This window comes from Coloeus monedula (genome assembly GCF_965178545.1).
Source record: "Coloeus monedula genome assembly, chromosome: 7".
In the NCBI taxonomy this organism is placed as follows: Eukaryota; Metazoa; Chordata; class Aves; order Passeriformes; family Corvidae; genus Coloeus; species Coloeus monedula.
Window position 1 is genome coordinate 18,641,534 of NC_138787.1, and position 54,575 is coordinate 18,696,108.

Here is a 54,575-nt window from a genome sequence, read left to right on the forward strand (position 1 = left end):
TGATAGCATCTCAAACTTTATTCAGAATATTAAATAGTCTGATCATATAACAACAATTACAAGCTTTGTAAGAATGTAAGCCAAACTTGTTAAATGTTTTGTCATCTTGCTGTTAAGTAATTACTGAATTAAATATGGGAAACTTTAATGGAGGAAATGGAGAAATTATTAGTGACTCAGATAAGTGCAAGGTGTGGGTAAGATTTTGTTTTAATCTGAATTTAAAAGTACCAAGTGGGTATTCATAGAGATAAAGTTTAGTGGACTTTAGTCCACTTCAGTTTATGGTGGACTTTGCAGTGTTAACAGTTGGACTTAATGATCTTAAAGGTCTAAAAGACTTTTCCTTAAAGGTGTTTCTGAACCTAAATTATTCTAGAATTTGTGTAACAAAATTCTAGAACCCAGCATGGGAAATAACTTCCCCCACATGTTCTTAGTAGAAAATAGCAATCTCTATTAGAGAATGTTTTTCTATATATGTGAACTTTAGGAGTGTAGAATATGTAGCATCTTAAATTCATAGCTTTAGAACAATATTAGTGTCTTAAGTGACTAGATCAGGAAGTGGGGGTTTTGAGGAGTGAGAGGGGGTAGGAGGTGAAGCATTTTGCAGGTACCTTCCATGTGGTTTATGCTCATGCAGTGGTGACTTTAGGGACTTGCTATTACGCGTTCTTGGAAGCTGTTGATTTGCAAAGCTGACAGTCCATTTGTCCTGGCTGAAAGGTATCCTAGACTCTAAAGCTCATCTGTTTACTGCTGTCCTGATATCCTGATAGGTGGTGAACTTGTTTCTCTTCTTTCAGTACAGCAGAGATCTCTACAGGCATCTGAGGTGGCAATCTATATTTCCTAAAATCATGGACAGTCTAGTGGACTAGCTTAATTCAAGCTTCAGATTTCCATATCACTGGGATTTGGCCAAACAGGTATCTTCAGACTTCTCTTGGTCAAGTCCATTCTGTTAATTCTGCTTAGGAATTTGTTTGCATATAAAATGTTTCTGCTAAGCTGTAATTGTGTTTGGTGTAGATAGAAGACCCAGCTGAGCTATTGCTCTGTAACTTCAGTAAGAAAGCCACCTGAGTCACTGTGAGTTACTTGAATCGGGTTTGAAAATCAATTTGTGGATTTACATCCCATCTTTTACCACATGCACCACCCTGTCAACATGAACCCTTTTTCTTGTGATCAGCCTTGCCTGAAAGGCAGTAGACATCTTGGGTGATCCTGTATGTGGATGTGAAGGTTGTTTTAGTAGTAGCATCTCGCCAAGCTTATTTCCTTTTAGTTCGCTCTTAGACTGGTGAGCATAGGCCAGACTCAGGCAGAGTGGCTATTTAGTTGTACCAGTCATGAAAGGATCAGATCTGGGTTCTACAGATAAAGATTAATCAAGGACTTTTCAAAACACGGCAACAAACCTTCACCCAGAGGATTATCCTCCTTATAGACAATAAGGAGCTTAGGGTTAATGAGTGATGAGCAGATACTGGCCGGTGAACTATTACAGGGAACATGGAATCCCTTTCCAACAGAGCTTAGTTGGTCAATTTGAGTGGTCTGACAGAGACTACACTCAGTTTTCCTAAAATGCTCACAAAAGTAGCAATTATGAATGTATAAAAGATCAATTTTTTTCTTACAAAAAAACCACCAACCCAGTCTCTTTGCATTAATAGGGCAGCAACAGAGCAAGGGCTCTTGATCTTGTCTGTAAGAGTTTACATCAAGAAATCTTCCTGTAGGTCAGAGAAACCAAACTTAAGTTTTATGAGGTGTTACTGTAGGCTTCACTTCCCTGAAACCTTTTTCAGTTTCTTCTGATATGGACCGTGCTGAACTTAGAGATTGTCAGCTCATGAAAATTTGTCTTGAAGGTTCTCTGAAGGACTGTTCACGTTTTGTTGTTGAAGCCAGCTAAAGCAGAGATCTTCATTGTCTCTGAATAACTGTTCTGCCTGCTGTCCCAGTAGATCAGACATCATACCACCTCTGAAATAGCCATGTTATTTTAATAGAAAATGAAGGAACTGTTAAAGTTACCAATTATGCTCTTAAGTTATTGCTGCAGGTAAAAGTAATTAATCCCTTGCTGCAGGTAAAAGTGAACATCCTGCTGCTATTTTTTGCCCTTTTCCTGCTTTCCCTTTGTTTGCTGTTTGCATCAATTTCAGACTGAAGAAAGGCACTTGCAGTTCAGTTTTTCAATCTAGGCTTAGGACTGCTGCTGCTATGTAATGGTGAAGCTAAACCATCAAAAAATACTTATATCTAATACAGCTCTTAGTTGCTCCCTGGACAAAGAAGTAAGATCTCTATTCCTCTCTTCTGCACTTAAAATTGAGTCCTTGCAACATGCTACTTTAAAGAATAATTCCACCTTTAGGTAAACAGGGTACTTTTATGCGGTGCTTTCTATCCTACCATCTATTAAAGAACTTTGCAAAAGTGCTGTACAGTGCCCACCAAAACAACACACCAAGACACGAAACATACCATACTGTCTTGTGCAAGTTCAGAGAAACTCGGACAAAATGTATGTTACTGGAACTGATACTACTTTTTTAGAAGTACTTTATTGTTATGGCCTTATACTCTCAGATCACTCTCAGAACAAGACCAAATGATACACATGTACAGAATTAAAGCTTAATGTGTGATTCAGAGCACATACTAGCTAAACTGTGTTGCCGTATAGGGTTATGCTACTTCTTTAACGAATCCAAAACTCTTTTAGTTCCTCCTGTGTAAAATGTAGGCGTTTGCCATTATTCTACAGTGCTGCAGCATTTTTGATACATTAACTAAGGTGAATGTTTAGCACAACCGTGGCTTCAGGCACACACCTCGCTCCTGCCCTGAATGGAGGTGTGTTGAGAGATGAGGAATCTCGCCAGTACAGGGCTTTGGAGCGCTGATTATTCCAAAAGTTGGATGTGACAAGCGCATGAAGACTTGCGGCTGAGCGAAGCCTTGCAGTGGTTTAGTCTCTACGTGGTGCCTGCCGTCCTCCCCTGGCAGCAGCTGCCGGGCCTCCTGCAGATCCCGCCGCAGAGGATGGGCACCTCATCCTGAGCTCCCCTCCGCCACGGCTGCACAAATCCTGCTCTACCGCAGGAGCTTTGCCCGAGGTGCCGAGCGCAGCAGAGGCGCTGCCCAGCCGCGCTCCGCCGCGGCCGCTGTGGGGAGCAGGGCATGGCCCCGCCCGGCGCCGCGCCCCCGCGCCGCGTCACCGCCCCGCCCCCGCGGGGGTGTCCGCGCACTCTCGCGAGAGCCGACGGAAGCCCGCGGGGGACCCGGCCTTTAATGTGCGGTCCGGCCGCGTTCCGGGTGAGTTTGTAAACACGGCCCGGCCCGGCTCGGCCCGGCGCGGTGGCTCCTCCTCCCTCCGCGCTGCGGCGGTGCCGGGCGGGCGGGGGCGGCGGGGCGGGAGCGGCACGGCGCGGCGGTAGGCGGGGGATGCCCGGGAGGCAGTAACATGGCGCCGCTGCTCCTCTCCGCGGCAGCCCCCTCCCCCAGCGCGGCCTGCGGCTCCCGCCGCCCCTAGAGCGGGGCGGGGCGGCCCGGCCGGCGCCGCGGACACCGGTACCCGCCTGGAGGTAGGGCCTGGCGGGCGGCCCGGGACGCGGGGCGGCGAGGCGAGTGGGTGGGGGGGTGAAGGGGGCTGCAGCGCATCCGGGACGCGGGGTGCCCCACGGCGGCATCGCCGGGACCGGCGCGGAGGGCGGGAGGAGGGAGCAGCCGGGCCTCGCCTTTCCGCCTCGTCTTTGCTCCAAGGAGGCCTCCGTCTGCATCCATCGTCGTCTCTGGAAGGAGAACTTGGTCCGTGCCGGTGCTGGAGTGGAGGGTGCGGAGAAGGGTACGGGTGTGGGGGATGTTGGGCGCGGGGGTAAGAACAGCTTTTCTGCACCAGAGGGAGGTGTTGGCCTGCCTGGGGTCTGGCCGTGGAACTGAACCTCCTGGACCAGTTGCCTCATTGACTTTGCCTGTTATTGTGCATAATGTCTCTCTAGTTGTCTAATAAAAGGTCTCTGAAGGTTTCACGTGAAAAAACATGCCACAGACCCTCAATTAGTGGTAGCTGCACGGTGCTTTAAAGCACAAATGTTTTATGCCAAGATGCAACCTCATGTTTGGAGTTAGGGGATATGTGTGCTGCCATGTTGCTTCTGCAGTCTTACTCATTCTACAGCCTTTTTGCATCCCTGTTCTTGGAGGGAGATCCATTCGTGTGTTTTTATGCCCTGTTCATGCACTGTGTGTCCCTCATTTGCTTTTCGTTCTGTTGCTTTCTCCCAGAGGTGTTTATCTTCCAGTAGTGATGCTGTCACCTGTTTCCTTGCACTGAAATGAGAAATTTGAATGACCTGAATACTCTGAATCATCCTCTACTTTCCAAATAATGACCACAAACATGGCTAAAATGTTTTTTATATACCACCTTTTAAAACAGTGGGTTTGTTTTCTTTTTGACATATTCTGCTCATGGCAGTGAATGTCACATCCCTACTTCTTGCTGAGCGTAAAGCCAGGTAAGAGGTAATAAGAACAAACGTTCTGAAGTTTGGGTCCTAAGACTGCTAGGTCTGTGTTAGATGCTAAATTCAGCCCCCCCGATAGGATGTGGACCAGTCCCTGTGGTTCTGGTCTTCCACAGGTGTTTTAGGTAGGATTTCTTGAGCCATCTGCTGAAACAGGTTGTTGTCTGTTAATGGACATCCCATTGCAGACGTAATTTCAGAGGGACAAACTGTAGTCCAGTTTGGCATTCACTTGGATTAACTCTGAAGTGTTCATAATTATGCAATCCAGAATCAAAATTGTCAAGTTGTCTTGTTAAAAAACAAAACAATAATTTTGTCAGGGACTGGTTGTTATATAATGCTTCAAAAGAATTGTCAAATAATAAGAAACCTTAATGTGTACATAAAGTGAAGCAGCTCTTTTAAAAATCCATTGGGATTTTATGTTTCAGTACTGACGTTGCATGCTAATGCTTAATCAAGTAGTTGAGCTTTTGATCTTCTTCATAATGTTGTTGATATTCTATCCTGACTTGAATTCTAGAAATATGAATATGTTTGGTAGGTCTTTTTCCAGAAACTTCTAGATTATGTAGTATCTAATAAAATGCTTTCAGATCATAAATTTAATAATATTTACTTTTATTAATAATCTTGTTTTTCATGCTGCTTTTCTTTTATGACCACACTGAACAGCATGAACTATGATATTATTTTCATTCTTTTGTCATTAAATTTTGAATGTGCCTAGTGCTAAAAATCCCTTTTCTGTCGTCAGCTTTTTCTTCTTCTACTCTTAATTAACTTGAACTTAAAAATATACATTTTTGCCTCCATGAAGTTTTCCTAACTTAAAGTTATTTATAATATTAACATTCTTAATAGTCTCTTAACATAGTCTTGAGTTTCTGCATAAAAATTACGCATTTTCAATTTTCAAAGAAGCAAATGTGACTCAATACTTTTAACTTTTATTTTGATACTGAATAGATTTCAAGTTACCATTGTTCTGCATAACTGAACTATATTTGTTTCACATATAATATGCACTCTAAGGAGGCATTGAATATAGTTAGTGACAAATATTAGTCAGTATTTAATAATTATGCAGTAAATGGGGTTTTTTTCACATTTATGCTGTACTGTTTTCAACTTTGTTCAGTGTCAGCTTTGGTTCAGCCTGAGAACTTTTCCATTAGCTTCCCTTCAGATAAGAACTTCTCTTCAGGAAGGCATTCCAAGAAATATATCATGTTTCCTTTCTAGGTAAAGCCAGTGGTCATTTATATAAGTGCTTACAGGAAAGAAAAAGATCATTCTGTTTTAATGAGCAGGAGGAATCCTGTAGTGGAATATTTGATATATTTAAAGATTTTTAGAATTAAATTCTTAATTAATTAATTCAATTTTAGACTTTTTAATTTGTTGAAGCTAGTGTATAAAAATGAGCTTGGATTTCTAATGTGTGTTAGGTTGAAGATGTTCAAACCTAGATAAATGAACTGGGGCAAGTAAGCCCTAATATCTCTAAGCAAATTGTGAAAAGATGGGAGGAATATTAACCCCTCTGTGCTCTTTTCTGAGGTTCATTGACTTTTTGCTTATCTACAAGAGCTGTATTCACATAGCCTGAATTTTTAGTAAGTTAAAGAAAGATATGGGGTGTCTCTGAAAAATACTTAAGCCAGAGGGTTGAATTAGAAGCCACCATGTTCAGCCAACAGGAAGTGTTAGGCCTAAGGACCTTTCTTTATGCCATTAGTGCTCTCTGTTTACCAGAAATGTGTCTTCTTGTGGAAGAAGCCACTCCTGCAGCTGAAGGAATTTATTGCTTTGTTTCTGCATATGTGACTATCTGTCCAACTGGCTTTCTTGTTCTTATTGCAACTTGTTAAATCAATCATCCTTACTTGTATCTTTCCTTCTTGTCCAGATGCTCTGCCCTTTATAGAATTTAGACAAATTAGGGAAGGTATGGAATTAACTTCAGACATCAGATGCAAGCAGTTACTTAATAATATCAGCAAAAAGTGCCTAACATTTGACTTTCTAGAAGAAAAAATTTGAGCATTATGCTAGCAGCGTAGTGTGAAGAAGGAGCTCCTGTTTTCCTGTTTGCCAGCTATTGCTATTTACAAACTTTAAATATTCTGGACTACAGCAGAATCTATTAGGTTACTTTCTGCCAATCCCACTTTCATTATGAGGAGTAATGTTTTAAATTTTCAAGCTTTATCTCCTCCATTTCCTTCATTGTTCAGTTTTATTTTTTAGGAATGCCAAATTCGACAGTGTTACGGAAATAGAGTCAGATCACTTCTGAAAGTGTCCTGTAGTGGTCAAGTATTAACTACACCACTTTTGCTTCACCTTTCTTCTTTTGCTTTATAGGAAACAGAAAATACAGCTGTTCCAGTCCCTCCAGGTAAGTAGAGCAATGGGATTTCTTCCTTTTAAAATACAAATTAATTTTTTCAAATTTATGTCTCTTCTTTTTAAGTGGTGTATTCTACCTATTAACATCGGATTTTTACTGAAATCACAGCTTGCAAATCTACCTGTATAGTAAATTGTGGAAATAAAGATAGACTCAAATGTGGGAAGTGATTGAAATTTATGATGTGACTGCTGTATGCAAGCATTCAAAGTATAAGGGCGCCGTGTTCATTTTGACTTTTGTTGATATTTGTTTGGTTGTATAAGAAAGCCATCCCTTAATTGTGAGGCGTTTAAATTTAGAAAACAAAAATAGCCACCTCCCCCCATCTAAAGAAGTCATGGAAGGAGCTAAGCAAAACACTAAATTCAGCTCTTCAGGTAACCATTAAGAGGCTGTTATTCTTTACTGTGGCAAATATGTTCAGTTCACTTTACTTTCAATAAGTATGTACTCTAGAACTCGTAAAAGTTGATAGAACTTAAAGTTTTTGGCCTGGTTCTTTTATGCTTCAGTTTCCTGTTATAAAATGAAGCTTTAAAGTAAAGTCTTACATTACCTAAAGTAGTTATACACTATGATGAGATCAACAGAAAAGTTTAGTAAGAGTTAATAATTCTCTATACAGTAAGGCTTTGTATGTTGCAGTAAAAGGGGGCACAATCCCAGATCCAGTGTAATGAATAAAAGGAAATGTTGACTAGACATGATCAGGCTTGAGGAAATGCAAACATCCGTAGGAAAATACATCACTGTTACTGTAACATAAGCACTTTGTAATGTTTGGACTCAGAGAAGATCAAATGCTGATGGACTACTATAATTCTTACTTGTCTCGGTGGCCTGATACAGTTTTTGTCCAACTTTTCATCTTTTTCAAACCAGACTGTACAGGTGTTTCTTGGGTTGGAGCCACATGCAAGTGGTCAGTGTAGCTGCAAGGCTTGGGTGTGCTTCTCATGTAAGCAGTAGGAGATAAATCAGCTGCTACTGTAGCTGCAGACTGACACATTGTCCTCTGTGGACTATCCAGTTCGGGAGGGTGGCACACTTGTAAGAACATGTATCTCTTCTTGCATGTTGGCCAAAAGAAGAATGCTGTCATCAAAAGTTTTAACATTTTTGTTTGTTCTTGGGGCTGTGCGTGTTCGTAGTTGTGTTTTCTGTGTTCGGTTCTGGCAGTTTTCTTCTGTGCTGTTTGTGTCAGCCCTGATGTTACAGGAGGGCAGTCTCTGTATTGCTACAGTGCTTAAAATAAGTAATCACAGGGTAAGACTGCACTGCCTGTGAGTGGCTCTGTGCATGGATGTCTTTTTGCACACACCTTGCTTTCTACAGGTACATATGGTACCATTTACATATGGTAAAGTAGAGGCTTTAGCTGCAAGTTTGGTGAGTCTTTAGTAGGTGTGTGAAGAATTACTTTTCTCAGCAAATTTGAATAAGTTATTGCAAAGACTATCGATATATATACATTTTAAACAGCTGTTTAAATGTTCAGTAGAAAAATTTTGAAACAAGGTGTCAGTTGTGTTTTCCATGCTCCCATATGTAGGCAATTAAGAGAAAACAGAAGAATCTGTAGCAGTTAAATAAGCCAACAAGACATGACTTAAGTCAGTGTATGATTGTATTCTTTGTAACATTGTCTGCAGAAAGGTATTTTGAAAGCAAGCCTCAGACTATGTAATAATAGTTTCCACAAAGTGTACCCAAGGTGTTTAATTATAATCTTATGGAAATATTCAGATAATTGTTGAAGCTATTTTTGTAGCAAATTTAGATAAATATTAAGGTGACATTTTGTAGAGACATCTTTATTTTTTAAATAAGCACACTGCTCTAAATATTAGTGAATTACCTGCAAACTCATTTTTATTTCTCCGTATTATATATATTTTCAAGATGGATGTATACTTATTTATATATTTACTGTATCATTTACATTCCAAACATGATAAAAGAGGCTTGCTACATTTTAAATAGGCATGATGTGAATGTATTTTACTTTTGTGGTGAAAGTACAGAGCAAACACCAAAAAACTGAGATTATTTTCTGATTTTAGTACTGAAGTTGATTATCCTGCCAAGGTTATTTCAAGTTTTTCCTGTGTTCAGCTCTGATCCTGTTACTGTGTGACTGGAATTCTACATACGGATTTCTTTATGCTACTGAAAGGAATGTAGGGTTTGAAGCTTACAGAAGAAAGTTGCAGTTCAGTGGACTGTAGTAAGAATCATTTCACTGAATGTTCATTCTATCTGAAGAGATGAGTTAAGGCTGGAGTTTCACATTCATGCTGGATTCCTTCAGGAACTGTCTTTTTTTCTATGGGACAAGGTGTTAGCTGTTGCCTAGGTAACAGTCCAGGGTGTCTATAATTCCCCTTTAGTGACAGGGTTATCACTTCATCTATTACATTTCTCATTTGGCTTTGTGAGTAACATTTTTGTCAAGATGGCATCTAAGTTGCTATTTTGGCTTTCAAGGGAAAGGTATTTCCTAAATTGTTCTTTCTTACTGTGATATTCTCACTTGGAGCAATCAGTCTACAACAGAGAGAGACTTTCGAAATTAGAGTGGCAATTACAAACTTTTTTTTTCTGAAAATTTGCCTTGTCTGTGTTAGTTTTGTTATGCCTGTCAGGCAACATGCAATCCACAAGGAAAAGAGGAGGCAAAGGATGGGGTTTGTGTGTATTTTGTAGCAGCAGCGGGTTTTTGATCATGCAGAGTCTTCTAAAGGTGTCAGAATATTACCCAGGTTTGGATGGTCTATTGCAGTTGTTAACCTCTGTTCCTTGCTGTGATATCTTTATGGTATGCTCTAAATTTCCAAGTTATCTTGGATTGCTCAGAATGTCATCCAGTCAAATTTTGAATTTCTGTAAGGGTAGAGATTCCACAGCCCCACTTAGCAACCTGTTCCAGTGTTCAGCAGCCCTCACTGTGGGATTTTTTTTATTTTTTAATACTGTGTTTTCCTCTTCTTCTACAATTGCCCTTAACTTTCTTGTTAACTTGTGTCTTGTGAATGTTACATCTCATCCTTTTATTATACTCTACCTAAAGTCTGGATCTGACTTCTCTATATCAACACATTAGATAGTTTAAGACAGCAAGTAGATGCTTCTTTAGCACTCCTTCTCCATTCTGAATTTGCTTCCTGATGTTCCTCCTGTTATGTAGTAGTCCAGCCTCCTAACCATTTTGATGGGGCCCCCAGATGTTTGCTCTCCAGTTCATCAGCTGTCTTGAGGGGCTCAGCACTGGATATGGCACTTGAGCTATATAGCCTTATGGTGCCAGATAGAGGAGGATAATCACTTCCCTTCATCTCATTGCTGTACCATTGCTAATTCATTCCAGTAGCCTCTTGTCTTTCAGTGCTGCAACTGACATGATGCTGAATCCAACTGGCTTTGTTGTCCACCAGGAGTTACAGGTTCTGCCCCAAAGCTGCTTGGCACCAGTTGCCCCTCAGCCTCCACTGTTGCATGGAGTTATTTTGTTCTAGGTGCAAGCCTTGCATTTGTCTTTGTAATAGGTAAATACAATTCTAACCAATTTGGCTGCACTAATGAATGTGTGCCCTTTGTTTTCCCATCCTGTCAGATCTAGTTTCTGTTTAGATTTTAAACGTCCAAGGTCTTGCTTGGAATGCGAGTGGACTTCTTTTCTCTTTTAGGTACAAAAATTTCAGTGCTTCAACATAATTTTTTTTCCTCAGATGTTATCCGGAATCTCTTTACAAGGGATTACCTCGCAAAATTCCATGTGGTCTGCAGTCAAATAATGTTACAAAGATGAGGAAATGAATTTATCTCCAATTTTTTTCCAGTAAGTTTGCCAGAAGGACAGCGCTGCTTTTCTTTTTCACAAGGATTGATTTTTTAACTTGCATCAGGCATTCAAAATTCACAGGCTTTACAAACCAAAACATGGAACCAGATACAACTTCACATGCAAATACAAGCTCTGGTAATACTCCTTTAAAAGAGAAAATGAGTGGACTTAAAAAATTGATCTTTACATCTTCTCACCTAGGAAAAATACTAGCAGCATGGAGGGAGTAGGTTTTATGGCCAAAACTGCATCTCTCAGAGACTGGCAACAAAATACAGTAACTGAGTAGAAAAAATGTCCTACATGCCCTTTAGTTAATCAAAATCTTCATCCTTTGGATAAAAAAAAAAAATCAGAGTTGTTTCTTACATCATCTGACATTTCTGATATGGATATTACTAGTCTGCTCATAATACATATCCATATGTGCGTATTGGCATATGGTGGCATATGTAGCCATTATATAAGTATATGGTGCCCTATGATCACAGGTTTAACAAAACTAATTCCTCTTGAGATCTAAATGAGACTAACTCTGTTAGTTTGAGCCTACATTTAAAGAAATAAGATTGTTGCATAGCTGAAGAAGAGTAATAAGCTTGTGGGATAGCTGTTAAGTCTATTGAAGTTCCACATATTGTAAGGATATATTCCTAAAGTGTCATGGATAAGGACCTTATTTCTTACCCTGGAGCCTTAGTCATGAGTATTCAGACTTGCCCATAACCTCGTTAATATCGCTTATTAGTGAAAGTACCAAGTTCACAGTTTGCACAGTTCAAATACTTCATTCATTCAGAAACTTGAGACAGGTTGTGAACTCTTTGCAAAGAACAGTGGAACAGTCTTCATCCCTGATTTGCTTTGGCATCCTTCCTTTGGGATGTAAATGTTTCCCTGAGCTGTCAGTGCCAAAGACTCTAAAGTTTTCTGGCAGCCATTCGTCTCTTCTCGACTTCCGATCTCAGCTCAGTATCCTCATTCCTTTAAATGTATATCTTTAGAAGTTTAATGTTTAAAATCTCCTCCATGCCATGTTTTCCTTTCTTTGCTGTTGGGTGTACATTACAAAGGACACTGGGATCTCCTCCTCTTTGAAGGAATATCCAAAAAGTCTATACACAGTAGTTTTTTACTGTACAGGTACATCCAGAAGGATCAGGTACTGTGTAGTAATGAGTCTGAAATGGTTTGCTTATGCTTACTTGATATGTCTTGTGTCTAGTGCCCAGGTGTGTACCAGAAGTGTGCATTCTTAGGATGGTTAAACAATTTGAGAATCTTTGCAACTCTACATGACCAGCATGCTGGGGGAGAGATGGATTTATTCTGCCTATGACATTTAATCATAAAAACATCTTTATTCATCTTTATTTGCTTCATCTGTCTAAGTAGTGTTCAGAACTAACACTGTTAGTTCTTCATACAAATACTCATTTAAAGATGAATGTATTTCCTCCAGCGTAAAGCCACAGATGCCACACTAATTAGAGGATGTATTGAAGTAAACAATTTCTTTGAAAAACTGTTGTGTTTCATGGGTGGATAGTGGACATTTTATCATTTATCTTTACAAAATCATGCATTATTTCATTTTTAGCATGCATAGTAATTAATATCTTCTTTTAGTTACAGTTCATTGCCATGAAAAGGAGGATATGATAGTTTGCCCTATGAAACAGGTTTATATGTGAAATTTGGCAGGTATGTGTATTAGTGTGTGGGGTGAGTATGCAAAACAGTGCCAAGTATAATTAATATCTTATTTCTTTCCTAAGTATTTTTAGTCTGTCAATAATTTAGTAGCTGAAACATTAGTATAGTGCATATTTTTGTAATTAGATTTGTAACGGTTTACACAAAGGGCTGTGTGCCAACTTACCTTTAATGATGAGCTTTAAATAAAGATTGTGAAAAGGCTAAGTAGTCAACACTTCTTCCTCGTCTGTTGGCACCATAACCTTGACTGTGTGGTATTGTCTGCTGCTTTGATCTCTTTTTAACTGTGAGAATTGGATCATTAATACAATGTATTTGATTTCAGTGACAAGTTGTTCATACTATGCTTTCAGATACTTTTTGCAATTAGTCATGTTACATACAAACATGTGGATTTCTGATTGAGGTGTAATGTTCAGAAACTGCTGTGGTGGATTTTGTGTACCTTCCTGACAGAGCTTGAAAATCCATTTGAATCATGGGTATTTAGAATATTAGTGTAGTCAGAAGGTAGAAATTCTTGCCCATAAGATATTAAAATAGCCTGTGGATGTTGATGTATTGATAATTTGTTGCAATATTTGTAAAATTTGTTCCATTCTAATTTTAATACAGGTAGCACAACGACCTGTGGAATATGAGTGATGACAAACCCTTTTTATGTACTGCCCCTGGATGTGGCCAGGTAATGGTCTGAACTGAAGTTACTAGCATTGATCAAATAAAAGTAAACCAGTGAAATGTATTTTTAGGGATTGACGGAAAGGGGCTTATGATAATTGCTAGAAAGTATTTTTATTTTGCTGAAAGGCAAGAATTTGTAGCATGTTATATGTTTATCCAAAATGCTATCCACAGAAGAAAAAACTAATTAAATTATTCTTTCTGAGCTAAAAATAATTTAATTTGCTAGCCCTGCTTTACTTGCTTTCATTAGGAAAATAATCAAGACCTAACTTGTATGAGATAACCTGCATTTTCTAGGATATTTCAGTGTTGGTGGGGAGCTCAATGTGAAGGTTCCTTGTCACTACTCTTCATAGCTGTGGTGACTGCAGATATTTATTGGCATAAGTTTGTTTTATGTATGTTGTTGTGTATAGGAAGATTGTAACAATATGCATGCCACAGAATATATTTCAATTCCTATTGTAGTTTTAATGTATTCTAGTAAATAGCATTTGTGTGTGTGTGTATATATATATATATAGGTGAATGTGAACAGAAAAGTGAAAATATTGTGGAGTATTTTAGCAGATGGTTGCTTAAAAGGAAGCTGTCTTAACACTTTTATTTAGTATCCTGAAAATAAATGCATTTGCATTATCTGCTGTGTGTGGTGGACATCCCTGCATCCTGTGTATTAAATTATTTCATAAGCTGATTTTTTTTCATAATATAATGGTTGCTGCCTTTTTATAGAATCGATTTCATAAACAAGATGTTTTTCCTTATATTTGTGCACTTCAATTTATTTGGATTTTGAGTTCAAAATACTCTGATTTTTATTCTGGAAACTTAGTTTTTATGATGAACGACAGTATTAATGTTATATTAATGTAGTCTTCTGTATTTAAAGCAGGAGAGGACTAAGATTTCTTGTTATGTGTAGTATGTTCAGAGATATCAAAAGTAACAGAAGAGGATTGCTTTCTCCTAAGCAACGTGTTTGTCCCCATCCTAATTGAATCTCATTGCAGCGTATACTGTCAGAAGTTTTGGTAACTAAATCTCACAGAAGACATATCATGGGTCTACAGCAGTCCATGTTTCCAGGGAAGGTGAAGAGAGAAGTTCATGTCCCAGAAAATGGGCAAGGCTTCTCCAGATGCCAGCTTCGTGCTGTAGGACGGAGAGAGGGAGTCAGGATCTGGACATCCTCTTCCCTCTGGAAGAGCTGGTGCACCACTTTGTGAGGACAGAAAGCTACATTTAAGTCTTTTGGGGTGATAGAATGCAGAAATTTCTGACTTACTCTGTATGCAGAGATAAGGCGCAGGAGTTACAGAGAGCTGGTATTTGCAACCCTGGGCAATAGAGTTGTAAGGGACAAAAAGTCCCTTGCCTGTTTCACCCTTACAGTGATCCCGCATTTTTAATTTCCCTCACAGTTCCACATGTACATGTCCTTTCTCATGGAAACATTCTGAGTTACTGTACTCTGAGGTCAATTCAGCTTATATGTTAGTTCCTGAGAGGTGATTCTTGGTGTGTGTCTGCTGTAAGATACATGTGGAGTGACTTAAATTAGTGAGGCATAAGAGAAACATAATTTGTGGCTCAAATGTTCACAAAACACATTAAGAATTACTATGTTTTGTGTAAAATGTGTTCTTTTTAGGAAAGCTGCAGCTCGGGAAACATTTTTTTATATTATGTCAATTGAAACACTAACTTCACCCACAATTACAGATGCATAGCAAATTGGTGAAAGTAAATAAATAGTGAAAGTAAGAATATCTCTTTTACAGCACATAGTTTGTCTGCTTACTGCTTTTTTTATAGCATAGACCTCAAATTTTGGGGAAAGTATGCATGAAACAAGCAAACCTGAGATGTTTGTAAAGTGCTGGTAGGTTTAGTTCATTCACAGCATTACAGTCGTCTGACATGGTTCTAGTGTTTCCCTTTCTACCTGCCTCTTGTTTATGTAGTAAATGGTCAGGGGCAGGAGCTATAGTATATTCTATCTTCATGCTGTTAAATGCAGTGAAGTTTGTGATTACAGATCAATTGTCATTATTGTGGTTATACACACAATGAAGTAGTCAAGTAGTGGTAATGAATTACTAGACATTGTCAAGAACCATTAATACAGCAAATGGTTGTTTGCTGCTGGTTGATGGAGGCAGCACTCCAAGATGTTATCTTGGACTTTTGATATATGCAGGTACTTACACTACAATTTCCCTGGTATCATACTTAGTTACTATGAGCATCATTTGAGTTTTATAATATTTCTGCTTGGTACTGTTGACCAAGGAACAAGATATATCTGCGTTAGACGGTTGCCTTTTAATGTAGTAATGATAGTTTTACATGTTGGAAAAATTGCTTTCTGTGGTATGGCATTTGCTGTGTTCACACTCCCAGTTTCAACTGTTTATTGAAACTTTCTGCTGCAGCGTTTTACCAATGAGGATCATTTGGCTGTCCATAAACATAAACATGAGATGACACTGAAATTTGGTCCGGCTCGTAACGATAGTGTCATTGTGGCTGGTAAGTATATACTTCTGTTAAGTTTATTCACCTTTCTGCTGGAATAGGCATATGTTTTATGCATTTTCTGTACATGATGCACAGATTAAGAGAATGCGATACATTTTCTTCACTATACTTGTCTGCAGTGTGTGCTTAGGCAGTGTTTTCTTACAGAATTCATGTCAGAATTTGAAGTCAGTATTATTCTCCATAAGTTACTTTTATTTGGATCTGGTATGTAATCCAAATATTTTTAAATTATCAATACTTAAATAATTGATTAAATTATGTAAGCATTCAGTAAGAACATGCTAGTAAAGGCTATGCCTAAGAGGATCTGGAACTAAATTAAGCTGTATTTCCGTTTTAATTATTCATTGATATTACTTGTCTCTTAAATTTTAAAGTACGTAGCATCTTTTACATATCACAGTGATATTAGAAGAATCAATCAGTGATTATTCTTCTGATGGGATAGTAGAAGAAAAATCAAAATTTTTGTTTTCATTTTGGCTTAAATTCAAAATACTTTATTTCCACCTCTAAATTCATGTTATACCCTTAGTAATTATAACTTTTGCCCAGGATCAGAGGTAATCACCAATGGATGATTGATTGCATTATATATTTGAGTTTTTTAATGAAGATGGCATGTGCTAAGTTTCTGTAGTTACAGTCAGTCTGGGGTTTTTTTCAGTGGTGGAGCAGCCTAAATGAGTTTCACAAAGACTTTGAGACATTTTCTGATTTTTTTTTTTTCCTTGTAAGTGGCTAATTTGTTACAATGAGCAGATAAAAAAAAGATTGCTCTTGAACTAGCAGTTACAAATTTTAAAATTCTAAATCTGCTCCTTGTCAATTACACCATAAGAAAAGAGACCTTTCAAATAATCAGGTGTTTAAAAATGAAACCATGACAGTGTCTCTGTGCAGCCACATTCCAGTGTAGGAATTGTTGTAAACACCAGGCTACATTACAAAGTTCAGACAATCATACCACTTTACAATATTTTAAATGCAAGTAACTTTGTGGGAAGTCTGGTTGATTTTGACCTGATAATAAGAGTGAAATAAGGCAAATTTGTATACTAACAGAAATTTTATATAAAGATGGTTTTGAAACTACTTCATGGAATAGTCACCCAGATGCTAGAAGTCTTATGATTCCAGCTTGATGTAGAGGCATCAGAGAAGCCAGTGCAATCTTGTGTACAGAGTCACACTTTACTTGCCTTTGGAAGTTCCATGCACTTGGAAGTAATAACTACTGTTGTCAAATTATGAAAAGACAGAAGCAAACTGCCTTTGAGCTATGCAGTTTTTTCATTTGTTTTTTTAAATAAAAGCCTTCATGTAGTCGTTATCTTTATTTGCAAATAGAGTCTCCTTGCTCATTGAAGTGTTCTGCTGTGCACTGGAGAATAGCTCCCTGTGGTTCACAGACACAGAAGAAATGCTGTGATTCCCTGCCAGAATTGTCAGGGGCTTGGTGGTTTGCAGGCTCCGGGTGCTTGTCTCCAGCAGGTGGAGTTTGCCTGCTGGCTGCCTCCCTGCAGGGCAGAACAGAGCCCGAGGGGTCCCCACCACCTCGTCTCTTTCTGTTTGTTTGTGTTCTGAAAAATATTTACAACAAGCAGGTTCATAAATGGTATTGTAAAAATAAAATTGGGGGGGGTTTATCCACTTCATTTCAGATCAGACACCAACACCAACTCGTTTCTTGAAGAACTGTGAAGAAGTGGGCTTATTCAATGAATTAGCAAGTCCTTTTGAAAATGAGTTTAAAAAGGCTTCTGAAGATGACATTAAGAAAGTATGTTCGAAACTTTTTTTCCTCAGAGATTCTACCTTTTTAAATCTGAAATTCCATTGAAAAAGCAAACTTTGGATTTATATGTTGCCTTCTAAACTATAGCAATAATCATGTTAACTGCTTATATGTGTTCTATGTAGAGAATACAAACCTATGATTATTCTTCTGAAGGTTAGTTTAGCTGATTCATTTTGCATAGTCAGCATTGACAATGGGACACATTGTCCTAATCATATAAGTGTCTAGTCCATGTCTGTTGAAGTTAACCACTAGTTTTGATTGAAATTTCATTAGGTCCTGAATAAGGAAGAAAGAGGTCTGAAAAGTAAAGAGTTTTTAGCAGAAAGAAAAACCCATGTGAAAACAATAGTATGCGAACACTGATCCTTTTGATTAGTTTTAAAATACTGATGTTACTCTAAGAATCAATCATCATAATAATGACAATTAAGTACTGACTAAATTTGAAGAAGTGTCAGTAATTTGGTTATTATTATGTTCACTATATGTTGAAATCACATTTGCCTAGAAATTATTGATTACAACATAAAGATCTACTTATTTTTTAATGTACAGATTGAAATATAAGAAAAACTTGAACTATATCTGTTTAGCAACTTCATGTTTTTGTGAGGAACTTGCCATACATTAAAGTGTTATTCTTGTTATTTATTTCAGTGCTTCCCAGTCATAACTGGTTAAGAACCTAAACATTTAAATACTTCTGCAAATAAAAAATTTTGTTCAATGTCCCCTTTGAATAATTTTGTCTTTAGTTGATTATCTGGGTGACTTCCATAGGTAGTGATTAAAAACATGGGTTTATACTCATTTATATAAGTTCTTCAAAATTGGTAGCTTCATTTTCTTTGTTTCAGTAAGGATTTTGAGAGGTACTTGTGAATAGGATGGATTATTATCCATTCCTGACCAAGCCTCACCCTTCCTTTGTAACAACTGTATCAAATAATGGATTTATAAGTTTACTTTTTTTAGTTGCTATATGCTGGCTGTTTTTATAACATGACATATGGAAAAACCAATTTTTCATTTACCAAGACTGTATTTTCTGTATCATTCACCACTGTCTTGGAGGCAGTTATATGTATTGCAAATTATTTTAAATATTTTATCTGTTGCTTTAACTGATACTAATTTTCCAAGCTGCCCTCTGTGTTACAAGATAAAACACAGTCCTGCCTTATCTCTGGATGATTTATATACATAAACAATAATGGCAAAATGTGGGAAAATATTCCATAATAGCACATTTTCTAGGGGATTGTAATTGAGTTTTTTCTGTAATATTTCATAGTTACTTGTGATATGAGAAGAGATTCCACTTCTTACAGTCTTCCCTGTCTATTAGTAATATATTGCACAGGAAAACTAGGAATTTAATTGAAAAAAAAAAACATTTGGAAAAACTTCTTTGGGGGAAATTTCTTCCAAAAGTATTTGGATAGCAGACTAGACAGGAATATAGGCTTTCAAATCTATGGTATTAAGTACTTTTGTAGCTCAATTTCTCTGGGGCATTTCAGATGTCCTAGTGAATTTTACCTGTGTTGTAGTATAAAATTTGCTTTTTCAGTAATTATTAGCTGCAATAAGCTTGAAATTATTTGTCTCTACTAACTTTCTCAGTTTGAAAATGTAGTTAGGATTTTGTGCTTTGTGGCATGAGATATAATAATATACACAATAAAATACCTTATTTTAGCTGTAATTTTTTAACTGTGGCACAGTTCTGCAGCTATAATTTTCTTGTGATTCTTGGAAATGGAAAAGTTTAGGAATGTTTTTAACTCTCAAGAAGAAAATACTTAGTCTGACCTTGGTGTTGAAAGACATAGATTGTACTGAGGATTGGTGTTCATGTAGGTGCTGGTAAAATAGTTTTGACTGGTAATGCATCTGCATCAAGATCTTTCAAACATCAGCACCTCTGTGTCATAATGGGCTGATATTTCTCTTCAGTTGCTTACATTTTCTTGCTCAGTTGCATTTTTTAAACATTGACTAATTGTGTTTTACATTGTTGCTCATAGATGCCTCTAGATCTGTCTCCTCTTGCAACACCAATTATAAGAAATAAAATTGAAGAACCTTCAGTTGTAGAGACAACTCACCAAGATAGTCCTTTACCTCATCCAGAGTCTACTACCAATGATGAAAAGGTCAGAACCCTTCTTTTTCTCTTTTTGGAATTTTTTTTTGGACTTTTCTGATGATCAGTAAATTTATTGTATATGGTGATAGTCACACTACTTAGCTGGTTGAAAGGAAAAGAGTTTTCATTTGCCACATTCCAGTGGATATATAGGTTACTTGTTCAGTTCTTCAGTTAGCTTTGTTCACTAGAATTATTTCTTTGCATCCAGTAAAGCCAGAAAGGAAATAAAATTTAAGATTTATGCTGTCTTAGAAAAGACTAAAAGGCCTCTTTATTCTTGTTTTTGCATCATCATTAGCAATGATCACTTCATTATGTGACTCGCAGTGTTTTCATCTTGTGAAGTTCTCTTGAAGTACAGAAAATGAAGCAATGTTAGTGAATTAATTATTTCTAGTATTCAATAAATAAAAACATTAGGAGCAGACCATAATAAAGCATTGAGATTGCTCTGGTCAGTCTTTATGTGCATCTTCAGTGGGCAGTCTGTGTATGAGGGGCTTAGCTGCCTTACTCCCAGAGATCAGCAGGACTTTTTAGGATCACAGGTAATTCAGATTGGAAGGGACTGCAGGATTTCCTGGTCCAACTTTCTGCTCAAAGCCAGGGTTACTTCTGAGATCAGACCAAGTTACTCAGTGCTTTGCACAGTCTGGTCTTGAAACCTCTGTGGGAGAGAGGCTGCTGTAAGAACAACCTAAAGTGTGTGACAAAAGTTAAAGAGAGTTTCAATTCAGATTTGTCTTTACTAAGCTTTTCTGAGTTTCATTAGTTAGCAAGGATGAGTAATCATGGGTAATCAAGGCAATCATGCAGTCTCAAAAATAGTAAAAGTGTTTTAAAGGAATATATGTGAAGACCTGCTTGGATTAAGTGAATCATAGTCCAAATCTTAAGTCTCCTTTATTTCAGAGGTTAGTTTATTTTTTTGCAAGTACTTATTCCAAGTAATCTAATTTTGGCAGAAGATAATATTACTGTCTTCTTACAATAGTGGTTCAGTATCTCATTAGCATCATTACAAGTGAAAATTATGTCTCAATGCTTGGCAGTATTTATGAACTTGTATCAGTGATGATGTAATTCCGGTGTGTCACTGTAACGGTGCTGCTGCTCAATGCTGTTCTGATGTGTGATTGTAGAGACAAGCTGAACAAGGCTGAGGGTGCTGCTTGGAGTGTACAGCTGAACATGACCTGCAGAAGTTGAGAAATGTGAGCAGTGTTGCTTAGTTAGATTTTTGTATTCTCCTTCTACAGATGTATTGAAGGCAAGAAGGGGTTTTTTTTAGGGTATAGCTGTTTTTAAAATATATGTGCCACTGTAACCATTTCGTTGGCTGCATATATTTTAGTAGCCTTTAGTGATTACACGCTCTTAATGTATGTGCAAGGCAGTTCTAATTTTCCTTGTAGTTGTCAAAAGAATTTCTTGGAGACCCTTAAAAAAGGTATGCTTAATTCTTTTCCAAGAGTTCCATGAGTTCTATTGGGCTTCAGTAAGAGCTGATACTCTGCTTTGAATAGACCAAGATATCACTGGAAGAAAGTCTTTAAGCCTTAAAATAGTAATAAGAGCTTTCAAACATTGTAGTTGTTTATTAACAGTACTTTAAAAGGGTGACCCTCAACAGAGCTTTAGCAGTTGCTTAGTTGTTGCCAAGTAGCTAATTGCCTAATTTCATTACTTTAAAACCAGTTGTTTTCTTACAGTCATAATCAAATACAGTATTAGTTCTGGCCCTCTATATTTCTGTATAAAGAATTCTGTGTATTTTTGATAGCATTAGAAAGCTATTGCATGAAATTTGCTTTTAGATAGAAAATACTTGCAAATATGCACATCTGAGAACACTTAAAGTAACTATCCTGTTCTGTAGTTTCCAATTCAGTGGGTTTTAGTTTCGAGAATATAGCAGTTGAAGTCCTTTTAGTAAGTCTAGTACCTTTGGGTAGGCTTAAACTTCTGTCCTGTAAGGAAAGGTAGGTAAAGGTAAGATCACTTTCACTTAATCTTATGATTGCAAATTCAACTCTATTTTTCTTGTTTTTTAGCAGAATATATTTACAAAGTATTTTATTCCAGACAAAATTTATACTTCATTAGTGCAATGCATTGGTGACCAATTGGAATCTTCCATAAGACTGGTGGGGCTATGGTTTTGTTTATATATACTCTTTAAATGTCAATTTCCTTTAAAGTCATACTTCTTAAATCTGCAGCTTATGTTTTTGCCACGTTGTTGCAATAACAGGCACCTGAATGCATTTTTCAGTGTAGCAAAGAGCAAGTTAGTGTAAAGAGGAAGTTGAAAATACTTTTTCAGCTGTATAAACACACTCGGGAGTAAACATGTTCGTTCTTTTTTTAGTGGCTGAAGATCATTTCTGATCTTGTAAACAAAGAATAAGTGCCATCTTTAATAACACAAATAATTGTATGTGAGGTTTCCATTTTCAGAATTTTAGATTTAGTTCAGAATTTTGTACGTTAATCTTTGACTATTGCTGAAATCTGGTTTCCGTAGAACACCGTGTCTAAAAATTTCAGATTGCCCTTTTCCTAATAGGGGTTCAAGCCAGGAAGAGACCCAGTTTTACAGTCTGTATTTATTAGAACATGCATTAATTAAGCTCCTGCTATGAACAGCAAAGAAGTATTCACAGAGTGCCATAACTGACTTGCTCACTTGTACATAGTTACATGGTTGCAGCAACAGTTGGGAGATCAATCCCAGCTGCTCACTCAGAGGTAGGAGGTGGTACTGACATGCCAGTGACTTCTAGGCAGGGTTCAGAAGGTGCTCAGAGGCAGGCTGGTTGGGACTCTGAGCAACCTGATCTAGTGAAAGATGTTAGCAAGGCAGAAGGGGTGGACTGGAATGGTCTCTAAAGGTCACTTCCAGCTCCAAGCAATCTGTGATTCTGTAAAAATCCTTCCAAGGGTCCATTCTTTATCAAGTTTACATATAATCTTGCAGTCTTTGTTCATGTGTAAGAACCATCGTGATTTTGAATGTTGCCTGAATTGTGCAGCTTGTTCATGCTAGCATACAGATTCAGCTGGTGTTCTGAATTCTGAATTTCCCACAGTCAAGCAGTTCAGTCTCATTTATGTTTTCCCTGTGACTCTTGAATAAGATCTGTAAGCTGTTACACCAAATTCCTTATTTCCAAAGAAATGTTTAATCCTGTCCTAAGAATACGCATTGGGCTTTTTTTTTTCTCTGTGTTTCCACAATTCTGTACTGGTTGTCTTCTTTTTACTGAAAGCTCATCTGTAATGCTAAGTGCAGTGTTCAGATATTATACCCCAGATTAATAATAAAACAATTTCACTTTCCTCCACACAGCTCACTGTTATTCTCCAAGAACTCTCATTCACTGTAAATAGTCTTTCAGGTCCCTTGGGAAAAAGCCTGAATGAACTAGTGCACCCTGATGACAAATCTAGCCTGTGAGCTTTTGGAGGGAGAAAATTTCTTCATCTAAAGTCTTTTCTTATGTAAAGCCCATAGTTTGCCAGCAAACTTACAGTTCTATTAATTGCTCAGAGGCTCACACACATTTGTGCATTGATATATAAAAAGACAAACAATCTGCTAAGAGAGCTCAGACTTTACTACTTACAGCTTTGTGGATGAATTTTCAGAACTTAAGCTTCATTGAAAGGAAATAATAGTCAGTGCAGCCTGTGTGACACAGGTGTAGAGATGTTCTCTTTGAATTACATTTTACCAGCAGAGCAACTAAAGTTTGCTGGTCTTACGAATGTGATTTTATGTGTCGCTGATTGCAGTAGCCATTGTCAAAAGAATAACTTGGAAAAAAGCCTGTCTGAAGGTAAATTTGAAGTCTGACAATATCAAGGGTCTCCTGAGAAGGAAGGCATTGGTTACAGTAAGGCCTTTCTGGGTTTTCAGAAACAGAAAGTACAGATAGAGAGTTCAATTGATAATGTACTTTACCTGGTTGCTAAGCTAAGAGCTATAGTGATTTCTGTCTACTCTTTATTTGCACCTGAGAAAGTTTAATTTCTGTGCTCAAATAATTTTTTCTGCATCAGGATATGCATATATTTTGCAGAGCTCTAAATGTAACACTCAAGTACTTTTATCACTCTAGTTAGAGAGCTACAGATAAAGGCTTAAAATTTTTTGTTGTTGTTGTTGCTGTTGTTTTTACTGAACTATAAACCTCTTGTTTCTCTTGTTTAAATCCAGAACAATGGACTGAAACTGAAATGTACATAAGGACACCATAAAACATTTTCTTTATTCAGAGTGTGGGTAAACACGATGGTTCTGATAGTACCATGGGTTTCTTGTGAAAAAAAATTAAAAACTGATCAAAACTGAATTAGAAGCAAGAAGTAGTAGTAGGTAGCCTTAGCATAAATTGAGCCAGGTTTGTCATAATACTAAAATCACTGTTGTTGAAACGATATTTACTTTGGTGGTTTAAATGATTCATCTAGAGGGGTTTGTTTTGAATGTTTTTAATTTTATAACTGATTCTGTTTGCATAATGTTACAAAAATTCTGATTTGTTCCATCAAACTGTGTTCATTTAACAGTTGGAATTAGTGGTCTGTAATTGTATTTTGCAAACTGATGAACCTTTATTTTTCCTCAGGAAGTGTCACTGCAGCAGACTGCACAGCCTACATCAACAATAGTTCGTCCAGCATCGCTGCAGGTTCCTAATGTACTGCTTACGAGTTCTGACTCAAGTGTTATTATTCAGCAGGCAATACCATCACCAACTTCTAGTACTGTTATCACCCAAGCTCCATCATCTAACAGACCAATAGTGTAAGTTACATAAGTCTTAGTAAAACGTTTTCTTGCAGAATTTGAAAATCTTGTTTATTTTCAGTTACTATTTCTGCAGTTAATATATGAATTTGAGATGCTTTGGTGTAATGTGGTGCTTTACTACACATGAAACATTGGACTTTCACTACATGTGAGATATAATGCCATGTTCTCCACATCACTAAGTTCATATTTTTGATCTCCAGATAAATATTACATTACGCCTGTAAAGAAACAAACCAATTTAAAATAATGTGTAAACTTGTTCTCTTCTCTGGATAAGTTTTCTTTTATATAGTTCATTCCTTTTTCAGTCCAGTTCCAGGTCCTTTTCCTCTGCTGTTACATCTTCCTAATGGACAAACCATGCCTGTTGCTATTCCTGCATCTATCACAAATTCTAATGTGCATGTCCCTGCTGCAGTTCCAGTAAGTAAGCATGATGCTATATTAATTTGAAAGTGGAGCAGATTTGCATAAGTGCAGCATAGAACTTAGTTTTAAGCACCTTGATAGCTGTTTTGGCTTCAGAGGGTAGTGCTGTCAAATGCTCTCTATTATGATAACATACTCAGGTTTTCTTCATTTTTATACTTTATCTGGTCAGCTTGTTAGACCTGTCACCATGGTGCCTAGTATCCCAGGAATCCCAGGGCCTTCCTCCCCACAGCCAGTGCAGTCTGAGGCTAAATTGGTAAGTGAAAAACTCCATTATTCCTCAAGAAGAATAACTTGAGAAATTAATTAAATTCTATTGCTTTTTAAAACAGCTTTAGTTTTCTTTTGTTAGTCTAAATTCTTCAAGTACAAATTTAATAAGAATAGAAAAATAACAGCTGCATTTATTTTACAGTTCTTTCCAATTCCAGCCTATGTTAGTTCTGTTCTTAATGGCCATTTTGACCTTATTTTTAGTCATTATTTTAAATTAATTAGATTTCTAACTAAACTCCTTCTTGCTTATTGTATCAGAGGATCAGAAATGTTAGCTGGGAGACAGACAAGATTAGTAGCATGTTAACAGTGAACATTTCCTTCAGAGAAGCAGAATGTTTCCTCCCAAAGGAATGATATTTCTTAAAGCTAGGAAAGAAAAATGTGGTTTTTAAAAATGTTTTCAGAATCTCAACTGAATATAGTCCATTTGGCAAGAGTTTTGCAATTAGATGTGTAGTACTGATACAGTTAACAAATTGTTCTGTATGGAGGTTGTTTCTGTTGTGTTGGGTGTTTTTTGTGGGGGATGAGGATTATTTGGAAAATTATTAAAACAAGTGAAAAATTGGTTTGTTTTTTGTTTTTGGGGGGCTGTTCTTTTTACTTAATATTAGTGATAATTTATAGTGGTAGTTTGAATTAATCAATTTACTGGTAAATTTTATGCAACATTAGGCAGTTGCTTCTCTTTTTTTCTGTCGTCTTTGTTTGTTCCAACTGTTCTAAAGGAATAGAAAATCTATTATTAAACAATAATTAACCCATTTATATATTTACAAGATGCCTCCGTAAACAGTATGTGTGAAATTGTGTTCCTCTTCCTTCAACTCTTACTTTGTGCTAAAAGAGAATCAGGAACACCTGCTAGATAAAATACATTTTTCTGCATTGATATTGGTAAGCGCGAGGATGCCCTTAGCATTCTTAGATACCTCATTTCTCTTGATCTAAACCTGTGGGCTTTCTTTCCTTACCTATTTTCTCAAGCCATAGTATGAAAAACAGTGAGTCTGGTTTTTCTGGAGTAGTGGGATTGCAGTAGAGTGAGCACACCGACACCACATTCACCAAATACTGGGACTGCTGTGGAGAGGTGGTTACCAGTGCACTGGCTCTGCCTGATGCTGTCAGCTCTTCCTTCATTGTCCTGCTCTGTTGAATGTGATGACTTTTGAAATAGTATTGAGAAAGACAGAAGGGAAGGAGGTCTGTTTCTGTGCATCCTTGCCCCCCAAGGAATGGGAAAAGGAATCTTTTAATACCTTAGAAAATATTTAAATGTAACCAGCTCTTATGAAATTAGAGTACCTTAAATCCAGGATAGAAGAATGTAAAAAAATGAAAGCAAGAACTGTTTTCTCAGAAACGGAACATGTTTTAGAGTCAGGAGACTCATGCTCTGAATTCTGCTTGAAATCCAGGAGGAATTGGCTCCAAATAAATTTTGAGCAAGAAATGAGGATTTTAAGTGTATTGCTGAGTGATTTGCTCTTAGAATGATTTAAAGGCAGAAGGGAAATACATGTATGTGGTGAAGACTTTGATCTCACATTGGAAGAAGCAATCACTCAAATGCAAAGGAAAACAAAGATCATTAGACTTAAAATTTAACAGTCTCATTAGCCTTCTCGTTACAAGTTAGCTAATATATGCACTTCAGTGATTGCTTATCTTTTTTTTAAGTGAGACTGTAAAAAGGGTATTTGCAATATTTCCTCTTTCCTTGTTACTTAATATGAAGCATGAGCAGAATCCAAGAATATCAGAATTATGTATATTTCTTGCGCTCATTTACTTTTATATAGTGCCTATTCACAGAAATAAAAACCTTAATTTCTTATCCCTCTGAAAGTAAAAGAAATTTAATGAGAAGCTTAATGTTTACATAGAAAAGCCTCCAAGAGTAAGACTAATTCTCTGTTCCACGGGATGCATTGTTGGCAGATATGTGATGGTTTATTAACTGCAAAGTTCCGTTTAATTTTTAAAATTTAAATCTTTGTGATACAAAACCCTTTCTTTTCATGCCTCTCTTAAAAATAATTTTGCTTGCTGCATACTAAATTCTGTGAAGGTCTGCTAACCAGGTTTATTTTTCACTGGTGTTCCTGGTTAAGCCAGCAGAAGACAGTATTTAGTTTTACAGCTTGCTTTTCATTTTATTAATAGTGCACATTTAATGTTGAAATATAAGCTATTACACTGAAATTTAGTAAATGAACAGTGTGTGTTTCATGTATTAATGGTATACTGCAATTTGTGGACTTACTAGTATGGTTAAGTTAGCAGAACCCTGGGAACATGTCCTGTGTCCTTTTGCCTACTATGGCCACGTTTCTTCATGTTGGGAGGCAGTTCTGAAGGGCAGAGGAGTCCAGGACATCCTTTAAGAAGTAAGTCTTAAAGGTGCAGGAGCAGGCTGTCCCCATGTGCTGAAAGATGAGCCAGCAGCAAAGACTGGCCTGGCTGAACAGAGAGCCTGGCTGGAAGACAGGAGAAAAAGGAAAGTGTGTGACCTGTGGAAGGAGGGGCAGGCAACTCAGGAGGACTACGTGGATGTTGTGAAGTTATGCAGAGCCAAAGCCCAGCTAAAATTTAATCTGGTTACTGCTGTAAAAGACAACTAAATGTATTTCTGCAAGTACATCAGCAACAAAAGGACGTCCAAGGAGAATCTCCATCCTTTATTGCATATGGGGGGAAGCATAATGACAAAGGATGAGGAAAAGGCAGAAGTACTTGATGCCTTCTTTGCTTCAGTCTTTAATAGTAAGACTAGTTCCTCTCTCGTTCCTCCCAGCCTCTTGAGCTGGAAGACAGGCATGTGGAGGAGAACAAAGCCTCTGTAATCCAGCTTGCTACAGCACTTGAACACAGATGAGATTATGGGGCTGGATGGGATCCCAAGGGTACTGAGGGAGCTGGGGAAGAAGCTCAGCAAAGCGACTTTCAATTATTTACCAGCAGTCCTGACTAACTGGGGAGGTCCCAGGTGACTGGAGGTTAGTAAATTTGATGCTCATCTTCATGAAGGGCTGGAAGGAGGATCCAGGGAACTGCAGGCCCCTCAGGTTGACCTCTGTGCTTAGGAAGGTCATGGAGCAGATGATCTTGATTGTCATAGCACAGACAGAACAACCGGGATCAGATCTAGCCAGCATGGATCAGCAGACTGCTTGACTGACTTGCTTGGCTTCTGTGACAAGGTGACCTACTTAGGGATGAGGAAAATGCTGTCAGTGTTGTCTACATGGACTTTACTAAAGCCTTTGACACTGTTTGCCACAGCGTTCTCCTGGGGAAACTGCTCGTGGCTTAGACAGATATACTCTGCTGGGTAAAAAAACTGGCTGGATGGCTGAGTCCAAGAAGTGGTGGTGAATGGAGTTAAATCTGGCTGGTGGCCAGTTAAAAGTGGTGTTCCCCAGGGCTCAGTATTGCGGCTGGTTCTGCTTAGTATCTTTATCAGTGGTCAGGATGAGGGAATGGGATGCTCCCTCAGTCAGTTTGCAGATGGCAGCAAGCTGGGCAAAAGTGTTGGTCTGCTGGAGGGTAGGAAGGCCCTGCAGAGGGATCTGGACAGGCTGGATCAGTGGCCATTTGTAAGAGGTTCTACAAGGCCAAGTGCCGGGTCCTGTACTCGGGCCACAACAACCCTGGGCAGCACCGCAGGCTGGGGGCAGGATGGCTGGAAAGTTACTTGTCGGAAAAGGATCTGGGGGTGCTGCTCAGCAGCCGGCTTAACGTGAGCCAGCATTGCCCTGGTGGCCAAGAAAGCCGATGGCATCCTGGCTTGTATCAGAATCAGCAATAGTTTGGCCAGCAGGACCAGGGTAGTGACTCTTCCCCTGTACTCAGCAGTGGTGAGGACACACCTCAAGTCCCGTGTTCATTTTTGGGTCCCTCACTGCAAGACAGACATTGAGGTGCTGGAGCGTGTCCAGAGAAGGGCAGTGGAGCAGGTAAACAGTCTAGAGAGAAAGTCCTGTGAGGAGTGGCTGAGGGAGCTGGTGCTGTTTAGCCTGGAGAAAAAGAGGCTCAAAGGAGACCTTCTTGCTCTCTACAGCTACCTCAAAGGAGGTTGTAGCCAGGTGGGACTCAGTCTGTTCTAAGTAACAACTGATAGAATGAGAGAAAACAGCCTCAAGTTGCACCAGGGGATGTTTAGATTGGATATTAGGAAAAATTTCTTCTTGGAAGGGGTTGTCAAGTATTGGAACAGGCTGCCCAGGGAAGTGGTGAAGTCACCATCCCTGGAGGTGTTTAAACAACGTGGAGATGTGACACTTAGGGCCATGGTTTTGTGGTGGACTTGGCAGTTCTGGGTTAATGGTTGGACTCGATCTTAAAGGTCTTTAACAGCCTAAACAATTTTATGAACCTGTGAAGTCTGTCAGCATAGCATTCTTAGTGTCTTGGACAAAAAGCCAGATAAACGGGTGAAGCTGTGGTGTTCCCTTCACAACATTCCCAGGAGTACAGATATTTGGAATTTTTTTGGCTGTTGCTTTGTTTTATTTGTTACTTATTATTTGAGGAAAGTTTTTGTTGTTCTTTGTAGGTGGACCTTGCAATCTCTTGGAGTTTTTCATATTGCATTATAAAATGTAAGAATAGAATATGTAGCAAGTACAAAAAACGTGCTGGAATAGATTCCTAACTAACTTCCCTAACTTCCTTGGTTATTTAAGCGTGGTACTGTATGGGCTGCAGAGTTTGGAAAGTTAACATGGTTTATTTCTATCTCTGAAGGGTTTTATCATATCTGCTCTTGGCTGTTGTTTGAACCTTTCCGTTATTGAAAGACCATACTTGCTATGATGGTATTTTGCACTTTCTACTATCCTACCATAATACTATTTCAAGATATTCTAAGTTGACACAGATCTAATAACTTCTGAGGTTGAGTAAAATTCCTGAAGAACTGGTTGCAGTAACTTCAGTGTGAAATAACACCAAGTTGTTGAATTGTTACCATATCTAGAGCTGTCCTGTGTAGAAGGTACAAATTTTTGTTTGAGGTTACATATCTGGCACAAACCAAGGCATGAACCAGGCACTTCCTTTTGTTCTTTGTGCCTTTCTTTGCAGAGGCTATTTCTGCATATTTCAAGGAACTAACGCGTTTTAGAGTTTTATAGTAAGAAAAGAACTTCATGCTCTGATTTCATTCCTCATTGCAATCATTCATTTCACTCTTACTGGCTTACAGAAGGCTGCTGTTGTGTAGGCATTTTTTTTAAAGTGAATGTGAGAAGTAATTAGATAAAAGTCAAATTAGAGATTGTAGTGCCATTATTTCCTAATGCTCTGAAATTTAATTATTTAAATATGAATTCAGAAAACTTCATTTTTTTTTTATTGACATGTAAACAACACATTTTTATTTTTATGCATACCTTTCGTTTCCTAACAAATTGCCAAATTGTACAAAGAAGAAATTTATTTCTTCTTTTTAAGTTCATGAAAGAACTTTAGTAAAACAAATTGATATTTTTGTTTCTAAAATCTAAACCTTTAAACAACTGGCAGGAGACATCTTTGCTAATGGACGTAGGATGCCTTCTGATAGCATAGTTAAAATTTTTCTTCAGCTGTCCTTCAAGTCATAAAACCCTTTAAGGATAAAGGAACTAAGATACTTGCTGAGAATTTTCTCCTGCTGTGGACAGCTTTTGGAGACTTTTTCCCTTTGTAAAGGGAAAAGTATCTCTCCTACAACATTTGAAAGTATTTTATATTAGTGTGTCCAAGTTTAATGCATAATAATCAAAACTGTATTTATTTCTATGTTTGATGAAGTTTTCAGTCTGAAGTGTCAAACTCCTTCGGCATGTCACTTTTGATTATTGATGCGAAGCGAGCTACTGAGCTGTCACCTCTAGAACTCTGTTCGGTCTTTGCTGCAATAGTCTTTTCTCTGGTTACTGTTCAAGTTGCCTGACATTAAATGATTTTATGAATTCCATAGAGGAGCAGCTGTATGTAGGAACAGGTTCTCTGAGTGAAATAGCAGATAGAAAAATGTATACCAACTGCAAGGACTAATAATTGGGAGGAAAAAATAGTCAAAAAGGGAATACATAAAAGTGATGACAGACAAAAATTTTAAAATTGGTTGTGCAGTGAGCCAAATCCTTATGATTGGTGCTCTTAGTGCAAGAGGCTCTTGACTGAAACAGTTGACATTAAGTAAAAGAGTGCACTAAGCACAGTCTTAGGATCTCCTTCACCACAGTAATGTGTACAGTGGTTTATGTGTTTCAGTGCTGTGGAAGAATAGCATGAAATCAGATTGCATTTTAATTTTATTGCCCCAATATTGAATGTATTGTAGTGAACAGAGCTGGTCCATTCACAGCTGTGAAAGGCACTGTAACTGTAGTTTTGAACATTCTTGGATCCTCTTTCTCTACTGCTTGTAGAACTGAAGTAAAAAATGACTAGAGATTTTATTCAGACACAGGCTTGTCTTTTACTGCTATTATTTTGAAAGTATCCTTACATCTTATACCGAGAATGACATTCAGTAGGAGTGAAAATGAGTTTCAGATTTCTGTGGCTCACTTAATATAAATTGTCTGTTTTTCTGACATGATTCCATGTTTGCTGGCATGCTAAAGAAACTTAACTTTCTCATACTTAAGTAAAATCACATGTATGTCAGTTTCGTGGTATTTTAGAGAGGCTTAGAAGTAGATGAAATAACTGTCTTTTAAAAAAACCCAAAAGCCTCAAAACCCCAAAAAAACTTCCTCACTAAGATAAGGATACATGATTCTAAATACTGTAGAATTGCTTCTGATCTTCCTATGAGAAGTTCTGTAATTGTATGCTTTCTGTGTAGGAAACATGAGCCTTGAGTTGCAGCTGTAAAGCATCCTTTTTGAGTGTGCACCTTGTGGGTGCAAACTTAGTGTTCAGACTCTTCAGCATGGGTTGGGGAAGTTTCTGAAGAATTTCAGGACTGCTTTAATACGGAATGTTTCCCTCACTCTCCTCCTTCCCGTACAAAACTTTCTGTCACAATCTGAGAAATACCTTGCACTCAGTAGGCAACCAGGAGACTTTCGGCAGGAGGTTTCTACTGAGAAGTGACAGAGGGCATCTTGGCAAATGTTCAGAAACCGACAGTAACTTGCTGGAGCCCAGCATGGGACCTTGTGTTCAGCAGAATTCTTCTGACCTGTCTCCCTGCGTGCCGAGCTAATCAGCAAACACCTAATGAGCCTACTCTAAAGAAACAGACCCTCTCACAACCTACTTCATTTTCATACATTCTCTGGGGGTGGAGAGACAAGACTTCATAAGGACTGATGATGCTGCAAAGACCACAATAATGATAATTAACTTGCTGAATTTAGAAGATTATGCTGTTAATTAGTTGCAAAATAAAGATAAGTAATAGAGGAGCAGATGGTAGGATAACACCCAGGAGAAGGAGGGTTATTACTCTGATGAGCTTTTGTGGCAGATATGAAATATGGATCTGAGTTTTTCACAAATTGTTTCTGGAGTATATTATCTTGTTTCTGTGAGCTCTTGATAGACTGATCTAGTCCTACCAAATTTTGACAGATGTGATGAGGATTTGTTTTCAAGGATATACATGAATGATAAAACCTTGCTAATCAAGATCTTAAAAGCTATTAACCTATCTGAAAATAACAGTTTTAGTTTGCCTGTAAGCAAATAATATCAAACAACCTCTGTTGTCATCAGGTTTCCCAAGATAAAAATGCTTGTATACATTTATTCTAATATATGTTTCTATATACTTGATTGTTAAAGATGAGATTCTCATTGAATTTGGAGTAACTATCTCCCTACTTACAAGAAGCACAACATGCATATAGTATTTTACTCCAGCATTACCTTTTAAAATATGAAGCCTGTTAAACACAGGAGCTGGAAGTCTCCTTGTGAAAATCTGTAAATATTCCTCAGATTTTCACAATATGTCTGCATTTGTGGATAATTTAATCCTAACTACTTTAATTTCAATTTTAAAATTTTGTAATATGAAATGAAATCTAATTATTTTCTATTCCTGTTTTCATAGTACATTACATTTAACAATGTAATTCTCAAAAGGAGTTTGTTTACTTATGAATTTACAGGATATAATGTTTAAATGTTAGCATTACAGTAAGTAGAGTTAAGTCCAACTTTGTTTGCACATCGCAGTGCAAACTCATCAATTACCATCATGGGCAAAACAGACTTGTCTTGGGGAAATCAGTTTCTTTTATTACCAATCACATCTGAGTGGGATAATACACCCAAAACTTAAAAACACCTTTCCCCACTTCCTTCCTGGGCTTAACTCTTCTCTGTCTCCTGCCTCTCAGCAGCACAGGAGGAGGGGGAATGGTGGCTGTGGTCAGTTCCTCAGACATCTCTGCCACTCCTTCCTCTGCTGGGGAGGACTCCTCTCACTCTTCACAGTTACAGAATGGGTCAAGTTGGAAAGGACCACAGTGGTCATCTGGTCCAACCCCCCCGTTCCAGCAGGGCCATCCTGGAGCACATGACATAGGATTGCATCCAGAGAGTTCTTGCCTATCTCCAGAGAGGGAAGCCTGACTCCCTCCCTTGGGCAATCTGTTCCAGTGCTTGGTCACTGCACAGTAAAGACATTGTCCCTCATGTTCAGGTGGAACTTCTATGCATCAGTTTCTGCCCATTGCCTCTTGTCCTATTGCTTGGTGCCACTGAGCAGAGCCTGGCTCCAGTGTCTTGACTTCAAATCCCACCGTCAGATACTCCTAGACACTGCTGACGTCCCGTCTCAGTCATCTCTTCTCGAGGCTGAACAGACCCAGCTCCCTCAAACTCTCTTTGGAGGTCTGTCCTAGAGCCAGCTGCCATTGGCTCTGTCAGACAAGGAGGGAGCTTCTGGCAGCTGCTCGCAGGAGCCACCCCTGCCACCCCACCCCTGTGCAAAACCTTGCCATGCAAACCCAATAGACATAATTTTTAGATGGTAACTTTTAAAACTCTCATAGTATGACAACTTGAAACAAAAGAGAGCGTATCCTTTAACTGATTTGTGCTGTCACTACTCTCTTGATTAGCACTGATGAAAATTTGTCACATCCTGCCTAACAGCAAGTTATGATAAAAGAAATACTTGTACAGTAATTCAAGTCATAAATGAAAATAAATAGTGAAAAATCTTACGTTAATAATGTATGGAAAGGATATTGTCATACTGGTGTTAAATACTTGCTACTTTCTTTACAAAATACTTTTTTAAAACTGACTTGGAGGTGATGTGTTTCCCTGGTAGTCCTGGTGGCTGTGTAGAAAGTTTTACAATTTAGAGACAGGATTAGTTGAAGAGAGAGAGCAATCATGAACTTTGCAGTTGTTGGCAGGTAGATCATAGAGTTTGGTTTTAGTAATTGTAATTAGACAGTTAGAGAACACTTAAGCCTGCTGGAGACAGGGACTGAAATTTTTTTTGTTAGCTTGTTCCTCCAAGGAGGATTAGGAAGGTACAAGTCAATTCTTGAGTTTAATTAAAGTGTTAACTACCTAAGGACTTCCAGAGTGCTGTAGATATACTAAAAATTATGGACATATCTTGACAATTTTTGTCATCCTGCCCAAATGATTGCAGCTATCCTAAATTTTTTATTGTTGAAGTTGAGCACTGGGGAAACAGATCAGTAAATTTGATTTGTGTACTTTTCTGAAATGTCTCCTTCATTCTGGGAAACATATGAAGTTGATACAATAAATGAGGTGAGGAACAGGACTTGATTAGCTCCCAGTTTTCGTGTGCACTTGCATGGCTCCTATCTGGTGTAATGTGTTGTTAATTCAATCCAGAGCAATCACTACAGAACAGACTTTCTACAGAAGTCACTGGCTAAAGATTCCTTAATAGCGAGCCAGTAGAGGAATGTTGGAGTTTCTTGGTTGTCTTTGTAGTCCTCAGTTAGGATACCTACTGGTGGTGGTTACATGCTATGAAATCCATGTAGTTGACTTAAGTTGCCATATTTCAGACCTGAAGATTTTTGGCAGTTCTGACAGAGGTAATCTGCAATCTGTTTTTATTGTAGCATAGGATCCAGGAAAGCCTGTCATCATGGAGGGTAGGAGAGAGCTGTTAGTATATTCCAGTGACTTAATTGTTGAGAGACATTGGATACTACAGTTTATACAGAATATCTACATAAATAGGTACAAAGTTTTCTGTTTATTTTGAGCTGGCCAAATGCTGCCTCTCTCTAGCATTCTTAAGACATTCTATTAATATTAGTATGTGGGTGACACTTTGTTCATATTCCAAAATACGATGAAACAAGTTATCAGAATTTCTACAAACTGTCATGTTTAATTCATTAATCTTTTCTTAAACTTGTATTGGATTCTTTAAAAATCCAGCGCTCAGTAGAAAAACATTTTCTGACACCATAAAGTACATTCTTCAGTAAAACTGAAAAATTCATTATAAATTATACAGTATTCATGAAATTTTAAGAAAGAATCTGGAATTACAGGCAGTCGTATTTAGTGAAATTGGACATTTTATCGCTTAAGATTAAGAAATTGTTTTAAATAGAATGTATTATATTACAGTTTTAATAGGTTTCACCAAAAGTTGAATGAAATATTTTTCAAGAGGCAGTCAACAAAATGTTTGAAGATCATCCATCAGGTTGTCAGTAACTCTTGGGTGTATTATATACAGCTGAACTTCCACATTACTGTTCTTTGTAGTGGCTGTGTACAATAAAAGAACATCAAACCTTTTAGCAGTTTTTTACTGCAAAGTAGCATGCTGTAGTAGTTACCTTGCATATTTCTACATAAATAATCTTTACATAAAACCTGAAGCTTCTTAGTATTTTGTACATTATTAAGATGTTTCAGCAAAGATCTTGGCTTTTATCTAATTACCCGTAGGAAGGATTGCAGAGGTGAGTATTGTAAAGACCATGAATTAGTGGAGGCATAACAAGGTATTTAAAAATGGATAGAGATAGAGAATACCAGAATTTTTTAAATTGAAAGGTGCTTATGTTCTGGTTGTTACCTATTTTCCTTCTTGTGTTTTCATTACTCTTCTGGTACCCTTGTGTACTACCAGTTTCAGCAACTGTTTATGGCCATCCACTCACCTGTTTGTGGGCACAGTTCACCACAGATGAGGCTTTCTGTTTACGTCTCCAGGTTCCCTTTCTGGGATCTTATGTAAGCCTCGTTGCTATTGTCATGTTTGCAGAAACTTAGCACCTATTTGTAGGTGTATGCCTAGGTCACTGCTGAAAGCCTGTAAAAAGAGACAACTAAGAGTTGGAGTTCCTGTTTCCGGAATGGAAGTAACTGCTAATATAAATGATTAAGCATTCAAGTTAGCATGAGAGATTATTTATTTTCTTTTTCTTCTTTATTTTCTGCTTTCAGAGATTGAAAGCAGCCTTGACCCAGCAGCACCCTCAGGTAACAAATGGAGATACTGCCAAGGGACATCCAAGTGGGTTGGTTAGGACTCAGTCAGAGGAACCACGACCACAGTCACTACAACAGCCTGCAACTTCAACAACTGAAACACCGGTATGACAAGAGTGGACATGTGCCTCCTACCCCCTCCTTTTATTTTGCAAATTGGTATCTTTTTTCTATTCTCTTGGTTTGTAAAATAGACGTTAACAGACTCCTCTTTTAGTCAATAGTTCTGTAGCATGTAAAATGTTTCCAGGTCTCCCATGTTCTTTAATGCTTCTAAAATCTATTATCCAAGATGATGATTTAAAACAGGTAGTATCTATCTGCTCAAATTTAGGACTAAGTCCTGATTTCCGGAGTTCATTGATCAGAGATTCTGGGGTAGCTGAGATTTTTACAGCTGGTCAATATATATATTTGAAAAAATAAGTGCTTTTATTTTGTGCTTCTGTTGCATCTCTTGTATGTTTATTATATTTTATACCGTAAATATGCGTAGAAATTTTTTCGTTGCATCAGGTATCATGCTTATGTTAATTTGCTTGAAGGATCTTTCCTGGGCTGCCACAGGAAAAGTTTCAGCTGTGTCCTTAAGTGTACTTCATCATCTCAGGTTCTGGAAGGGGGGCTCTGGTTTTAGGTGTGGTGTGTTGTCCTTTTGGGACGATAGATCAGAACAGGGGAGTAAAAGGCAAAACCTCTGAGTCAGACTGGAAGTGGGAGTACTGCTGGAAGAAAGACACTTCCTGGTGAATCCTGGAGGATTGCAGCTGTTCTGTTTCTCAAAACCTCTTGGAAATGTGTTTTCAAAACACTTTTAAAAATCTCGAAGAGTTATTTTCAGAATTCATAGCAGAATATTAATTTTATAAAAGCTACACATCTGGCCCAGAACTGGAAGGACCTGCATCTGTAATGAAAGCCTCAGATTCTTACACTGCCCAGTGAAATCAAATAATGTATCAAAACAAATAGTTTGGAACAGAAGAGGGGAAAAAAGTGACCCATCATAAATGGATCTCCTTCTTAAGGTTGCTGTTCCCCCACACTGCCTTGAATACTGTTTTTTTAAGGAATATTTTCATAATATCACATAGTAGAATTTTCAAGATGAAAATTGCTGTTTGATTATTCTAGAGTTATTTTACAATTAGTATTAATCAAAAATAGCAAGTGTTTTATTCTTAAGATGCTGATTTGAGTTCCCATGGGTTTATTATTATTAGCTATCTAGAATTTATTCCAACTGGTACGTGTTTGGAGTTTTTAGTTTCAAATGTTTCTTGCTGTGCTAGATGGAATGTTGAGGTGCATGTGTGAATATGTCATGTGGACAGTTACATTCTATCTTATCTCTAAAGGATTTTAGGATCTGTTATATGTTATCATATTTCATTAAATCTTTGTCTAGGGTCTGTATACAACTTTGAAATGAGTATAATGTATAAGTTAAAGTATCGAAGTATTTTGATACTGTCGTATAATGTGGGTGGATTGAGGGAAATTGTTACTCAGTGGTGGGAAACACATCAACAAGTAGGAAATTGCTATCTGGAGATCCAGGGATCAGGGAGTCTCAGCACTGCCAGCATTTGTCAAACAGCTTCTGTGTAGTGGGCATAAGCAATTGTGCCGTCCTTTAGTTGTGACTAAAGGTGTGTGGGAAGAGTCAGAAATAGAAAATTCATTTCCTGCTAAATGTAGCTTGAAAGCTATTTTGGGTGTAATATGTTAATGTAAGATGATCATGAGTGTAAGTACGGGTAAAAGTTTTTAAAACATCGCAGTAGAGTTAAATGAGCACAGCTTTCAAAAAAAGAAGTGTATAACCAAAACGTGTTTAGAAATGCCCTGAATGCTTTTCTCAAGATGTGATGACTTTTTATGCCAGTGCTGTGAGTTAAGTCATGACTGTTTTCAGGCATCACCAGCTCAGCCTACGCCACAAACTCCAAATACAGGTGGTCGGCGAAGAAGAGCTGCCAATGAAGACCCTGATGAGAAAAGAAGAAAGTTCCTGGAGAGAAACCGGGCTGCTGCTTCCAGGTGCCGACAGAAACGGAAAGTCTGGGTGCAGTCATTGGAGAAAAAAGCTGAGGACCTGAGCTCACTAAATGGCCAGTTACAGGTATACTTTTTATTTCAAGGGAAAATTAGTAAGTTTTTTTGTTCCTACACAGTGATCCTTGATCAGTGGAACTTAAAACTTTGCATGAAATCTGAAATATAAATGGTTTTATAGCTGGTAGCTCAGCTCAGGCTTGAAAATTCAGAACTAGCTGCATATAGCAGTAAAACTAGAGGATAAGAGCATACTCATATTTCAAGATGTGTAAACTTTAGGATCACAACTTTTTTATCCTTTGTTCCATTTGAGATAACTTTCAGATTAGGATACTAAACTGAGATGACAAGATGTGTTGGAAGCAACACTTACAAGCAAAGAAATAGTCTTACCTTGAACACATCTTGCTCTTAATTTGTATCACAGCCTGAGTTATTTGAGTAAGTGTTGGGTTTATTTCCTTTGGTTCTTTTTAACTTCACTTTTTTTCCTTTAAAGTGAATGAAGTGCTTGTAGAAGGTGTCAGGTTGACATCAGTGGATACTGAAGGCCTCTTTTGTCCACAAAATGGGTACAGCAGTGGCGGGGCAAATTTTCACCACCGCCGCCTAAATCCTATAGAAACAAAGTGTGCTGTAAGAGGGTAGGGCCAGTGTATGTTGCAGATCACTTTTCCACCTCCTCTGAGGCTGTCAGTCTCAGAAAGTTCTCGTGTGAATGCACTTTTTCCCCCTAGGGCAGTCTGTGACCCTTTTGTTTAAACTACTATTAAATGTTAAAGCACACTTTCCTAATGTTTTCCAGCAGCATGTAAGAATTGGCACAAATTACTGTTTTCAAAATAGTCTAAAAGCTTAGTTTTGGAAGTTGCTGAAAGGAAAAATTATGTAATTCGTAAAGGAAGCATTCATTTAGAAAATGCAGTGAAACGTATTTTGATATGTTAAAGTGTCACTTGTTTTTCTTCATCAGAGCTGTTCACTGAGTCAAATTCACAGAATCATCATCATCATCTTCCTATGAAAACTCACCTCTCGTGCTGTTTGGTATAGAAAACAGCACAGTTTGACCAACAGGAAAGTAGGGCATGTTGAGGTTATGTTTTATCATATAATCAAAATTACGGTGTATCAGTTGTCTTCATGTTCATGTCTTTAAAAATACTCAGCATCCCAGACCCTGAAATGTAAAAAAATTCCTACCTAAGCACACAACGTGAAATGGTTTCCTGTGTTGCAAGAATCATAACACTGTGCACCAGCATTAGTTAAATTTCTTGGAAATATGTATTCTTCTCATACCTGTTCACAGTCTTTAGACATATTCCTTTAATGCATAGTCCTCAATTAAGTCCATTAATTACATAATTATTTGTAGCACTGTAGCTTAAATAATCAAAGAAAGGAGTGAAGGAGAATGAAAAAAGTCAGCCATAATTCAGGTTTTTTGTGAAAGTAGTGTTTGGTATCATGTGAACTGCCTTTTACATATATATAACAAGTTTTATAATTAAAAAAAATCACATAAATACCATAACCAAAAGGTTTCTAAGAGTTAATTCAGTAATAGTGAATTTAAGAAAGATTTTCTTACAGTATACCAAAAATAAACTGTTAACTGTAAAGAACAGAATAATTTTAAAGAAAATTGGATGTCAGAGAAATAATTAAACTGTACTTTATGTGAAAACATTAATCAATCCTATATTTCCGTAATAACAACTTGACAGGCTAACACAGCTGATCAGCAGAGTGGGCAGTAATGACCCATGATTACTGACTTTGTATTTAATAGAAAACTGAATAAGTTTGGAGTTTTGCCGTAGTGCAGTTTTATAGACTGGGTTAGTAGTTCATATTTTATTTAATATCTAAGAGGCCTGCTCAGCTGAATTTACCGAGATGTTACATTTCCAAAAGCTTGTTCATACCAAGACAACTGCATTGCATTGCTTCATGTAACAATTCTGACTCCTTTCAACACTTTGTTACTGGCTTTCTCATAATGTCTGTGTCAGAGATTCTGATGTCAGTTTTTAAGACTGGAAGCTCACTAACACTATGTATGGATTTTGAAAAGGCTTGGTTGATGTATATATATTGTTCTGTACATTAACTCCTATGAAGTTCTTCTTTTAAATGTTTGAAAGCAACTTCATTTTTAAGCAGTATTTTTCAAATATTTGAGTAAGGGAAAATTTCCATCGATTACATCACTAGTAACAGGTTAGGTAGGTTAGGTAGGCTGCCTTTTATAGGCTCTGCTGTGTACATTGTTTTCATGCTTCCAACATTTTGAAGTTTATTTACTGTTTCGATTTTTGCGGACTGTGTTTTCTATTAATGTGTTGACCTGTTTATTGATCTTAAATTTTATTCACCACCTTGTGTGGCCTCTGTGCCTTGCACAGTCCTGCAGGGTATGAGGTGCTGTATAATGTATTAAGAAGGTATTGACAATGTCTGTAGTGGCCACCGAGCCACGTTGCAGGATCAGATGCCAAAGTGCATTATAGGTTCTGTATTTGGTCCCTGTTGCTTTATTAATCTTAGAGGGCGAAGCTTTAGAAGAATGGCCTGTCTTCCTTGTGAGGTCACAGTGGGTTTTCAGTGAGCAGCAATCAAGTGATAGTTTGTACTGATGCTGCAGAACTGTTTAGGAAGGCTAAATTATGAAAGTATGCCCATAAGTAAAAATCCTTTCCCATAAAGGAAGTTGTCCAAAAGGAAACGGGAAAAATGCTGTTTAACTCAGCCACAGACAATCCCCTATCCCCAGAAGTCACATTTATCTGCCTCTGATGATACTTCTAGTAAATGTATCACAAATGTTGTCCCACACCATGCTGAGTAAGGGCTAATGTGGTCCCATGGTCCCACTGTTACATCTGCATTTTGGGTGCAGGGAGAAATAGGCAGATAGAGAAGAATGTGCCATATACTGTGTCCTCCCTTCATAAGAATACAGAAAGGAAAGCATCTTTTGGAAGATGGAGTGCAGGTACAAGTCAATATGCTTTTCTCCAGAAACCTGCTTTCTAATGCTAGCACATTTCAAAATGTGGGAACATACAAATTCTTCTCCACAGCATATGAGTTATGTTACATGCTGCTTTGAAGAAATGTTGATGCCTGCGCTTGCCTCTATCTCACTAATGAGGAGAACCTTTCCAGTGTGAAAACTTGAAATAATCTTTCTTCATGCCAGCTGTTAAAAGTGTTTGTGTCATGTATTTCTTGATAGCCATGTTTTCAACATGTCAACCACATATTCAATGACCACCACACATTCACATGTTTTGAATGAGATGGAAAGACTTGCTGTTGTCACATACAAGATAATTAACTGCAGTATGTGTAAGAATTGGTTCTAACAGTCCCCTTTACCAGTCAGAAGCGGTTCTTACTGGTAATATGTAACTGGCAACCATAGGTTATCCTTCTGTGGCATTCCCCACGCATGTGTCTAGCAAACAGAACTCTGTTCTAGTGTCACGAGTGATGTGTGCATTGCATGTAGTAGTGTTGGCACAAGTGTTCCTGTTATGGAATATGCAGCTAGCATTGTTCTAGAGACTACCTCAACCTCTTTTCGTAGGAATGCTGGTCCATGTTTTTCAAGTTTGCTTCTATTTAGGATAATGTATTTCCTTTTTGTATTTATGCTAGCAGCAGTCTTAATATTTTTAATACAGCTGACACTGATCTATAAACTGTCTTATAAAAATTCTTCAGAAACATATAATTTTACTTCCACAGATGAACAGCAACTTCATACTTACATGTGCTGTTTGTATATAAAACTCTTCCTTAAAATGTGGGAGACAAGGTAGAAAATTTCTGCAAACCTTTTCCTGATTGCCAGAGTTCCTTTGAACTAACAGAACTATATTTCATATTTCATTACATTGTTGCTTCTGTATATTATCAGGTGTCTCAAAACTACATCAGTGTGGTTTTTTCTACCCAAACTTTGTCAATGCTGTGCAGCTGCCTGCTTAGCATCAAGATTTGTGGCTCCTCAGTAAATAACATGGGGAACTAAGGGCAGACAGAGCTGGAGGCAGTAGTCCTGTGCTTTCTTAACAGCCTAAGGTTTCAGGACATGTAATGCCACCTGGTAGAGAATTTGTGGGGCTTTTGGTTGGGTTTCTTTTGTTACGAACCTTTTTGTTTGCGATCACATTTTTCTTCCATTATAAATATCTGTGAAGTCAGATTTTTGGCATCTTCCAGCCTTTGGTTTTAATAAAAAGTTTCTAAAGGGTATTTTACACGATAAAAGGACTGAATAGAAAAGGAGACCTTAAGAGGATTTTGCATGTATAAAGGCTTGAAATTGGTTGTCTTCTAAATGGAGAGAGAGAACACAGAAGAGGAGCTTTTCTTTGAACAGTCTGATATTTTAGTTACTTTGTGTAATTAAACATAATAAGTTCTGTTTTGAAAGAATTGTTGTCTTTTGGAATCCTTTAACTTGTAATTCATCTCATCTCTGGCTGCATTGCTTTATTTCTTGCTTGCAAGTAAATAGGTTGACTTTCTTGTAGTTTATTTTTTCAGATAATTTCAAATGCAATCCAATTTTCTTCTGTTGGTTTTCTTCTTTAACTTGCTCCTAAATGTATGAACATAAGCATTTACTAAATAATTATGTCACATGTGTGGTATATTACACAAATATGCAAAGGTTCTTACACTTGAAGTAACTTCAGGTATTAATAGAAAAGATTTATATTCAAAATAAAATAACCCATGAAAAACACATATTGTGTCCAGATATAGGGATCACAAAGCATTACAGATCATATGATTAATAAATATTTTTCTACTCTATAAAGTAAAAGTGGGTCTATCAAAGTGCCATGCCATTCTTAATTTGGATTATCCCGTGTAATGCGGTTATGTAGCACTTCTCATCTCTAGACACCAAACTGCTTTCCCGGGGAGGTAGGTATTGCTGTCCTCCAGTTTACAAATGGAGAAGGTGAAGCACAAAGCAGTAAAATGACCTTGTTCAAGGTCACCCAATAGTGGAAAGGCACAGTCTGGAAATGAACCCAGTCACTGGATTGTGCAGGTGCTGTCTCTTAGATTGCACTCTGCTTCAGTGACACAAGCTGACATCTCCGGATTTTGTCATTATTATCAATGATTCCTTCATAGAACATGTTTATGTATGGCTGCCAAAATAAAAATCAGTTTGGAGATCAACCAATATTTGCTAAATTGTTTTCCAGTACATGAGATTTTCTTTTTTGAAGTCCAAGTATAAATAGTCACTGAAGAATTATTCTGCATTGGCTTTTTGGATTCTCTTTTGTATTTTCCCTTTTCTAATGTTGGCTGTGACATCTGTTAAAATGTGTATAGCTAAATGTAGGTTTACTCTGATTAGAATTCATCACAAAACCTTCCAGAAGAGTCTCACAGTAGCTGGATCATGTGAATGAGACTATATGTAGACTCTGCATCTGCAAACTGAAAAACATATGTTGTATTTTAAAAAAAACTGGAAGCATTTCCCAGTTAATGTAACAAAGCTAGCCAAGTTTCAGCTAATATTTACATTTTCTAAGATAAAAGAAACATGTACATTTTTGCAATATATACCAAATGGAAACTTCTTGTATTTCAGCTACCCCTAAATGAACAACTGAAAATCCTATAAAACTTAATGCTTACCTTTAAAACGTGTGTAGTTTGAGCCTGGTAAAGTACATAACTTTCTTCTCCTTTAGAATGAAGTCACCCTGCTGAGAAATGAAGTGGCACAGCTGAAACAGCTTCTTCTGGCTCATAAAGATTGCCCTGTAACTGCCATGCAGAAGAAATCTGGCTATCATAGTGAGTAATGTTTCATTACCTATAGCCTGAGGCTGCATCAATGAAATACTGCCAAAGTGAAGTGAATGAGCATTAAAATTGAGAAGTGCAGTTCTAATATTACATATATTACATGGAAGATCCTTTTTATTTTAATCTTGAAGTTATTAGAAGACAGGAATTAATATGTGATATTTAAAAATGTATTTTTAGGTCAAAATTGAATTGTTGCATAACATTGAAAGCTTTATGTTGGTTTAATGAATGTATATGATAATTAGCATTTAAGAACTATCAGTTACTACACCTGCTTTGGAAAATATAATTAAAGTATTAAGAGCACATGATAAACCATTTTTTATACTTTATCGTAGCCTAATACAGTGAAAGGTCCTTGTGGGTGTTTTTCTTTCATTGTAATGAGATTTCAGTAGAGGTACTATAACAGCTGTCCTCATTTACCATAACATCCAGGATCAGTTGAGCCATTAAAATAATCAGATGCAGGTTCATGGCTCCTACTGTACAATGTCTTCTAGATTGTTTTGATACCCACATTAAGTGACTGCTTTTCTATAGAGAGGGTGTTTTTAAAAACAGTTCTAGTATTGAGGGGAATACTGACACTGTCAATACCAGTATTTTCTAATCCATATTTTTATTTTAAGTTGTTCATTTGATTTTTCATCTTTCCAGCATTTTAAAGGTTAATTATGCTTTCCTGACTTGTAGCTTCCTTTTTGGCTGTGATGCACAGTGCCAGAACCAGCTGCTGCTGCTGTAGAATAAATGGCCAATTTTGTCCATTGTACACAAATTTGTTACAAATAACTGAGCTGGGAATGCATTAGGCAACATTCATAATATATAACCCACAGCTTTCGTTTTTATGATTTAGTGATATTTCAAGATATTTGTAAATGTGAAGATTGTTTCTGCCATATGTAGCCACTTCATTTTAATTTGCCAGTGTCAGTAATTCACGAGAATAAAGGAACATTTTGTACTGCATGCAAACAGATCCTCAGGTGCTTGCGATAAAACTTAATAGCCACCATCTTTACTTGTAGTCATTGTAAGCAATTTCATCAGAATGGGCAATATTTTTTAATTTAAAAGATTCAGGAGATTTAGCAACTCTGTATTGCCATATATATTTAGAATACTGATTTTGTCAGTTTTGAGCTTATAAATCTTGGTCCTTTGATCTCCAGTCATTTTGACAAGACAGAAAATAGCATCTTGGAGTAAATTGGAACAGTATAGAAATACGTTTGGGATTTATATTAACAATGATTGCTGCAGGGATGAGGCCATTATGGCTCCCATCTGACAGAACAACATAATTTCATACAGAAGCTACGAGGGGATAGCATTATGCATGCAAGGTTTTTAACAAAAAAAAAAAACACACACACAAAAAACAAACCCTAGGTTTCTTGAATTTTGATGTTTTGAGGATTCATGTTCCTGAATTGGGATGAAAAATATTTAATCATAAGTCAAAGTGATTACATGCCAAGGATTTCTTTGTTGAAGAATTAGTGAATGGCCTGTCTAGTAGTGCTTGTTTTCAGCCCTCAGAAAAGGACTATAATGCTTCTGATTCAGTAAAGAATACAAAATGAATCAGACCTAAAATACTAATCAGTGGCAAAAGCCTACATCTTAGAAAAAAAAAATATTATGCAAGGAGATTGGAAGCAAAGCTCGGTTTCTTGAAAAGTCTGTTGAAAGTAAAAGCTTCACATGAATGATAGTTGTAATGCCATCCTTCTGAAAGGATTTTGTCACATTATCTCTGCATGAATATTGTTGGGAAAGCATGTTGGCTAAGTGACATACCCACAGTACAATTTATGAGAGGAAAAAAGGTTTCAGTCAATGTGTTCATGAAAATGGTGTTCCTATAAAGTATATTTAATTAAGCATATTATATTCATCAAATAATCAAAGTTGAATTGCTTCCAAAATGTAGTGAGTGGTTTAACAGTCTTGTCTCTGTGGAAGAAATCGAAGACCCTAGTTTTAAGAGCTCCTGCAGTGCTGAATATTGTGCACTGAGTAGACCAGATTTTAACAGCCAAGTCCACAATTTGATGGTTTTTCATGTATTATACACTTAAATAGGAATAAATAATCTATCACTTTTCTGGGTATTTTTGGCCTTTACTTTTACATATCTTTTAAGATCTTCTGTATTTCCCAGACACATTTTTCTCAAGCCAAGTGAAAAGCATGACAGCACAGGTAGCCCTTTCTTCTAAAATTGTTTTTGGGATCATATTTTCCTTATTTTAAAGTCTTGTGCCTGCTTCAAAAGATGGTGTCATTAGGACAGAGAAACCAGAAAAATGGTTATTGTACTTTGAGTCAGTGTGGATGAATTTCTCTTGCAGTTTTAGTTTTCAGCCAGCTTACGCTTTTTTATTTTCCAAAGAAGGATGCTATTGGTTCTGACTGCATCTTCAGCTATGGTGGGGAAAGTGCTCTGTATACAGGAAATCTAGATGCTGTTCATTTATTTTTTTGTGTTATCTTCCATACTAGATAATTTCTAAAAGTCTTCTACAATACTCCCTGTATTTTGTCAGGATTTTTCTGGACTTTTATAGTAGGACAAAGGTGAAAACTTGTGAGAAGAAAATATGTTGTGGTATTCAGAGGGGTTTTTATTTTTAAAAAAAAAAGGGGGTTAAGGGCTTTTAAGGTATTTTTTTCATATTTTTGACAAGGATGTCATAATATTCAAGAGCATTTGTTCAAATTTGAATATAAAAGAAGATAAATAGAGGCTGTGGTGTAGGTGGCGTTAAATGGGAGGTTTGTGTTCTTTCTTAGCTAGTTTTAAAAAAGAAGATAGAAGGTGACTGACCAGTTTCAGACCTTGAATGATTTGAACCTCTCAAACCACTATGTTCCTGCAGCCTGTTCTGGACAGGCAGTGGTTCTTCAGTGACTGCAGAGGATATTCACAAAGGCCAACTTCCTGGAAAAAAGCATTTCTAGGCTTAGCTCCCTCTATAGTCCCTGAATGGGCTGATGAGAATTACCATGAGGCTTCTTCCTTGTTAGTGATTATCAGGGGAGTGAAAGGAGTTCAGGATCACATCAGTGCTTGTGTACTCACTCCCTTTTTGGTGTAGGTGGGTTTTTTTTTTCAGAAGACTGAAATCCCTCCCTCTTTGTTTGCTTATCTTACTGAAAGCTATTGGTAAGCAATGCTTACCAATACTGTTGGTAAGAAGCAAATAGCAGCAATATTTGACTACTCCAAAAAGGTACTTTTTAGTATATCCTCAAAAGTCTGTGCTTGTTTTGCTGCTCTTTAAATCTTTCCTATAGCCCACATTGTGTTCCATGTCCAAAGGCTTGCTCCTCATGACACAGCCTGTCTAGAAACTATGTAGCCTTGGAAAGTTCATGTGATGTAGCTCTGTAAATTTTCAGCCTTCTAATATACAGCAAACATTATTTCTGTGAATTAATTTCTAATTTGGACTGTGCATTTTCCTTGATTTGAGGCAAAGCTGGGGGAGCCATTAAAAAGCTAAAATGCTTTAGCTTTTTTTTTTTTTTACATTGTTATCTACTGTATGATTCTGTTATTAATCAGTTGCACTCTTGAAATCACAGTCCTGTGCTTGGCAGTTCTCTGGTCAACTAAGAAAAAAAGGAAAAAAAAAAATCTGTCAGAATTCAGAATTTAAGTATGACTTTTCTGTGTTCTTCTGAAAGCCTTTGTTCTTCATTCCCAGTCTTCAGGCTTAGGAAAACAAGTCACCTCTGTAATAAGATGACTTCTAAATACCTTCTATAATCATTGCCTAGATTTTCTTGTTTGGCTTTAATTCTTCAAATGGAGTTTTTTATTCAGTTTTTGACCACTGTTCCTGTAAAGTTGGGGCTACATAAGGAAGGACATTGAAGAAAATCCAAATAGCTATTCTTTAGGGTGTCCGCACATTTCTAAGTATCGGTTTGTATGTTATCGCAAGAATTTACGCTTCCAGTCCAGTTTATTACCATAAATTAGTGTTAGGTCTGTGTCTTATATAATCACCTGCCTGCTGTAAACTCCCCCTCTCTAGCCCCTGGCATCTGAAAATACCTCAGTCATGTACATTTTTGTCTTCAGCACAGCATGTTTGTTTATCTGCTCTACAATATGAACCCTGCTCTTGTACATTGGTGGTCATCTCTGTACTTGTAACTGTTTCTTACATTGCTCATAGGATCTTCCTGAGCCCATCAAAGTCAGAAAATCAGGCCTTTCTCCTGTTCTTTACCACTGTGATACCATTACAGGCATTTCTTTTGAGTTAAGAAATACATGTTAAGGAAGATAGAACAGTGGAAGACCTTCCTTCTCTGGCTGAAAGATAGCGATCTAATTTAACTTCCTCTCTAGCATTTAAAATTAACCATTTTTATTGAGAATGAGGAGGTTTTGGACAACACGGACATGGAGAATCAGCAAAAGAAGCTGAGAGGAAGATTGAGATTCATAGGAGTATGACAGCAGCTCTGAAGGTGCAGGTGTGACAGCAGCTCTGAAGGTGCAGGTGTTACAGCAGAGAGACGGTATTTGATACATGTTGTCCTACTTGCTGCCTTTTCATTCTGTCTGAGGAAAGAATATGCTACTCATAATTAGTAATGGAGTATTTTTCAGGAAGTGGCACTAGGGCTTCTATTTTTAACAAAGTTTGCATATGTTCCTTCTTACTTGTTTTTACATGAGGTCATGTAGGCCTCAATAGAGGTATGGTAAAGATGACACCCTGTTGAATACTTTTAACTGAATTGATACTTGTTCATATTCTTTCTGTTCTTCAATTGGCAAACTCTTCTAAGGGTTACAAATGCCTTTTGGAAATATCTTAATTTCCTTGCACTTGCTGTATACAGTTACCATGAAACCTTTGGATATGCAGTAATTGTCAGCAGATCTAGCTCACTGTAATCAGTATCTCTCTCCTTTAATGTTTGAAAGATCTGTTTTTCAAAAAGTGTAAATCTGTAAACAGTTGGCCTTGTGGATAAGAGCATTCTAACTTTTAAGCTATTATGTCCATGCTCTTTTAGTAGAGTTGTAGGAGAGATTGCCACCTTGCTCTTGTAGGCAGTATTCCCAAAAAGAAAGAAAGCAGTTTCCTTGCATACCCATCCTTTTTGACCTTACCATTCTTTCTAGAAGCAGTCAATAATTGAAAGGTTGTTCTCAAGCTTCGAAGAGGAGTGTGTTCTTAGTATGCATAAGGCTGCTCAAAGATCTTTATTTTGGGGTCTCAACTTGCTAAGTTTGTAAATTTTCTTATCCATAGCTAGCATAAACCACAGTAAAACACAAACTTTATTTCATTATTGTTTTTTGACACTTAATGTTCCTTTTAGTTGCTGCTGTTAGCCTGGCTTTCTGTGGAAATGAGGATGTGATACCACAGCATTGCTTGTCTCCTCATGTTAGTGTCACCCTTTCCCATAGTTTCTCTTCCCCTGAGACACTTCTGAACTTGTAGGCCAATCTCAGGCAAATCTGAAAGAGATTGCAAAGACAAGACTAGAGAAAATCAAGCGTTGTTCCATTGCTTTGTCCCAAGCAATAGCTTGTGCCTGCTTCTGGCTGTGTTGGTGTGGATCATGATAGCCAGTAGTACTTTAAAAGGGACTTCCAGTATTTCAGCTGGGTACTGATTTGGGTCAGTGTAGAAAACTGTTGTGAAAAGTACTTGCAAACATTAAGTAACACAAAGTGATACAAAAAAGTTATAATGAAATTCAGCATTCATATTTCTATTTTTGAGTGAAAAACAGTAGGATAATTTTCTGTTCTTGGTTTTTTAGTTTTGAATTCAGCTTTTAGTTTGGCATTGTTTGCATAATACCTTAGCTAACTTCTGCAACTCTGGAAAAAAGAATTATTCTAGCATGACTTAGAGTGTCTGTGCAAGAAGGACATTTTAAGTCGTGACCATTTTGGAAACTCTAGTTTTGCACAGCGATGATTTTTTTTTTACCTGCTGTCATAGGTGTTTCCGCCCGGTTACAAACCGAACCCGCGACACCTGCGTACTCTGTCATGGGAAAAAATGATGTAACTCTGGCTAATTAACTTTGGTTTTGTGGAGAACATGTGAAATACTCTGAAAATACTTTTAAAACCAGTTTTAACAATTTTAAACTCTGTTGAGAGGCATTTGTAAAGTTATGGGACTTCATTCTGTTAAAAGAATGGGGGCTGAAAACTTATGTAAGTATTGTCCAGTAAATATAGCAGTGTCAGTAATATTTTTTCAGGTATCTTACTCATGATCACAAATATTCATTACTGAATGTAGAATTATTCTTGTTTGATTAATCAGCAGCTGATGTGAATATGCATCATTAGAATTAGGCATGGTACCCACTGGCTGATTTACTAGGCAGGAAATTTTAATCATGGCTTTGAAGACATGAAAATGTTCTGGTTTCCTGAACAGTCCATACTGCAGTCTGGTTTTTCTGCTCACAAAGTAGTATTTTCTTTAAAAAAATGGAAATAAGCTTGTTTTACAATTTGTGCTGCATTACACCATGAATTTTAGTTGTTGAGGGGATGACTGCTGTTACTGGGATGAGGCGGTGTGTGTTCCTGGGGACAGAATAAATGAATTTTTCTTGTTCAGCTGCAGATAAAGATGACAGCTCCGAAGACATCTCGGTGCCCAGCAGCCCGCACACAGAAGCAATCCAGCACAGCTCTGTCAGCACTTCCAACGGCGTGAGCTCCACGTCCAAGGCGGAGGCGGTGGCCACCTCGGTGCTCACGCAGATGGCGGACCAGAGCACGGAGCCCGTGCTGTCCCAGATCGTCCTGGCGCCTCCCTCCCAGGCCCAGCCGTCAGGAAGTTGATTAAAAACTTGGTTGCATCAGTTCCTTAGATACACATCTGTGACTTTAAAGGGAAACCAACAACAGACCAGTCTCCATCTAGGAGAAATTGTAGCTTAAAATTATTCATTTTTAAAAATCCAACTCAAATTTGGCTTTAACGATTGGCAGGTGGAGATGACACAGAACACCAGTTCTAGTCTCTTTGCAAAAGACTTTTTTTTTTTAAGTATTAGTTTTACTAGTTATTTTTTGTGCTTAATGTGTAAAGTGTGTGTACAGTACAATGTGGTTTATTTCATTTTTAATTTGGTATTATTTTAACAAACTTTGGGGTGAATTACTGAAGGTCATCCCCAAGACTGTGATAGTAATATTATGTGACATTTTTATACCAAAGTTCTGCATAGTCCCTATTGACTTTGTAACGTTAGCAAGGTCATAAAGCACTAGGCAAGAGAAAGACAGTAACAGTAAATTTGCTTTTAGTCTTTTTGCCTTTTTGTTGTTTTGCACATTATGAGAGGAAGAACATTGGAAGAAGAACATTTGGGTTTTTATGTATAGCATTTTGGTTGGCTTTTAACTGTTGGGGTTTTTAATTTGTTTAATAGGGCCAGTACAGTATATGACATACAGTACTTATGCACATACCAATCCTAGGTGAGGATCATTACTAAATAGATTTGATTTTTTTTTTAAATTTTAAATTGATGTCAGGTGGGTTTTTTCCCCACACTAACACTTGATTCTGGTGGGAGGAGAGCTTTAATTCTCCAGTCAGAATAGATATCTATAACCACCCCTTGTTGCTAGGCTGAAACCAGTAAGCATATTGTAAAATACAGGGTTATCAAGTATGGAATACTTAGTATTCCAAAGTAGGATGATATTTTGTGGATTTTTGAGTCGCAGACTAAGGAGTTTTACTCATGGTTTTGGATGCCAGAAAAGCCTAAAATCCTTCTTCAGACAACTCGACTTTTTTTTGTCATTGTCTTGTACTTGCAAGCTAACTTGTACTTATTTCTTGTGTAAGCACTGTCATCTTTTAGTAGCAAAAATTTTGATACCTTTCTTGTGGAAAAAAAAAAAATCAGTATCTACCGTATCTTGGAAACAATGTAATTATAATGTGGTGTGTGTGGTGTGTGTGTGAGAATGGTTCAGTAGTTAATGCCAGCAGTCTTTTGCTTGAATGTTTAAAGATGCCTTCAATGTGATGCTGGCTGATAGGTGATTGCAGTTTTAAAATGTTATTTACTGTGCGAACTTGGATAACTAACATTCCATGATGTAGTTTGTTTCTGATGAGATGATTGTAGGTACACTTTTTCTCATTATCCAATCATCTGTAGGATATTGAGTTTTTTAAATGTGCCATTATCTATTTTGATTCTGTACTCATGTTCAAAATACAGTACAATATTTTACAATAGATTAAGTTGTTTTAAAAAAAGTAGATGTGTGCTTTCAGGTCGGAAAACTTTGTATAATAGGAAAAACAGATGCATAGTAGCAACTGGCAGTAAAGCAGGATTCCATTATGTATATAACAAAGATTTAATGCATTTATAATGGGTTGTGTAGTTCATTTGCTCTTCCTTCTCCACACTATATCATGAGTTTTTAAGTGTCAGTGCCATCAAATTTCTATTTGGTTCAGTTTTAAATCTAAAAATGTAATTGATCCACAGGAAAATATAATTTCTGCAATATATATACAACCATACTATAATGAAAACTGGACAAAGAAGTATCTAAGTCATATATGTATCATTGCAGGGCTTTAAGCATGAAAATATTAGGGATTCTAAATATTTTGTATTTTAAAACTAAGAAAGTTGTGTTGATAACCTCATGTGTTTGAAAGTCTTACTTTCCCAATTTCAAGATAAAAATCTGTAACAGTTATTGAACGTTTCCAGGATGGTTAAATACAATGGACCTCTTGCAAGAAAGAAATGAATTGCTAAGGCACAAAATGTGAATTCTGCAAGAAAGCTCTACAGTCACTTTTCATTGTAGTTTTGGTGGACTAGATGAGGCCTCATTGATTATACTATAATTTGCTCTCCTAAACACAAAGGCTTTTAAATCATATACGTGGAGTTTTTTTATAACAAAACTGTTGCGCTTGTAAAATAAGTCTACATAAGTGTATAGGAGATGTGTAAACAGTTCATGAATTTAACAGTGGGGCTGGCAAAAGAACCATTAAAATCTGTGTTCAGCAAATAGGAAAAGGTATTAGCCGTACTACCATGGATTCCGTTTTGAGACGTTGTCACACTACTTCTGTACTTAGCATTTTGGGTCTTTACATTTGACATGTTTCACAAACTGTACTGTTTTCTTTTATGTGCAGTTTGCATGAGTAAATCATCAAAGAGAATAAAATCTATCTTTAAGTTATGTTCCTATTTTAATGAAATTATAATTGTTCTAAAAGGCAGCACTGTCTTCAGACTTATTTCTTCATCCTTGCTATTATCAGCGCTTTTCTGAAAGTCATTACTGTAATGTCAAAGTAGTTATGTAAACGAGAACAAGTATGTTTCTTTAGAAAATAAGGCAAATACCATTGCTCTGCAGCTGAGTTCCAGCAGCTTCTGAGGAGCAAGCCTTGTATCATTAGTTCCAGGAGCCCAAGGTAATCCACAGATAAATGAGTTCATAAGCATAGCTTGGTGATCCCAGATGTTGCTCAGCCATTTCTGCTTGCCCTGAGTTCCACAGCAGAAGCACTGTGTGTAATCAGAATTTCCACCTAACTTCCAGTTATTTTAATCTTACTTCAGTATACATGAAGCCAGAAATAACAGCTGTAGTCAAATGAATGGCTTGCAGTTGTGTTGTCAAAGGTTCAGAAAAAATTATGCCCTCGCGCCTGATACTTTTTAGAATAGTAAAAATGGTTTGGGCTTATTTATGGATGCTGGAAACATGCGTGAAATGGCACGTTCTGTTATCATTTGAAAAGCTCATGAGAGAACCCCAATATGCAGGCTTGGGAGGAAACAAAAGGGTAAAGTTGCTGCATGTTTGCATTTGTTCCATGTATGGACCAAATGAAGTAAAGCTGCACAC

General features: G+C 37.3%; 1 protein-coding gene across 10 annotated transcripts; it reads left to right on the forward strand.

Annotated features, from left to right (window-relative positions):
• The first annotated feature begins 3,285 nt into the window (after nt 1-3,285).
• On the forward strand, nt 3,286-53,900 carry ATF2 (activating transcription factor 2). 10 transcript variants are annotated; one of them, XM_082284787.1, is made up of 15 exons: nt 3,286-3,336; nt 6,921-6,954; nt 10,698-10,807; nt 12,443-12,517; nt 13,148-13,217; nt 15,658-15,754; nt 17,431-17,549; nt 19,601-19,729; nt 24,360-24,538; nt 24,856-24,970; nt 25,149-25,235; nt 36,680-36,829; nt 38,643-38,849; nt 44,527-44,632; nt 51,280-53,900. In XM_082284787.1, the coding sequence occupies exons 5-15, from the start codon at nt 13,170-13,172 to the stop codon at nt 51,504-51,506; spliced, it is 1,464 nt and encodes a 487-aa protein (XP_082140913.1). In that variant the 5' UTR covers nt 3,286-3,336; nt 6,921-6,954; nt 10,698-10,807; nt 12,443-12,517; nt 13,148-13,169; the 3' UTR covers nt 51,507-53,900. The 10 variants fall into 10 exon arrangements, with proteins under 10 accessions (XP_082140913.1, XP_082140911.1, XP_082140916.1 ...); XM_082284790.1 differs by lacking the exon at nt 3,286-3,336 and adding an exon at nt 3,441-3,605; XM_082284786.1 differs by lacking the exon at nt 3,286-3,336 and adding an exon at nt 3,747-3,865.
• Nucleotides 53,901-54,575: the final 675 nt, after the last annotated feature.

Excerpts from the sequence above, each read along its gene's own strand:
- ATF2 (XM_082284787.1), top strand. The coding sequence starts at position 13,170 with ATGAGTGATGACAAACCCTTTTTATGTACTGCCCCTGGATGTGGCCAG. Across the intron at positions 13,218-15,657 it reads CTGCCCCTGGATGTGGCCAG|CGTTTTACCAATGAGGATCA; the intron begins GTAATGGTCTGA and ends TTTCTGCTGCAG. Across the intron at positions 19,730-24,359 it reads CTACTACCAATGATGAAAAG|GAAGTGTCACTGCAGCAGAC; the intron begins GTCAGAACCCTT and ends ATTTTTCCTCAG.